Source organism: Anabrus simplex, chromosome 4 (assembly GCF_040414725.1).
Source record: "Anabrus simplex isolate iqAnaSimp1 chromosome 4, ASM4041472v1, whole genome shotgun sequence".
Lineage (NCBI taxonomy): Eukaryota > Metazoa > Arthropoda > Insecta > Orthoptera > Tettigoniidae > Anabrus > Anabrus simplex.
Window position 1 is genome coordinate 146,843,649 of NC_090268.1, and position 72,089 is coordinate 146,915,737.

Below are 72,089 nucleotides of genomic sequence, written 5' to 3' on the forward strand. Positions count from 1 at the left end.
GCCAGAAGGCATTTTTACTTTCTCCACTCCTTTAGGGAATAGCTTAGGCAGATCCTCATCCTTAACATGGGGCAGGATCATTACCTTGGTGCCAGGCTGAAACATTGAGAAATATTACTTTTAGTTATGATCACGTCCTCTTCAATAACGCATTCAGAATATAAAATGTGTTTGTTGTGTAGCTATTGCAGGATAATACGATATCCATAAACTCACCGTCCAGTTGGCAGGAGTGGCCACCACTTTCAGTCTGGACGTCAGCTGGAGAGAGTCGATCACTCGAAGGATTTCACTGTAACATAAATATTTCTATTTTCACGAAGTCAGAAAAACATACAGCTCGTTAGAATGATTGCATGACTGTATGAGTGAATAGATGGAGGATTAAATTAGTATTTATTAATGCTCTTTCCGGTGTGGACCATTTCAAATTATTCTGTTATGTTAGGTAGTTCTACTATTGTCATTGAAAATGCCTCATCATAACATGGTTGAAACGTCAGATAGTGAAAATAATTTGACGTGGTTCACAAAGTAGTGACACTGGACGCGTAAGCCTATAAATGATGATTATTTGGGGGGATTTGTGTCTAAACTTCAGAGCGACTGTTGAATACACTTATCGTTACAAAATAAACGAATATGATGGAGTCAGCGTGAAGGAGTATACCGGGGTCAATCATGAAAAGAGAAAACGATTTTCGTACAACAAATGTGCCTGTAGATTTACAGTCCTAGCTTCGAAACTTAGAACATAATAACCAAGCGGTCTAGCTCGGAACAACAACCGGATGTAAACGATGAAGTTGAGTACGCGTTCAGCTAAAACACACAGCTTACATTAGTATGCAAACTTACGAGGTGCGTTTTTTAAGTAAGTACTGACATTTTTCAAAGAAACAGACGATTTAATTTCATTTTTTCTTTGGATTCTACATACCTTAAACTACTTCTCCTACGAACATACTACGCTGGCGTAGCAGGGGGAGAGGTGGTACTCCCACGTGGCGCGTCCCAAGTGGCGGATAGGGGGTCCTAACCGGCTTGCCGGTGGACTTGAGGGAAATAAAATACCTCTTGCGGACCAAACATCCCCCCCCCTGTGGGTGGGGGAGGCAGACGAAGAATACACCCACGGTAACCCCTGCCTGTCGTAAGAGGCGACTAAAAGGGGCGACCAAGGGATGATCAAATTAGAACTATGAAACTACTTGTGATTAGTACCACCACGCGGGGAACGCCATGGGTAGCTTTTACTTGCGCGTAGTACCACTATGTTGGGTACCAAATAGGTTTGTGATTAGTAGCAAACGAGGGCTCGACGGCTTTTACAGTACCTGTGATTAGTAGCACTATATGAGCGTCACCATGGGATGACGGAACTCGTGGTTCTGGCTTGCCTGTGATTAGTACCCACTGTATGAGGACCACCACGGGATAGTACGACTCCCTGTGGTTAGTACACTTAGGCGATGAACACCATAGGATTGCGTTGCCTGTCAAGGGCGCCGCAATGTGCGAAACACATTAGGTCTGTAATACATGTGCGAATGACGTTACCTGTGTGTAATACCATAATGTGTGGAATACTGCGAGTCTACGCTACCGCAACATGACAAATACCGTGGTTCTATTTTACTAGTGATAAGTATCATTACGAGGGGCCGATGACTTGGATTTTGGTCTCCTTTCGACTATAAGCATCATCGTTTCAGTATCGTGCTATAGAGGCAGTCCCTTAGTCAGTACTATTACTTTATGCCAGCTTCTGTTTCTGTGAGGCACTGTGGGTCGGTTCCACTGATCGTTTTAAATTCATATCCATCCATTCATTCTTCGTCCTCACGTTTTGAATTGTGGTCAGCGGAAAATTTTGTGTTTTTAATTTGTCGTTTCATGTCGTCTCATTTCGTACCATTAGGGGCCGATGACCTAGATGTTAGGCCCCTTTAAAATAAATAAATAAATAAATAAATAAATAAATAAATAAATAAATAAATAAATAAATAAATAAATCAATCAATCAATCAATCAATCAATCAATCAATCAATCAATCATCAAACTACTTCTCCATATAGTTACCACTTGTCATAACAGGGCATCCGTTTTTGTATCTCTTCGTTATAGAAAATAAAATATAACTAAAAATCGCCCCTCGTATTATGTAATAAGTGAAACCCTCAGTGAGTTTTGTTAATTTTCTATCTGTGTTTTTGCAGAATCGTATCGAGAGCGATCGAAAGGATTTGATGAATTTAGAGGAAGGTTTAACTGTATGAAATATTATTTTACAACAAAAGTGAGCCAAACAGTGGCGCTTTTAGCGAGGCAAGAAAAAAATACGGTCATCCAAGAAATTTTTCGGCTTACGCTATCTAAACCAGCAATGATATACCCGAAGTATGTGTGGGAACATTTTTGACCATGAAACGCTCTAAAAATGTCTGGGACACCTGTTTGTAGGAAGTAACTCTCAATAAGAGTTTTATGTTACAGTTTGCAGTAACAAGTTCGAGCCTAAAATTAAAAACGATATTATTGTAGATGAAACACGTAATTGGTATCCAAGTACTTTCTTCACCTCAGTAATATGATTAACCTTATTACTCCTCTAAGAGTAATTGTTATTTATTTGTGTAATGATGAGCTGACGCGTCTAATGCCTTCGGCAACTATACGGGAGGAATTCTAAAGCACTTTAGCTCTTTAAAGGAGACATTTCAAATGCTAGGCAAATTGTGAAATAATGCGATAATATAAATGTGGCCTGATAAATGAGGTGGCGAAGAACTAGAGTTAATGGGCTGTTAGGAATGAATGTTTTTAAATGCGTATGATTCTGAGACGAAAGAACCGAAAACGTGACCAATACAGTGTAGGCAATTCAATTTAACCGATGTTAACATTCTTCATGAGTAACGTGTTACATCTACTAGTTACAGAAATTCAACGTACTCCACGTTTCTGCCGGTGGAAGCGGGGTAGACCATGGACAGCTTGAGCTTGTGGTCCGGGCTGATGATGTAGAGAGCGCGAACTGTCATGGCTTCAGATTCCTTGTCCTTACTCTCCTCATCGATCATGTCGAGCTTCACCGCCAACTCTCGTTTCTCGTCTGCGACGATGGGGTAGGGGAACTCCCCGGGGATGTCCAGGCAGTACGACTTGATGTCCTGTGAACAGACAGCCATATTAACACTAAAGGCCTGGATGGAGAGTGAAATTAGTTTGTGTAATAAAAACATGTCATTTTATACCTCTCAAATAAATAAATAAATAAATAAATAAATAAATAAATAAATAAATAAATAAATAAATAAATAAATAAATAAATAAATAAATAAATAAATAAATAAATAAATAAATAAATGTTTTTGGCTTTCTTTCCACTAAACTCTTTGACGGTTTTCAGAGGCTAAAGGGCAGGAATTTGGACTCGCAGAAGGTCTTTTACGTGATAATAAATCTACCAAGACGAGGCTGGAGTGTTTTACCACCTTCAAATACGACTGGTCTGAGCCAGGATCGAATCCATTAATATAGGCTCAAAAGACCAGCGGTTTTCTGTCGGAGCAACTCACTCGAACTAATTTCAATTATTATTATTATTATTATTATTATTATTATTATTATTATTATTATTATTATTATTATTGTTGTTGTTTAACGTTGAGAATGAGGAAGACTACCTACTGACCCTGACAGAGATAAGCCTACTCTCAACACATCTTTTCATCTCCAGAAATGTCATCTCCTGTCATTATCCCCACACTTGTTTGTACCGGCATTTTCTTTATTGCCTCTTTCCTCCATAGTTTGCCTTTCAAGGGCTGTAGTGCCATGGGGTTTGGTTTGTTATCCTGAAACCTCCAAATTTACACTATTAGTTTGGAGGAGGTTAAACGTGCAAGAGAGAAGTGGACTGAGTTTTGGCGCTGTCGTAGGATAATGAAAACAACTCCGGGTGGACAATGGGTGCTATAAAGAAGAGAAGCTGGGGAGGCAGGCAGAGAAATTATTTTTATAGAATACAGTAACGAAATTAAATCTGAGAAGAAGAAATATAAGAATAATTTATAGGCCGATATTTTACTCACCGCCACCCAGTTCTTGTGGTCCTGCAACTTGTCACAAGACAGAGCCAGTAGCTTGACGTTCCTCTTGGCGAACTCATGTTGGTGTACAGCAATACGACCCAGTTCTGTGGTACACACTGGGGTGAAGTCTGCTGGGTGAGAGAACAGGACACACCATCTGGAAAACAACAGGAAACATTAGCGGCTGAAGAGGTAACACTCGATAATGAAGACATAGTATCCTGGTGTGATAAAACGTTCAGGACATCATATTTTAATAGCGTTGCGATTCAATGTGCGTTTTTCAAGAGTAGTTACATTTCGAATCGTCCTGAATAGGATACCACAGCGAAAGTATTCGCTTTTATTTATATGGAGCGAACATTTGAAATCAGTCCAGTGACATATACTCACTTTATGATAACATAGCAGATTAATTTTTTTTTTTTGCTAGTTGCTTTACGTCGCACCGACACAGATAGGTCTTAATGCGACGATGTGACAGGAAAATGCTAGGTGTGAAAATGGGAAACCACGGAAAAACATTTTTAGGGCTGCCGATAGTGGGGTTCGAACCTACTATCTCCCGAATACTGGATACTGGCCGCACTTAAGCGACTGCAGCTATCAAGCTCGGTGCAGATTAATCTAATCTACTGTATACTCATATTTAATTTCATGAGTTTAAATTATTTCAAACTTTACGATGTAAGAAAAGGATTGTATCTGTAATATTTGGATTGAATTCCTGAAGCATGTAGTAAATTAAATTAAATTAAATTAAACTGAAGATCTGATTTGATCATTTTGTGAACTTTGACAATGAGCGCTTCGTGAAATGTGACTGCTATCTCCTAGAGGTCATTTTCCTATTTAGAGCCGGATGCTGTCTGCACCGCTCTCAACGATGCCATCAAAGTGGGATAGATTCTTCTTCACAATATGTGAAGTCTGGACTAGTGCTAGTACATTTTAATCACTTTCTAGTAATGACAAGTAGCGACCATGGTAGCCTATATATTTTGGATACAGTTTGCCTGGAGATGAAGGAAAGAAAAAAACCATGCAAAACCACTTCGAGTGTTTCTGAAAATAGATTCCCAATCCACTTTTCATGAAATACATAAAGCCTGTTCCAGTCCGTTGCACAAGTTTAAAAATCGTGGTAGAGCGACATATCAATCCCGAAACAACTAGAGCGAGTATGATGAAGGACCCGAATGGTTTATAAATAACGGGAAAATTTAAAGGAAGGAGCTGTACTTCAACAACTGCATGCACGTCCTCACTGAGTGCGACAGTCTGACTGCTCTGTGAAAGAAATCATTTCAACCTGCCTAATAACACGCCCCTCATTCTGTGTGATGACGAACAGTCAGCAAACTTCGTCACTCGCTTTATGAGGGGTAGTGGCCTTTTAAAATCGATTTTAACCCCTTGTAGGTTGGTGGCTAAATATTTAACCACCCCACATAAAGGTCCATATTTTTAACAAATTGCAATGAATTTGGTCTTTATCGCCATAAGCCACATGCCTGAACGGATAGTGGCTAAATAGTAAGCCATAAAGAAGATTATGAAGGCTGTGCAAGCAACTGGGATTGGAAAACGATCGAAGTGGCTAAGGATATTGCCACCATCCATTGAGGCTCCATGGAAAAACATGGTTATGCTGTATTGGAGAGAATTCGATGTTGTTTTTCTAACAAACAGAATTTGAATTGCTAGTTGTGGCTATATCAGTGTCTTCAGTTGATATTCTGGCAGTCTATTCTGCCAACGGCAATCAGATCTCTTTACAAGTACATTATTTTATGAAGTTGTTTTGTTGAAGTTGCGCCAAATAACACTACGCTTGCCAACTAATTATTTTACATTGTAAAGGAAACACTTATAGTTATAGAATATTGTGAGGTATAAATGCATGTAGAAATAAACATACATGTAACCCATATGCGACTTTGGTATGGGAAATTATCCGCTCAGATAATATTATCGCCTTTATCCGAGTTGGCAAGTGACAAACATAACCTCACTTTTAACCGTAGGCCTAGGCCTAGGTTTTATGCTATAAATGATAACTATAACAGCGTCCAGCTGCCAGAAAACATCTGTCTAACCGTATTTTCTTATCCGTGTCTCAAGATATGTCATGGCGAAGTACGTGGACGTAAATAAGATGTCGGCAGACGAGCTATTCGACTTACTTAGACGCTGTTTCAGCAGATCAAGCATACGACTCTGAGAAAGGTGGGATAGTGATGCTGAAGATTCTGTTGCAAGTACTCGGGTGATGGATACATCTACTCGTTCTAAAAGCATCAATGATTCTGTATTGCACGATAATGTGTCAGAGATTGAATCAGCTGATCCCATGGATACTGATGACATTGACATACAAGATGATTCTGAAAATTCTCCTAGTCTGTCTTCAAGGTTCATCCAAATTTGTAAAGACTATTTGTATTTGTCTACGGTATTGTTTCAAAGTTCCTACCAATGAAAGAAAATTGTGACTTCATATATTGATGGCTAAATAAGTAGCCACCATCCACGTACAGAAAGTTGTGCGTAGGAATGGATGGTGGCTAAATATTTAGCCACCCTATTTTTATTCGTATATAACAAATTTAGGAGCAAATTGCCTTAAAAACTGTCCTAACCTATTCGTTTGCAACTCAGGATTAAGAGAAACATAAAAATATACTCATAACCAACAAAAAAATTCCTGCCCTATAAAGGGTTAAATTAAATTTGAATGATTGTATATATATTTCTTAAGTTGTAGATATTTTTAAATGTGTTGTCTTTACATTCCTAATTAAATTTTAAAATGATTATCTTTTAATGTTGAATTTATAATAATTTTGGTTTTATTTTTTTTAATCATACATTTTATTGTAGTTTTGTGATATAGATATTTATAAATCAATGCTTTTTATTTTTAATCATTAATTGTCGCTGTTCTTATTAACTTTTACCAAAATAAGGCAATTATTATTTGTCCTCTGATTATATTATTATTTCATTTACTTTCTCATCTTAATCAGTTGGGAACTTTTAATTATCGTTCACTTTATTTCATGTAATCAGGGGCTAACAGTCTCGATGTTCGGCCTCTTAAAAGAGCAGTCATCATCATCTGATTACATTTCATCCCTACAAATTATGCCACATTACGTTATTTACTCATCCTCCCCTCTGGTAAATTGTCTGAAGTAGCACAAGCCTCGGAAGGAGGTTGCTGTCGTGATTTATAAGCAGTTGTATTCTTTAACTCTTCTCTATATTTGGTAAAAAAAATTGAAGCAAAATAGACTAATAATACTTCACCTAGAATATTATAATGAAGGGGGGGAGCAAGATACTCACGAATCTCCAAGCCAGCTGTAGAAGCTGATGGGTCCCTGTGTGCTCTGGGCTTTGAAGTCAGGAATGACTGATTCGAGCTTCATGTTGAGCTGTTGGCGACTGATAACAGCCAGCCGCTCTGTGGACACTTTATAGTCAACAAGAAAACTCCCAGTCATAGTGCTTCTCTCTCTACTCTGCAGCCTTGTCATTGACAGATAAAGCAGCTTGTAGTAACGTATCACAACACAGCAGAAATATGTTTGAGAAGTGATTACTAACATGTGGAGTACTGTTTGTTCCGTAAATACGTTGTGGTATATGATTTTTCACGAGAGTTTAATCCTGATGTAAACAAGGCATGTCCACGCCTCAGCCAAAGAAAGAGTTGTGATTCGCTGAGCGTGTAGTATCGACCTCCGCCCCGTCAACGTCTCGTGTTCGGACATACAGTGCTGCGCATATTACCTAAAATAGACGAGGAACAGTTTTTGAGCTGTGCGAAACTAAACAGATGGGTCTGAAGGGAGATCTACTGCTGAAGATTAGGGCCTACGTTATTTATTTATTCATTTCTGAATATTAAAGAAAGCTATCGTAGGCTAGAGCACAAAATTACACACGTACGAAGATTTATCTTAGGACAGCTATTTGAAATGTCCGCCCGGTAGACTGTAATCTAATAGAATACCAACTTTCGAGTTGAAATATATATTTCTTATGTTGTAGAGTTCCTATCCTGATAGAGCATATAGCATGATTGGACATGTCAGACGGAACTGTTGATAATTCTGTAACAACATCTATCGAAAAGAAACAACTCAAAAAGACAAGATACACAGGCAGTTGCGGTCTTAACAAAGTAAGAAGTCCATGCATACTGTATATGGTTACCTTGCTTAGTCGTCCTGCAGGGGCTCAATTCCTTCCATATCAAACGATGTATCTCCTCCATTCTCATTACTGTCACTTTCTGATGAGTCGGTACTACTCTGGCCGCTATCAGTGATGATGAATCTCTCGGCAATTTCATCTGTTAGGCCATCTAGCTCCCACATCTGGTCTTCTTCTTTCGTTGCATTTCTAATGCAGTCCTTCCAGTTATCTGCTGTCACATTTTCAAGGGCTGTGCCAAGTAGAGCTCGTACGTCTTGTAGCTTGAAGGTCGTGTTGTTTCTCGCAACGTAACCCTTCACTTGACTCCATATCTGTTCAATGGGATTCAGAGTGCAATGGTAGGGTGGAAGTCGTAGCACGCAGTGGCCCGCTTTCTGTGCTCTTTCGTCGCAAATATATTTGTCATACTGGTCTCGCACTGACCTCACCCGTTCAATGAGTTCTGCTTTGACCATATCAGCCTTGTATTCTACTTGGTGACTGTCGAGCCAGGCAATGATCTGGTCTTTCCGCATTGCCATTGTAGGGATTCGTTCCACTTTAACAGAATGGTAAGATGCATTGTCCATTACAATCACGCTGCCGGGTTCGATTTTCAGTAGGATAGACGAAAACCACGATAAAAAAACGTCACCTGTCATTTCTTCATGATACTCTCGTGTCGTTTTAGATTCAAACACGAGAGCTCCACCTTCCACAAAACCAGAGTCACTACCTACATGAACAATGATAAGCCTTTTGCCTTTCCCAGTCGGCTGCTTCAGGCCAGTTGAAAGTCCAGAAACAAAGGCCTGTCTCTTGGACTTAACAGTGGAATCAACCCATATTTTCGAAGTTGCGTGTCCTTCGTTAAGCCACGTTTCATCCAAGTAATAAATTTTGCGACCTTCTGCACGATATCTCCTAATTTCACGCAAATACTTCCGTCTCCACAATACAATATCCTCCCTATCCATTAACACAGGTTTACGTTCTCTTTTAACAAACTGGAACCCTATGTCCTTTAAAAGTCTGTACAATGTAGTTAAACTGAAGGTGGGTAAAGTTTTATCTTTATTCACACTCTCTAATACTTTGCGTAAAGTAGGTGGTTCATTCCGAAAAAAGAATTCATGAATTTTCCTTCTAATACCACTTTTGACGATATCGTCGTACTTCTCGACTCTTTGAGGTCGTTTACGTTCCTTTCCCGGCGTTGTTAATTTCCCTGTCTTTCTAAACTCTGTCCGCATGTTATGAACCGAACTAGCCGACACACCACACAACTCTGCACTTAGTTTCTCTACCTCTTTTACGGGTAAACCTGGATTCTGTTCACTTATTTTATTAAAAACATTCACAACGCACTGCCTATGGTCACTTCTGAGCGGTTTTCCTCTTTTGTGCTTCACTACACGCGATGGTCCTACCTCTTGCTCCATTTCTCTCACTGTGAATACTGACACTGACAGCTGCTGCAAGATGCAACACCTTATCTCCACACTGTACAGCTTGGGACTTTCCCTCACTATGAGAAAACTTCCTGCATTACACCACGCCTTCTGCCTTCATATCTCGTTATTTAATCACTGTTTTATTAAGAAAACATATAGATACACACCGGTATATATGACAACCATATTTTAATTTGATTACGTACTCTTTCAGACTATCTAAATGTAATAAACTAAGATAAAATTAAATTAATGCGACTTCGAGCTCGCATACAGTCCAGTGAGTGCGACGGTTGCTTCTCCAATCAACTACGTCTGTGTCCACGTGCACAGCCAAGGTGCTCCGCCTATTTGTTTACATCAGGATTAAACTCTCGTGAAAAATCATATAGCAGACATAGGTACAGTTCGAAGTGGATGTCCTGTGGTTCAGTTTTTAACTCTTGACAATAAAGAAAATCGCCTTCTCTCGGGTTACTCTGCACTTTTTCCAAGCAAGTTATTATGATGTTTAGGATATGGAAATGATTCCTATATTCTTATGCTCACTTTTATCGCTAACATCACATTATAATTACATTTTCCTCTTTTGGTTGACTCTAATTCCTTCATATCTCGACTGGCCGTTTAGACACTCGGCTCCTATAGACGAGGTAGCAGCATCGAATCGTGGCATTGTCAATTGGCAATTAGCAATGTTCGTAAGAAATTCATGTGCCCAGCACCTTGGCTAAATGATCAGTTTAATGGCCTCCGGCTCACACAACGACCCGGCCTTACCAGTGAATTTAATATTAATGTTATTTCTTTAACTTTCGTTCTGTCCGGCTTCATGGCTAAATTGTTACACGTTGGCTTTTGGTCACAGAGGTCCGGTGTTCGACTCCCGGACGGGTCGGGTATTTTAACTTTCATGTGTTCATTCCTTTGGCTCGGAGGTCGTGTGTTTGGCCGTCCTGGTCATTAGAACTCATTTTAGATGGGGCCCTATCATCCCAGACGCGCAGGTAGCCCATAGCGCGTCAGCTCAAAAGATCTGCTCCAGGCCTCTCCGGAGACACTGATTATTATTATTATTATTATTATTATTATTATTATTATTATTATTATTATTATTATTATTATTATTATTATTATTATTATTATTATATAGGGAGGTACACCTCAACGCCGTGCATTCAAAATAAGCGCCTTAAGGAACTCCTCTATTGGTCAAAAGGTGAAATTGATACCACGTGAAGTTGGAACTTTAATCAGAAGATGTCAGCACTGAAAAATTAAGGAATAGTGTTATTGTGAAGTTTCCTAAACTGATTTAATTTCTCCTTGTTTTTTTTGGCCATTTATAAAGAAGTCTGGACATTTTTTAAACAGATGTCACTACCAAAAACTCTGATCATGCCCTCTGGTGCAAGTTGAAAGAACTTATAACTAAGATAAGTTTCATATTCCTAGGTTTTGCATAACTGAATCTATGTTCATTTATTTTTGGGTTGGCAACACTTCTTTTTCTTTCCGCCAGTTTTGAATATAGCCAATCAAACATTTCTGTAATTAATTTTCAAACTATCACAGGCTTCTTGTTCGATTTTGAGTGTAACTTTTGAACTTAACCAATTAAATTGAGAGGGCGTGTACTGATTAGCCCAGAATCCTCTCGAACCTTCCCTGAGGGTATTGCACCCGTCCATTGCCGGGGGATATTGAAGGTTCGTGGGTGTTGTAATAAGCCTCGGCCAGAAAGCAGCGGTGACGCATAAGTCTCCACCCAGGGCATGGACGTTCAACGAGTATTTATACAGTTCGACTAACATTTGACGCAAGATACTTATGATCATAATAATGATATTATACACTAGACTATGCAAGGCTAAACGTATCTCATTTAAATAAGAAGATGAATGTTAGTTTCTTGGAAGGATTTTTTCCAGTTTAATGAAGTCAGACTTAAGTTAATACAATGATAAATACATCATAGGATGATTGGATAATAGCTAAAAATACGAAATGAAAGTATCTGTTGGCTAATATTTATAACCCATCATTATCAAAATCTTAATTGAATTGAAACATAAACTTGATGGAAACGAATACGGAACTTGCTGAAGGCAATTCATCGTTAATTGTTACTAATCGTCACCCATCATGAATAAAAAAATGGAATAAAATTTTAAAATCAAATTTCACTTCACTTGCTTTCACCATAAATTATCCAAGATTTCATCTTCAATGCCCTACACTTCATCCGTTATCTCATAAATCGCCTAATTGCTAACCAACTTGAGTTCCCTAATGGTGACCAGTTGTCAGTATGACTACCCATAAAGTGCGATCATACAGTATAAAATACGTAATAATTGGATCTCATAATGACATAATTCAATCAACAACATGTCCCAGGAATCTCCATCAGCCACCTAAAAAAATATAATATCTAGCTGATACAAATAATCAATGATCTAAAAAAATGATTAACAGCATCTGCTTCCACCGGTACTGTCCTCCTGAAAAAGAAATCTTGAAAGAACACTATCTACAAGAAACATACTATAAGCAACTACGCAAGAATACAACCTACTACCAGGTGACAATAATTTGATTGGTATGACCTTCTACTATACACATATTACGCTTATTAAATGTTGAAGACTTCTTGTTAGTGACCATTCCTTCAAAATTAATGGTATCTGAACCGTACCATGTCGCGAAAACAGTGTTTCGATGACCATACATCAATCCCTACTCCTGACCTTCGGACATATTACACAGTAGAAAATAATGACAACATAACTGCTTGCCTATTCTGGGTTCCTAATTTGTATGACGAACGCTTAAGTCCATTTCTTAACCGTAAGTTCATTGAAATCTCGAAGAATTATTTACCACACTCATTATGTCTACCTATATCTCAACGAACCACTTTACCATTACAGCATTAATTCATTATAAAACATTTTATCGACGACCCTATCCTTATTCACCATATTCAAGCACACCATACATATTCACACTTTACTTACCCAAGAAAATTCATAAGCATTTATCCGAAGAATTTTATCATCATCACCAATGTATCACAATCAACGCAACACTAATATCACGAAATATTCGCGACTACACAATGAACGCACATGGTATTATTACGCAAGAAGACCTTCTACAAATAAATATTAAATTACATCACCTCACAAAGTATTTGTGCGATACTAGTATGATTCATAAGTGAGGACAACGCCTTCTTACATTCACCGTAAAACGTGAAGAAAATTCCTGGTAACTCACGGTAAAACACGCATTTACAAGCTAAATATTGCGTATGACAGATGATCTCGACGTTATAATATCAGACTTAACCGTAATCACAAGTAATTGGGCACTAGTGACAATCGCATTAGGTCACTCAAGTTGTTTAAAATTTATGTCACTTCATCATGAAGAAAAATACACTCTACTCTACTGCTATGCAACTACAAGAAGATAGGGTAAAGAAAATGAAATCTTGGTACTTATCGGTGAAGATTATGTGACACCGCTCTCTGTCCTTCGCTCCATTGATCAATAGTTTTGGCCCTCACTTCGGCATCATCTCCCGGGCCTGTTAGGACATTGGATTATTCAAGCCTTCATATTCATTTCCATCATTACATTATTGGAAAAATCTTCATACATTTTTGAGTCCATGGACCTGAAACTTAGGAAAACAAAATTAACACAGTGACACAGGCGTTTTACAATATCTCACAATTATTCTCGAAAACTCTCCTTATTCAGTATTTGAATCTCAGGTCGCTATTCGATACAGTAATATTATCTTTTATAACGTCCTCTAATATTTCTTCTTAAGTCCTGCTAACGTAGACGTTCCCTTTAAAGATGTGCGAATTACTATCAGTTCAACCTTCAATCTCAGTTTTTATGCGATGCAATTGTTCATAAAACAAAAGTTCATTAAAATTGTTATCCTAATAATATTGGTCTGCATTTCATACGCTAGGCTCAACTCGCTGACTTGTAACCTCTCTTCCATCTGTTTTTGACAGAGAGTAAATTCCAAGATAACGTCATCCCATCTGATTGGAAAGGTGCACAAAGGAACACTTCACCATTTGTCCTCATGACGTATGTAATTGATCTATCCTCTTCAGCGCCTCCTTGATCATCTAACATGTAGCATCAAGTCATGGCCTCCTCTGCGTCATCGCTGGACCTGAATACCATATGATCGACTTGCTTCTTAATGCTGTTGAGAATGTAAACTTATTTTGCCAAGTTCTGCGCACTTCTAAGATAATATTTCGTGACTGTAAGCGTCCGGTGACCACGGGGTTCTGAGCTTAGGAATTTCGTTCCCCATCTTATATCCATCCATTTTCCTGTTAGAATGGGCGAGTTATTCCGGGTATTTGACACAACTGGACGTATTTCCAAGTAATTCCTGTTAATCATTTCTTTAGCATAACCTTCAATGGCTCAACAACTGACTCACTTGCCATTGAACGGTTATAGTATATAAACTGCGGCTTTTAATGTTCTCTTGTCAATTGATCATCGTCTTTCTGTGTGTGTGTTAAGGCAGGAGGCGGGACCACCTCTTTCTTCGGTCAACAGAACATCTATAAGGTAATGGCCATGTAAAATCTATCTTTCTTGCTACCTCCGCAGCTTTATTCGAGGGAAAAGTCCGATTCTTTAATTATGTAACAATACTTTTCTAAATGTAACTTTTCTTTCGGCTAATGTAAAAACTTCATAAAATCTTTAACTGTAAATCGGGGATAGAGAGTAAGTTACCCTCTCGAGCTCCCCTTCATCTTGGTTTGAGGTGACTACGTTTTGTAACTGTGTTCTCCTGTAATGTGTTAAAGTAATTTCCATGCGAGCCACCTCAGTAGTTTGGGAATAGCGCCTGTTTCACTGGCCGAGAGCCCCGTAGGATTTTAATTTCTTCATTATCTCGGAGCGGAGTGTACTCCTCCATTCAGTTTGTGTTTGGGCCGTTTATTTTACCTGTTCTTTTTGGCAAAGACCCTGTAGGTTGGGTACTAGATACCCCTGTATAAAATTATTTTCTATTTGTAAGTTGTGCCTTGAGAGGCCAGAGATGGTAAATTTTGATGTAATGTTGCCTTGAGTGGGCCGTAAAAAACTGAGAGCCTGTTAGCTCTTTTTCCAAAATTTAGTAAGAGTAATGAGTGCCTCTGTAAGGCTAGATATTGTATTTTGGGAGCAAGTGCTTTTGAATTAGGGGTTTTCTTCCTTTGAGGGAATGATTCCTTGTTTGAATTGAAGTTGTAAACTGGACCCGGTATCTCTGGAATTGTAACACTAAGCGCTTGAAGCCCAGGACCTTTAAAAATCACTAATCTTGGATTTTCCCAGTCTTGTTTCAAGACTGCTAATTGTACCTGTTATGTTGTTACTTGTTGATTTTTGAAATTCTAAAGAAATATAACCTTTGCTAACGTTTTAAATTAATTTTGATATTCTAGATAGACCCATTCAGCCCGGCACCTTAAAACCTCTTTCTGCTCCATGGGTATCCCCGTAAGAACTATTATTATTATTATTATTATTATTATCATTATTATTATTATTATTATTATTATTATTATTATCATTATAACATTCGTTCTAAACTAGAAGATCAGAATTTTGTCCCTCACGAGTTCTTTAATGGCCGGAAGCTAACGATTCAGAGTAGTCCCATTTAAACTCTCTCAAATATCACCGACCTCAGTTGAGACCGTACCTACTGGCATGGGAACAGAACATTTTAACCGATTTCGATACTGATGTCGGCCTCAATTGATTTAACGCTACATTAAGGAAATTATGATGTCCTCTTAACGGCGGAATTCCTGTACTGGAATATATCAAGACCAATAACAGTCGATGAGGATTATTTACTGTAATAGATATGGAATTTTGTTGGTTTCCTTGAGGAAAAATACTTAAGTATTGACATTACTAAATTTGAGAGTTTCCTTGAGGAAAGTTCATAAACTAATGAGTAATGGCATAACTAAATTCTTCCAATATATTCCGCAAGATTTTTCCTCGTCTGATTTTGCTTGCAGCAAAATTAATGAGTATTTCCTGTCTTATAGTACTAGCATAAACTTTAGATACATCGTAGTAAATTACGGTGTATCATTATATGAAAAATGCTTCTTTTATTTGTTCATTTTTAACGCAAAGGTATAGTCACGCTAAAATAAATTCTATTATTTGTATTTTATAAAAACTGACTTTTTATTTATGTGATTATGTCTTTAATAAGCTAGCATGGGAACAGGACAGACTAACCGATTTCGATACTGATGTCGGCGTCAATCGATTTAACGCTAAATTACGGAAATTATGTTGTTCTCTTAACGGCGGAATCCCAGTACTCGAATATATCAAGACCAATGACAGTCGAACCTACTAAGCTGGCCTAGCAGGGGGAGAGGTGATACTCCCACGTGGCGCGTCTCAGGTGGCGGAGAGGGGGGTCCTAACCGGCTTGCCGGCGGACTTGAGGGAAATAAAATACCTCTCGCGGACCAAACACATAACTCCCTATGGGTGGGGGACGCAGACGAAGAATACACCCACGGTATCCCCTGCCTGTCGTAAGAGGCGACTAAAAGGGGCGACCAAGGGACGATTGGATTAGAACCATGAAACTACTTGTGATTAGTACCACCACGCGGGGAACACCATGGGTCGCTATTACTTGCGCGTAGTACCACTATGTTAGGTACCAAATAGGTTTTTGATTAGTAGCAATCAGGAGCACCGTGCGGTCAGGCTTTTACGGTACCTGTGATTAGTAGCACTATATGAGCGACACCAGGGTTCTGGCTTGCCTATGATTAGTACCCACTATATAAGGAACACCACGGGATAGTACGAGTCCCTGTGGTTAGTACACTTATGTGATGAAAACCATAGGTTTGCGTTGCCTGTAAATAGCGCCGCTATGTGTGAAACACCATAGGTCTGTATTACATTTGGGAATTTCATAACCTGTGAGTAGTACCATAATGTGTGGAATACCGCGAGTCTACGATACTTTTGATTAGTACCGCACCATGTCAAATACCATGGTTCTACTTTCAAAGCGATAAGTACCATTATGAGAGGCCGATGACTTATATTTTGGACCCCTTTAGCTTGCAAGCATCATCGATTCAGTATTATGCTATAGGCGCAGTCCCTTGGTCAGTAATACTATTGTTTCACGTCAGTTTCTGTGAATGCAAGACATTGAGGTTTGGATCCACTGATTGTTTTAAATTCATATCCATCCATTCATTCCTCGTCCTCACGTTTTGAATTCTGGTCAGTGGAGGATTTTGGACTTTTAATCTGTCATTCCATTTCGTCTCATTTCGTACCATCAGGGGCCGATGACCTAGATGTTAGGCCCCTTAAAACAACAAGCATCATCGTCATCATCACCAGTGATCCGTACCATTATAAGGGGCCAGTGACCTGGATTTTCGACCCCTTTAGATATCATCCCAGTACTTAAGGCGTTGTGAATAGTATCCACTAATTGTTTTTGTTTCACGATAATTTTTTCATTGTCATACCTTTGAGAATCTAGTCAGTGGATACATTTTGAAGTTTACATGTTTATTTCATACACCTCGTAATAATTAGGGGCCAATGGCCTAGCTGTTAGGTCCTTTTAAACAACAAACATCATCATCATCATCATCATTATCAGTGATTGTAAAATGCAATTTTTCATGCAATTCTTAGAAATGGTAATCGAAAATATTTAAATACTTTCCAGAATAAAATTTTAAATTTAATGAATCCGTCGTCGCTATCAGCCATGCCGTGGCCCGTATCACGCCTGTTCTTCGGATCGATGGCCCGAGTAAAGCTTCATATCAACTCCAGTGGAAACCGCTGGATCAGTTGTATAGTTCTGTATCTTCACAAGGCTCCGTATTTAACGAGACCAAGAGTTGTAAGTTTTAAAACATGTGATTTCTCTGTTGAAGCTTTGAACGACAAAATTCACTGTTAGGAGAACGATGGAAGTCATGAAATCGCATTCAAGGAGGTAGAAAGAAAACAAACTAAAATCATCTGGAATGGAAGAAATTTACCTGAAAAGATGACATACAGTGGGCATCCAGGGTTAAAATGATTTCATATTGTACCAGCATGGGATTTGGATACCAGCATAGGATATGGATAAAATACCTTCTTATTGAATTATACCAGTAATTGTACCAATTGTTGAGCAAGGGCACAAGAAGAACTACAGCTAATGACAAAGTACCTCTTTGATCGGTGTACCAGACAAGGTGTTCATAGGCATATTAGAAAAGAGGGCTCGATCAACTGCGGAGAATTTGAATGAATACTGGACTGGTTTCAGACCACAAAGGTGCTATCAAGAACATATTTTCAGTATGCCTCTAGTAATTGAAAACTGTTACGAGAGATATAGACAGTGGTACTTACACTACGTATTGTCGAGAGAAAGTACATGTCAGAGCTACGCAAAGGAAAAAATATTGGTCGTACTGAAGAATTAAGGGATGATGTGTTCGTTATTAAAAGCATTCAAATGCATTCATGTTGACTATTTTGCTCATTATTCAGTGACCACTCTGGCAAAAGAATATCAGGAATTTCAACCAGTCACAGCTACTCATCACTACAATGTTGTCTTTTCGTATTTACTTCCAGTTTATCGCATCTACCTGCGCTTGTTGTTATGTATATTTATCAGATAAGAAGCCTTCATAGGTTCAACTATTTGACTATTTGTAAGGTAGCTGTAGGCCTATGCATCGTCTCCTGTGCTTGGTATATTCTCACATATGCCATTAGAGGTTGAATAAAATAATCATTAAATTCATCCCATGTTTCACCTTTAGGCCTAGGCCTACTTGTATTTTTCTTATTATCTTCAGAAATAATTATGCAGCAGGCTGCCTTACACCTATTACTGGAATTATCCACGTAATATTCATTACCTTTTAATTTATCTTCTGTTGGGGCACGTTTATATTTATTTAATTTATACCTCTTTAATAACCCCATAGAACTGCTAGCTTTATATATTCTATAGATAAACAAAAGTCTGTTTTTTCATCATTTCAAAGTTCTGGAGTGTACCGAGTTAGCTTTGTAGAAAATGTTTCTGGTCGTTCGTTCTGAAAAATGTTTTTCCTGAATGGACAGCAATTCTCAAAAACCTTTAAAATTGATTACTAACCCAGTCTAGTGAACCAGTAACAGCCTTGACATGAAGTTCGTTATTGTCTTTTGCTGATAGAATTGTTTACCGAGCGAGTTGGCCGTGTGGTTAGGGTCGCGTATTTGTGAGCTTGTATTCGGGAGATGATGGGTTTGAACCCCGCTGTCCGCAGCCCCGAAGATTGTTTGAGATGAATGGATGATGATAGGCTAGTATTACGCGCCATGTTTTTTCCTGAGGAAAAGAATACGACTAGCAAAGAACTGTGTTTGTCAGGTCATCACTGCGCTCCCTGAAGCACGCCGTCTCTGTTATCTGACAGAGAATGACGAGGCAGTGGTGTTAGAGAGAGAAAGAGATAGCAGTCCACATGAGTTGCTGGTTTCCTCCTCTACTATAAAATATCACGGGAGAAGCTGTGTGCTATCAGTGGAGTTCAACTCGTCTTGATATCAACATGAAGCTCGAAAGTGTCATTCCTGACTTCAAGGCCCAGAGCACTCAGGGACCTATCAGCTTCTACAACTGGCTCGGAGACTCGTGAGTATTTATTGTAGCATACAGCGTTTATTCGCACTATTTTTCGTCAGCATTACTTAAAAATATTAATGTTGAATCGTTCAATTTCTCCTTTTTCGGGAAACAATATAAAATCTATTATTATTATTATTATTATTATTATTATTATCATTATTATTGTTCCGAGGTATCTGTGGAACAGCAGAGGTGAAAGAAGGTGCGGGGGTGAACAGGTCTCAAAATACGAAATTAAAGTTAAGGTAAAATTTAACAAGGTTATATTTTCTTTTCAAGATTAAGAAATAACAAAGAGAACAGGTACTCAGTAGCCGAAACACAATTCGAAAATGTACAATTACAGTGATTACAGGATTTGGGCTCCGAGAGCCAGACACACAATTCTTGAGCTATAAGCCCAACTTTACGATATACACAATTCAACAAAGGGGCAGAAGACCCCTATCATGCCCAGGAGCACTTGCTCCCAATTACACAGTAAAGCCTCCTCGAGGCGCGCAGGAAACAAAATTTTTAGAAAGAGCAATCTGCTCTTAAGTACGAGCCTATCCAAGGCCACACCAAACTCCACTTTCAAGTTGTCCTCCAAGGACATGAAAACAGGGGTAAAATACCCAACCTACTGAGGCCTATTAAGTAAGGAAAGGTTAATTACGTGGCCTCTAAAATACCAACTTGAGAGGAGGCGTTCTTGCACTCCTAACACACTTTATATAAAACCTACTTGGCACTAGGCCGTTACTGCAAGGGCTAATCCCATACTAAAGAGGTGACTTATAGGAGAAGACAATTTACATTACGCTAGACTGGAAGAAACGGTTAAGAAAATAAGTTCACCTCAAAGCAATATGAGTGGGAGCTCGAGAGGGTTAAGCACTCTCTATCCCAATTTATAGTTTAAACAGATAGAATTGATACCGAGTGTCTTTACATTTTAAGGGAAAGTTACATGGTAAAAGGCTTCGGACCTGCCCCGAGAGTTAAACTGCTGAGCTAGCAAGAAAAGAAGTTATTAAACGGCCATTACCTTGTGGATGAACTGCTGCCCGAAGAAAGAGGCGCTTCCCGCCCCCTGCTACGTACTTTACACACTGAAAGATGTTACTGAAGTGGCGCGGAGACCCGAAAATCAGCAGTTTATAAACTCTCGCGGAAAGTTCGAGGCGTTTCAGGAATGAGAACACCCTCCCACAATAATTTTATTGGCTAGGGTTAAGCAACATATCCAAGTTGAAGAAGATACACCTGATTGGTCATAAATTAATTAAAGAAATTCGGGATTGGCTAAATTCAAACCTGGCGAAAGGAAGGGGTTAATATTGCCAACATAAACAATAACTGAAAGAAATTTAACAAAGAACAAACTTATGAACACAACATTTCTTCAAAAACATAGTTCTTTCACTTCGCACTAGGGTGCATAATTGTATTTCTTCAGTAGTGCCGTCTGGAAGAGAATGTCCACACTTCTTACTACAGGCAAAACAAAAATACATCGAAAACGGCCCAGTTCAGAAACTTCAAAATTTACAAGTAGTGACATCTTCTGAGAAACTAGAAAATTAACACAGTAGATAAAGTTCAGACTTCCTCCAGTAGAGGAGTTTCAACTGGCGCAAAGTTCGAATTAGCGACGTGGAGGTGTACCACCCGGTACAATTATTATTATTATTATTATTATTATTATTATTATTATTATTATTATTATTATTATTATTATTAGGTGGGCATGATCATCTCTAACAGGATGAACTTATTTCCTGTTGTTTTCCAGATGGTGTGTCCTATTCTCTCACCCAGCAGACTTCACCCCAGTGTGTACCACAGAACTGGGTCGTATTGCTGTACACCAACATGAGTTCGCCAAGAGGAACGTCAAGCTACTGGCTCTGTCTTGTGACAAGCTGCAGGACCACAAGAACTGGGTGGCGGTGAGTTACTACTTCAGCCTCTGTGTGATATAAAAGTAAATCTTCTCTGTGCTATGTCGCGAGTAACGTCAGGAGAAAAAATCCCAATAACGGACACATTAGTCCGACTGAGGACTCATTCTTCAAATCTTCCTGTTCTAACAAAACTCCCCACACTAGTGGAGTCGGGGTTGCGAACTGTGTCGCACATGTGAATTTTCAATCAATCAATCAATCAATCAATCAATCAATCAATCAATCAATCAATCAATCAATCAATCAATCAATCAATCAATCAATCAATCAATCAGTCAATTAATCAATCAATCAATCATTCAATCAATCAATCAATCACCAGGCGCCCAGGTGATATACTCCCAATCAGTTGTTCACCTAGTCTTTTCTTAAATGATTTCGGAGAAGTTGGAAATTTATCAGTCATCACCCTTCGTAAATTATTCTAATCCTTAACTCATTTTCTTATAAACAAATGTTTGCTCCGATCTGCCCACCTGAATTCCAACTTTATCTTAGTATGATCTTTTCTACTTTTAAACACCCTACTGAAGCTTATTCGTCTACTAAACTCATTCCGCGCCACCTCTCCACTGTCAGCTCGGAACATACCGCTTAGCCAACCAGCTCGTCTTCTCACTCTCTAGTGTTTCCAGTCCAACGTTTGCTATATTTTCTTTTGTCAGGAATCATTCGGAATAAATCGACCTACTTTTCTTTGGATTTCTTTCCAGGTTTTTTCAATCAAGCAATCCTGGTGAGGGTCTCTTACACTGGAACTATACCCTATATTGTGACTTACATGCCCTTACACCTTTACTTCAAACCTTAAATACCCTCGTAACCACATGAAGAGACGTTTCCTTTATTTACACTACCGTTTTTGTCATCCACGAACCTGCTACGCTGGCGTAGCAGGGGGAGAGGTGATACTCCCACGTGGCGCGTCCCAGATGGCGGATAGGGGGTCGTAACCGGCTTGCCGGCGGACTTGAGGGAAATAATATACCTCTCGCGGACCAAACACACATCCCCTGTGGGTGGGGGAGGCAGACGAAGAATATACCCACGGTATCCCCTGCCTGTCGTAAGAGGCGACTAAAAGGGCCGACCAAGGGATGATCCAATTAGAACCATGAAACTACTTGTAATGAGTACCATCACGCAGGGAACACCATGGGTTGCATTTACTTGCTCGTATTACCACTATGTTAGGTACGCAATAGGTTTGTGATTAGTAGTGACAGTGTGTGAATCAGGAGGTGGGTCCTACAGTATCCGTGATTCGTACCCCTATATGAGCGACACCATGGGATTAGCCACACCATGGTTCTGCCTTACCTATGCTCAGTTCCCATTATGTGAGGAATTCCACGGGATAGTACGAGTCCCTCTGATTAGTCCACTTATGTGAGGAACGCCATAGGTTTGCGTTGCGTTTATAGGTTTGCGTTGCCTGCAAATAGTGCCGCAATGTGCGAAACACCATGTCTGTGTTACCTGTGCCCATTACACTACCTGTGAATAGTACCATAATGTGTGGAATACCGCGAGTCTCCGCTACTTTTGATTAGTGCCGCAACATTACACATAGCATGGTTCTACTTTCCTAGCGATAAAAACCATTATGAGGGGCTGATGACCTGGATTTTGGACCCGTTTCGACTATAAGCATAATCGATTCAGCATCGTGCTATAGAAGCAGTCCCTTGGTCAGTAATAGTATTGTTTTGTGCGAGCTTCTGTGCATTTGAGGCACTGTGGGTCGGATCCACTGATCGTTTTAAATTCATATCCATCCATCCATTCATTCTTCGTCCTCACGCTTTGAATTATGGTCAGTGGAGGATTCAGGACTTTTAATTTGTCATTTCATTTCGTCTCATTTCGTACCATTAGGGGTCGATGACCTCGATGTTAGGCCCCTTAAACAACACAAATCAATCAATCAATCAATCAATCAATCAATCAATCAATCAATCAATCAATCAATCAATCAATCAATCAATCAATCAATCAATCAATCAATCAATCAATCAATCAATCAATCAATCAATCAATCAATCAATCAATCAATCAAAATTAAGGCCACTGCCGCTTCCTTCCCACTCCTAGCCCTTTCCTGTTCCATCGTCGCCATAAGACCTATCTGTGTCGGTACGACGTAAAGCCACTAGCAAAAAAAAAAAAAATAATAATATAGCGATCCCCATTAGGAACGTTCACCCCATTAACACAGAAATTAAAACGTAGAGGTCTTTTTCTCTTTGTGAAACTCACAGCCTGACTTTTCACCCCGTTAACCATCATACCATTTTCTGCTGTCCATCTCACAACTTCATTTGATTCTTTTTGCAGTCGCTCGCAATCTCTGCAACTTGCTGGATCCAACACCTTCAGTTTATAGTCCATGATCCGCTGTTCTTCTATTCTCAACATACTGTGTTCTACCCCGGCTGATGTCGGCAGCATGTGTGGATGTTTAAAAGTGACATTGCCGTGTCGATGGCTTCTTTCAAGTCCTAAATCTCTCTGTGGAGCGAAATTCCGAATTCCGACATCCGCAATTGAAGAGGCGATGAGAAGAGATTATTATTATTATTATTATGTCTTTGTGCAATGTTTGATAAGTTAATCCTTGCACGAAGTGTTATGATTTACGATAGCCACATATCGTAACTGATAACATAGCGGTTACGCCCAAGTGTTAGGTAACAATTAAGTTAGGATCGCGACAGAGCGGTATCTTTACGGTTCCATGCTCTTCCCACTTTTGTTTAATTATTTATCTGGAAATGTATCGGAGTATGTTCTTAAATCAGATGTAAATAATTTCATTTAAAAATATAATTAGCATACCTGTCTTTCTCATGACTTTGCAAATACACGAGTGAATACATATTATTTTTCTTCTACCGTTTTTCCCACACCTGTGAAGTTGCGGGTGCGTACTATATAGCTCATATGGATTGGACCCTGTTTTACGGCCGGATGCCTTTCCTGACACCAACCCTTTGTGGAGGGATGTAAACATTATATCGTGTTTCTGTGGTGGTTGGTAGTGTGGTGTGTTGTCTCAATATGGATAGGATAGTATAGGGACAAACACAAACACCCAGTCCTCGAGCCGGAAGAATTAATTAAGAATTAATCCCGACCCGACCGGGAATCGAACCTGAAACTCTGGTAACCGAAGGCCAAGGAGTCGGACCGTTAAACAGAACACGACATATAACAATACTGAAACATGCCACAGGATAATTTAAAATCATTGGTGGGATTATGAGGACCCGTAGGCATTAGGGTAATATACACCACAGATGAGATACCCTTAAGGAGTTCAACTTCCTAATGATTCTTCTGGTATTTTACCACTGCTTGCTTGTTAATTTTATCACGCTCCTTCCATGTTCACAGGACATCAAGTCGTACTGCCTGGACATCCCCGGGGAGTTCCCCTACCCCATCGTCGCAGACGAAAAACGAGAGTTGGCGGTGAAGCTCGACATGATCGATGAGGAGAGTAAGGACAAGGAATCTGAAGCCATGACAGTTCGCGCTCTCTACATCATCAGCCCGGACCACAAGCTCAAGCTGTCCATGGTCTACCCCGCTTCCACCGGCAGAAATGTCGAGTAAGTTCATTTGTTATGCCATCATTTTGTGGTTGTACAACTAAGTTGTTCTTATTTATCCGTGAACGGTGGAAACTCACTTGTCTAGTTCAACAGATATCGTACATATTGAGGATTTACGAAAATTCGAGTATCTGGAAAACTCGTTTCTAATGAAAACGCACCTTACAATACTATGGATCGGAAAATAAGTAGATTGGGTGGCTTCCCATACCGTTCATATGCTTCATTCATGAATTCTGGAAAACATTGCAGTTAACGGAACATAGGCATTAGTGTTAACAATTATTATATTGCAAATACTTTGGGAATTTGCATCCTTTAAGAGTTGAATATACTTCCATTGATGAATTGCGGAACTATTAAATATGCCCTGCTTTGAGACGAATTTGTAACTACGTTGTTTCTTCCGTTAAAACAATAACAAAAAGTTTTTTTGCTATTTTTTTTGTTAGGGGCTTTACGTCGCACCGACACAGATAGGTCGTATGGCGACGATGGGATAGGAAAGGCTTGGGAGTTGGAAGGAAGCGGCCGTGGCCTTAATTAAGGTACAGCCCCAGCATTTGCCTGGTGTGAAAATGGGAAACCACGGAAAACCATTTTCAGGGCTGCCGATAGTGGGATTCGAACCTACTATCTCCCGGATGCAAGCTCACAGCCGCGCGCCTCTACGCGCACGGCCAACTCGCCCGGTAAAAAGAAAAGTTTTTTTGAGAGTGCTATTAAATCGTTTTGAATTTGGATGATTATGAACGCAGAGTGGCAAGGGTCTTAATGGAATATCATTCCTTTTCCTACCGCTATGGTTAGAGCTAGAGGCACAAGCACTGCTCACATTGGATGACGAATGTCTGAACATAGTGGTGTAAAGTGTAGAGTGTAAATGTTTCAATTTCTATTCTGAGGAAGCATTTGTATAGCACTTTTGAGTAACATGCGGAATAGCTGATATTTTTCTTCCGGAACACATCTCTTTCGTATTCTCTCGATGTGGAATGGTTTGTGTACTAGTCAGCCTTTGGTTATGCATACTAATTGATGCGTAGATTTGTAATGACAGTTCGCGCTTTCCACATGTCCAATCTGGTAAACTCAATGAATATAAAGTTCCTTCTAGATGGGAAATCTACCACTGTACTGATTTACGAGCGCTCTCTTTGTGCAGCTATGGTCGGAGGTTTTAATCTTAAATGGTTCATTGTCTTTATAATGAAGGTTAGATTGTGAGACGGCGGTAGCAAAACATAACCGCAATATGCCCACGTACTAATTAATAATTCTAAATTTCCTTGTCATCTAATAAATTATTTCCCATCTAGAAACTAGAAAGAATGGAGAGCGTGTTAAGTAGTGTATTGGGCCGATGACCAAGATGTTAGGTCCCTTTAAACAACAAACACTAGCGCATTGGTTACACAATTCTGCACTGGTCCATAGAATAGAGATACATTTTGTATGAAATTCCTGCATATAAAAATCTGATAAAAATATGAGAATTTACTGAACATAAAGCCAAATTGTGTGTTTCTGTGAACATTTACTTTATGCAGCACGTTCTTCTTCATCTTTGCTGTGTGATCCACGTTGATCACTGGTGTTAGATTTTAAAGTTGTTCAACTCCCGTCATTATTTTATCATGGGTAGGTTTAACGCCCCGTTAATTTTTGCGTTTTTCGGTGATCACCAGAAGAAACATGAGTAACGTTTTCATTCCTTGGAAGAAACAGGTGTTCAAATTATAGACCCATTTCTTTTTAAGAGCTGTGTCATATTTCCAAAAATTAGAATTGCTTCTTTGTTTGACAATGCCATTCGTCTAATTCCCCAACATTCTTCTTTCGTCTAATCTCTCATGAAGTTATTTAAGAGATGTCCAATCTGGTAAACTCAATGAATTTAAAGTCCCTTTTAGATTGCACTGATTTACTGATTTGTCCAGTTGAGTAGTCGGAGATTTTAACCTTAACCTTAAATGGTTCATTCTCTCGACTCGGGTACTGGATGTTTGTGCTGTCACCAACATCCTTGCAACTCACACACCGCATACATCACTATCCTCCGCCATACTAACACACATTTTCTTATGCACGGTAGATGCCGCCCACCCTCGTCGGAAGGTCTGCCTTATATAGGCTGCACCAGGCTAGCAATAGCCACACGTAATTAAATGAACACTCTCTTCAAAGTCGGTGTCACTTAAAATATATTTTCTGTTGCAGTGAAATACTTCGAGTGATCGACTCTCTCCAGCTAACGTCCAGACTGAAAGTGGTGGCCACTCCTGCTAACTGGACGGTGAGTTTTATTCCTCTGTAACAACAGTTATACTGATAGTTCAGTATTTCTTGTGAAAACGAACTTGTATTAGTTCAGGTTACACTCGCAAGCAAATAATAAAAAAATAACAATTCTCAATACTGTATTTCAGCCTGGCACCAAGGTGATGATCCTGCCCCATGTGAAGGATGAGGACCTACCCAAGCTCTTCCCTAAGGGAGTGGAGAAAGTCAAGATGCCTTCTGGTATCAACTATGTGAGAACAACGACGGACTACTGAGATACAATCTTAACCGTTAAACTTATAAATGTCATTTCTGTTAAACAATCTCACATTAACGTTATTTAATATATTTATACTAAAAGAATCTTTGTTGTCTTTTCCTTATGAGTTTTCCTCCGTTTCATTCCTTTAAATATGATGATGATGATGATGATGATGGGGATAATAATTTCGAGTGAGGTACATTTATGGGTATACTGCATTGTTATCAATGTTGATAATTTAATGTTCAGAGGAAAGGAAAGAAATAGAGGCGTTGTTGAAAAATACGAAAGATCCAGGCACTGGTTACTTTCTGTGGTGTATCCGTTTCTCGAAAAGGGGCCAGTATTGCTTCAAATTGTGTTGGTCACCTTTAGTTTCTACTGTATCTTTTATACGGAAATTCTCCGACGTTTATGGTCCTGTTCTTCCCTTACTTGATCAGAGGCCGATGACCTAGATATTAAGCCACTTTAAACAATAAACATTTTCGATCACTTCATTTTTAACGAGTGTCCTTTACGAGGTGACGAAAGTAACAGTCTCCTGTTGTTCATATATTTACCATTTTACTCTGGGCCATGATGGCAGGTTTCTCCCTGAGATGCTTACATGATTTAGGCTACTACAGGATATTAGAGCTTGATTCTTTCCTTCTACGTAGCGTAATTTTATTTTGTGCCGGGCCCTATGCTGTACAATTTGTCTTTATCCCTCACTTGTTGGTGAAGCTCTGAAATCGCCATTTCTTGAGGGTTGAAAGTATTTCTTTAACCAGTAAATTTTTCAGTTAAATTTCATTTGCCGTAATAAAATAATTTCCAGTCAGCGATAATCCTTATTTTGCGACCATTTAATACTACTACTATTACTACGAAGAAAAAGAAACTTCCTGTTCTTCGGAAAAAACATTATCGTTTATGGACGTGAATGACCCATAAGGAGTGACCAATCGGATCTTTCCCTACTTCTAGGACAGAAAAGAAGGTAAGGGGGCGTGGTTGACTGAGGTGGACACGAAGCTGTAAATGGGAATCATACATAAATAGATTCAGCATCGTGTCCCGCTTAATATCGAGTGCACCAAGGTTTCCATAAAAAAAAAAAAAAAAAAAAAAAAAAGACGTGGAATGGCCGGAGGAAGGTTCAGAATCAAGAACGAATATGGGAGTAGTGGAGAATTTTAAAGCCCGTGAAAAGTGTCAGCCTAAATGACGTAGTCCATAGCGGCTCTACACGAAATGAATGATATGAAACTCCATCTTGAAGCAAATCATAAACAAGTATTGCGGGTCGAATCCACTGACTGTTTTAAGTTCATAATTGTTCAACGGCCCCGTTTTTGAATTCGAGTCACGGGATTAATTTTGGAATTTTTTAACCTCCAATATTGTGAGGTTTATCAGCTAACTATTTTAAATTCATATTCATCTATAACCCCTGTGTGTGATGGACACAGACTAAGACTACACCCACGGTATCCCCTGCTTGTCATAAGAAGTAACTAAAAGGGGCGACCGAGGGATGATGATATTAGAACCATGAGAATAATTGTAATTAGTACCATTACGTACCATGAATCGACGTTACTTGCGACGAGTGCCACCATGCGAAAAAACCATGGGTCTACGTTATATAAGAACAGTACCATTAAGTGAGGAACCTACGGGTCTGAGTGTTGCTTATGATAGAGGTCATCATGTGTATTTCACTGGTCGGTTCCACTGTGTTCAGAATGGATCTGTTACCTGTGAGTAGTACCACTTTATGAGAAACACCATGGGTCTACGTTTCCTGCGATTAGTACTACTATTTGAGAAACGCCACGGGTTTAGCTGACCCCCGTGATTAGTACCGCTATTTGAAGAAAACCATTGGTCTGCGTTGCCTGAGAGTAGTACCATTATGTGAGGAATACCATGGGCTTGTGTTGCCTGTGGGCGTTACCATAATGTGCGATGCACCGTGGGTCTGCATCGCCTATGATTAGTACTGCTATGTGAGCGACGCCATGAGTATAAAGTGGCCTGTGATTAGTTCCGCCAAGTGAGGAACACCACGGGAACACCAGCGCCCGTGAATAGTCCCACTATGTGAGGAGCACCATGGGTCTGCGTTGCTTGTGAGTTGTGCCCCTGTGTGCGAAACACCATGGGTTTATGTTAACTGCGAGTAGTGCCATTGTGTGTGACATACCATGTGTCTACATTACCTGTGATTAGTACCACCATGAGAGAAACACCATGAGTGTACGTTACATGGGATTAGCACCACTGTAGGAGGAACACCATGGTTCTGCTTTACTAGTGATTAGTACCATTGTGAAGGCCCGGTGACCTGGATTTTTTGACCCCTTTAGGTAATAAGCATCATCCCAGTGATTAAGATATTGTGAATTGTATCCACTGATTGTTTTTGTTTCACGGTCATTTTCTCATCACCATTCGTTTTATATTCTAGTCAATGGATACATTTTGAAGTTTTAATTTGCATTTCGTTACACCTCGTACCATTAGGGGCCGATAACCTAGCTGTTAGGCCCCTTTAAACAACAGTCATCCTTATCATCATTTTCATCTATCCATTCTTCATCATCACGTTTTGAATTCTGGTCAGTGAATGAGTTTTGGACTTTTAAATTGTCATTTCATTTCGTCTCATTTCGTACCATTAGGGGCCAATGACCTAGATGTTAGGCCGCTTGTTATTTAAACAAGCATCATCATCATCATCATCATCATCATCATCATCATCATCATCATCATCATCATCATAATCTTCTCCCGAATGCAACCGTTAAGAATGGTGGTCAAATCATGGAGTTGTAACGAAAAATACGTATTATGGTTTTTAATATAGCAGAGTTATTATGATAACGGAACGTTAAATGTATTACTCGTGCGTTATACCATGAGACCGTTGCTATCAGTCTTAACAATATTCCGATATACTCGCTATAGAGACTGTGGAGCACTCTGAAGCAAGCCTTCCTAAATAATTCCTTAAGGGAGAAATATTTAAAAGAATTAATAAATGATTAAAAGCAGAAATAATGAGATCTTGCTGAGATATCTTGAAGAGAAATACCAGCATATGCCATCAGAAGTGTGGAAATTCTTCGGCTTGATCTTAACGATAGGATTCATATATAAATTATATTTCTCTTATTGGAATAAAATAAATCTTACCTGAATACCAAATTGGTCTAAAGTGGCTGAATGAACCCTCATTCCTTTTATGATAGTGCCATTTATTTCTATTAAAGGTTAAAGGAAAGAACAGAAAAATAAATCTGACTTTAAACCAGAAGGACTGTATTAATTATTATTGATTTAATTAACTTTGCGCGCCCCTTTGGCTGAATGGTCAGAATAGGAACCTTCGATTCAGAGGGTCCTCAGTTAGAACGGTTCCTGGGCAGGGTATTTTACCACCCTCTAGATTAATAACTCTTGCTCAAGAATTTTATAATATAGTACATTCGTCTTCGTTTACAAAGAATTCACCATAGTAACGTGATATAGATAAAATAAACTTACCCCAACAGTTGGCGTGTGAAGGAGCATCCAGTAGTAAAACTGGGCCAGAGTCACATTGCACCCACGAGGGTGTGGGAATAAGAATAAAAAGTATTATATCAAATAACTGTTATTAACATAATTTAAACTGATGTAATTACTTCGAATTATTATAATAAATCTGGCAGAGGAAATTCCAGGTAAAAACCATCTAACCAGTTATTCCTCTTAAGACTCCGCAAAACTGTGAAATATTCACACGTTTTGTAGAAATTCGTCCATTTTATCTACATTCTCACCAACTGTTAGAAGATATTGTTAAAATCGCAGTGCAGGAGGCTTGCTAATGATATTGCTTTGTTATCTACAAATGAGTAATAACCTGCCTTTATGACTGATACTACCGAAGAGTGCCTAATTTAAGGCATTCTCACATTAGATATTTCTCTCTCTTCTTTCTTCTTCTTATTTTATTTTTACAATTGGCTTTACGCCGCACCGACACAGATAAGTCTTATGACAACGATGGGACAGGAAAGGCCTAGGAATGGGGAGGAAGCGGCCGTATCCTCAATTAAGGTAAAGCCCCAGCACTTGCCTGGTGTGAAAATGGGAAACCACGGAAAACTATCTTCAGGACTGCCGGCAGTGGGGTTCGAGCCCACTATCTTCCGGATGCAAGCTCACAGCTGCGCGCCCCTAACCGCACGGCCAACTCGCCTGGTCATTTCTAAATCAAAACTCATATTGTTAAAGAAGGAAAATTAAATAACTCTCTCAATAGAACTGTAGCTGTATTTTAGAGAGCATCCACATATAACAAGCTCTGTTTGATTTTATCGATTTTAACTCTCCACTTTAGGAGAAAAGATATACGTAGATATAGTAGATATAGCTTTCTAAAAATGATTCTACAGTTAGTCAGAACTTTGGAGAAATAAATAATCAGTTCGGAAATAGATAATCCGAACAGCATATTGTATAGCTCGAGGAAAGTTTGTGACTTGTGCGTTCCATTAAGAAAGATTTTTCATCCTTCAAATCGGCTAATGTCAAAGGAATGGATATCAATATGTTTACCATGAAGATATACACTCTTTGCGTTAAGCACCAACAGCTATGTGATGGTGCAATCTAACTAGTTCTCAGATTTGAAAAGTATCTCGTCACTCTTTTCGGTGACTTTCGGTTTCAATAAGAAAAAAATGTAGGTGTAGAATTTTTTGGTACGTCAAAATTAACTTTCTCTTCATTTCAATCTAGCCTACTAAATATACAAAATATTTGTAGCAGATCTTCACACAAGAAGTGATCGTCTGGAAAATACACTGAATCGTCGAATACAAGCACGACCGAAAGAAGCGCATTTCTCTGTCAGTTGGAGGCAAAATATAAGAAAGAGATTGTGATTCAGGCTGATGGGAACAATGCCAGGAGGGTGGTGGTGATTGTGTTTTTAAGAGGGAGTACAAGTACGTAACCATCCTCTATGGATAAATTAAGTGGAGACAAAAATAAAATACATTTAAAAGTATTTATTGAGCGGAGGAACTTGAAAATGAATTTTCAAAATAATAATATAATTTATTTTATTAGGCCTGAAAGAACACTGAAAACTTGAAATTTAGAAGCCCTTGATTAGTCCACTCTCACACATAAAGCGAATGACGAGATGAGCAGTAGTCTTGTCATCGCCTAGTATGAGTTCGAGTGAATTCTGCAGACCGATGTTCCGTCTTAGCCAAGAGTGATCGGCACACCTGTGAGGATGTGGGCCACGGTGAATTCGGCACCACAAGAACACACTGGGAGGCTATTGCTGCGCGGATAAGCAGGTTTCGGTGGTGGGGTCACGTTAGGCTAAATATGCAGGATATGTTACCTAGGAGAGTAATGTTCGCGGGCATGGATGGCAAGAGAAGTAGATGTAGACCGAGGCAGTGATGGTTAGGTTCAGCTTCTATAATCTACAAATAAAAGGTGTGGATCTAAACAAGACAATGTAACTGGTTGCAAGTAAAGGATTGTGGAAGCGCTTCGTTAAATCACATAGGTTTGCAGACTGAACGCTGAAAGGTATAACAGTCTATGACGAAGAATTCCTGCATCCAAATGTACCTCACTCGATAATATCATTCCCATCGCTGTCATCATCATTATCATCATCATCATCATCATCATCATCATCATCATCATAATCATCATCAAAGAATGGAATGGAAGAGAATACACAAAGGAAAACACAACACAGTTTATTTTAGAAGAAATATATTAAATACTGTTAGCGTGAGATTATTATATATATTAACAAAAATGGAAGTTATCAAACAGTTAACAGGTGAGATTGTATCTCAGTAGTCCGTCGTCGTCCTCACATAGTTGATACCAGAAGGCATCTTGACTTTCTCCACTCCCTTAGGGAAGAGCTTGGGCAGGTCCTCATCCTTAACATGGGGCAGGATCATCACCTTGGTACCAGGCTGAAACATGGAGAAATGTTACATAGGTGTCAAGTTCTGTAAAATGTTCGCAATATAAATTCTAATTGTGAAATATCTGTTCGAGTCTAATAAGGTATTGAGAGACTCACCGTCCAATTAGCAGGAGTGGCCACCACTTTCAGTCTGGACGTTAGCTGCAGAGAGTCGATCACTCGAAGTATTTCACTGGAAAGAAACATACAGTAGTTTGTTACATGGACATAAAACGGAGGATGATTTGGTCAGACCATATATGAACGAGAACAAATGAGTACGTAGATCATTAAGTGTGAATAGAGGCTAGTAGCTGAATAACTAGCTTGTCACGAACGGGGCCAGGGTTCGAATTCGGGAAAGGTATATGGGATTCTTAAATGAAAAGATACTTCTATATTAGTCTGATTTCACGTAAACACTATAGAGTCCAGACTAAGTTCACTGTATAATAAAATTAGATTTTCATCCAAAATACTGTCTATAACTTCAGCGAACATTCATATGTTTAATGTACATAATGTCAGTTGTTTCAAACCTTTTATTTGTATATGATATGTTTGTAACAATGTGTAATATATGGCATAAGAGCAAACGAGTAGTTACAGGGGCCTAGGTAAAGAGCTTCTCTTTTATTACTCACCGAGAAATTTAAAGAGAATCGTAAGGATTTAAAAAAGTTACAGTCCAACTTCTTGATGTCACCGATATTTAATTTGAAAATGCGAGACTTTATCTGTTTTACACTAAAAATGTAATTATGTCAGAATGCCTAATTTATAAGCCTGTGTAGATAATTGACAAAACAGACAATTGAAATGTAAGCGTGAATTGCTAAAGTGGTGAAAGTTCATGTTTCTGATTACAAAGTCGTTAATTTATATTCTGGTAATCTATATTCTATGACAAACACTGTACGTCAGGCAGGTTCAATTGTGTGGTCTTGTGGCGGTTAATCACAAGATTTTCAGTCGTGCAGAAATGTAAGCTTGCTTACTTTGAGTACATAAATTTATTTGTGGTTCAAAACACGAACCGCAGCGATGAATGAGCCTCGTCGACAGAGCAATATGAGATGTGTAACGTGTTACATATTATGCTGCTCGTATTTATTACAGAAATTCAACTTACTCGACGTTTCTGCCGGTGGAAGCGGGGTAGACCATGGACAGCTTGAGCTTGTGGTCTGGGCTGATGATGTAGAGAGCGCGAACTGTCATGGCTTCAGATTCCTTGTCCTTACTCTCCTCATCGATCATGTCGAGCTTCACTGCCAATTCGCGTTTCTCGTCTGCGACGATGGGGTAGGGGAACTCCCCGGGGATGTCCAGGCAGTACGACTTGATGTCCTGTAAACAACATAGAGGGATTTAACAATCCAGCTCTGGTTTTGACGTAGGATGAAGAGTTTTAATAGCGGTAAATGTTTATCCAGGTCAGAAAGATGAAAAGAGAATCGAATCATAACTCCCCACCCTCGTTCCTCTGAGATTATTGACTTTCTCTGTTCAGTAGTACTCTACCGCATCATTGGCAACGCTTTGAGGGTAATCTAGGGGACTACTTTGAGGGTTTATCGTAAACTTGATTGTACTCTAGGACCTAGGACCTAGGAAAGGTTTTCATTCCCCGGGGCGGGTCAACTAGGTGACGCCTTCTATCTGACCAGGGTGTACTCTCTCTGAATAAACAATCTGTAGCACAAGGATTTCCTGGCTGACATTTTCATTGCTTTATATCCTATACCTGGTAAACCTACTGCCGGCCCCGTGGTGTAGGGGTAGCGTGCCTGCCTCTTACCCGGAGGCCCCGGGTTCGATTCCCGGCCAGGTCAAGGGTTTTTACCTGGACCTGAGGGCTGGTTCGAGGTCTACTCAGCCTATGTGATTAGAATTGAGGAGCTATCTGACGGTGAGGTAGCGGCCCCGGTCTAGGAAGCCAAGAATTATTATTATTATTATTATTATTATTATTATTATTATTATTATTATTATTATTATTATTATTAGAATATATTGTACTCACCGCCACCCAGTTCTTGTGGTCCTGCAGCCGAGAGGATTCGTCGTGCTGACCACACGACACCTCGTAATCTGCAGGCCTTCGGGCTGAGCAGCGGTCGCTTGGTAGGCCAAGGCCCTTCAAGGGCTGTAGTGCCATGGGGTTTGGTTTGGGAAACCTACTCGGCAGTATTCATGCATTTCACAGCTTCTTGCGCTCGTCACTCCCGTGTGTATATTTCCATATGTCTGGTAGATCCCGCGTTCGTGTGAAATAAAAATAGTTGCTTATGGCTTTGGATGTCCTCCATGATACGTCGTCCTTCCTTCAATTCAAAATACATCATTTACTTTGGAAGGCGTGTGTTAGACATGCGGGCGACATGGCTGACCTATCGAAACTGATATTTGGCAAACATTACCGGGCTCGACAGAGATGTCCTGACAATTATTATTATTATTATTATTATTATTATTATTATTATTATTATTATTATTATTATTATTAGAATATATTGTACTCACCGCCACCCAGTTCTTGTGGTCCTGCAGCTTGTCACAAGACAGAGCCAGTAGCTTGACGTTCCTCTTGGCGAACTCATGTTGGTGTACAGCAATACGACCCAGTTCTGTGGTACACACTGGGGTGAAGTCTGCTGGGTGAGAGAACAGGACACACCACCTGGAAAAAAGCAGGATACAAGATTCCTTCCATTTATAGTACTAATACATATTGGTGTTACAGGGCACTTTACGGGTAAGACCAAATACCACAAATAGAAAATACCTTAAACGTTTATAACAGTAAGGGCTCAACACTGAATGTGCCCCAAATCTCTCAGAATTTCTTGAGCGTGGATATTGACAAAAGGAAAACGATCTGAATCTGCCATTACTTGTGCAGGACTTCTTTTTTTCCTTTTAATTATCCTTCCAATCCCTCCGTTTTAGGGCAGGCCTACTATGTCTGAGGTAACTTTCGCCAGTCATGGTGGGCATATAAAAACTCCCGTCTTGTCCAAAGCAAGGATACTTTCTTTAATCTAAAAAAGGGATTTCAATTTACCTTCAACAATGTACGCTATATTTATGTATAGTTTTCAGCTTAGTCCCAGATAAACTGCGCAAAAAGCATCCCAAGCACCAAGAGAAAATTTCTGTCATGGTTATAAACCCTTGTACCTGAGATTAATTCTTGTGTTTAGAGGACATTATTTTGGATGTCAGAGGTAAACTGTCGTGAAATTTCAATAACTTTAGAGGAGAGCAGAAAGAAACTGCTGAGGCGCACATTTTGCTATCTTTAAGGCAGTTCTGACCATGGTAAACTATCGTAAGAGCCAGTACGACAAGGAGGGCACCGGACGGCATAAGGCTGAACTTACCATTGTTTATCGCTGCACATATAATAGTATAACGTAACATATAAAATAAGACACGACTAAAACAAGTCAAAATCGCCATTTCTTTGCATTTGCGATAGTTTAGCTCTGACGTCCAGAATTCTCGCTGTTCTTTGGTTAAAGGTAAAATAGTAATTTGAAGTCTTTGGTTGGCCAGCACATGGCTAAGTTCGAATTGTACCCATTGACATACGATTATTTCATTTAAAAAAGTGCCGGAGAATGTAATTATATCTTCAAGTCTACATTTTTAATTATGCATATTGCAGACAACACTGAAGTTATATAGTAGATTCCTACTTCTAAACGAAGCCTTAGTGTTATATGACAGATTTCTGCCCGTTGGTGATCACAGGTGAGGAGAATTCGGGTTCGAATTGCGAGAATAATCACATTTCTAACCTCTTCACTATATAAACAGAATTTTCACGATTGCTCATCGCATTAAAGAAACTGGAAAATGTTTTTCCTACACCACAATATAAAGGGTTGTGTCCCATTTGCGGTCAGTCCCATTTGCGGTCACAGCAAAATTTGTCCCATTTGCGGTCACTTTCAGTTCGGAAGAAAAAAGGAATGCGAAGAAAGACCAGTTCGTGTCCCATTTGCGATCACTTTAAAGTTATCAGCACCTGTTGGGGTTTTCCAACGTTCATGCAGCAGGGAGACTGCTAATTAGGCTAGACTCAGGGATTCGTGTATGTGGGGCTATGACCTTTCGCCATTCACCGTCCCTCAATTGTACCTACAATTTGAGGAAAATAAATAAATAAATAAATAAATAAATAAATAAATAAATAAATAAATAAATAAATAAATAAATAAATAAATAATAATAATAACAGTAGTGGTACGGTCTCAACTATCATGCGCAGACATTCTGATTTGATGCTAATTACGTTGCTTGAGTGTAATCCTGACGTTACATGTTACTCTGCCAGAAGGTAAAGAAACCTCTCAAGGGCGATCTATGGCTGATTTTTTTAAAAATTATGTCGGATAAACACTACAGTACATGGTCCGCCTCTGTGGTGTAGTGGTTAGTGTTATAAGTTGCCACCCCTGGAGGCCCGAGTTCGAATCCCCGGTCTGCCACGAAATTTGAAAATTGGTACGAGGGCTGGAACGGGGTCCACACAGCCTCCGGAGGTCAACTGAGTAGAGGAAGGTTTGATTCCCTCCTCAACCACCCTCAAAGTGGTTTTCCGTGGTTTCCCACTTCTTCTCCAGGCAAATGCCGCGATGGTACCTAACTTAAGGCCACGGCCGCCTCCTTTCCTCTTCCTTGCCTATCCCTTGCAATCTTCCCATCCCTTCCCCCCCCCCACAAGCCACTGTTCAGCATAGGAGGTGAGGACACCTAGGCGAGGTATGGTCACCCTCCGCAGTTGTATCCCGCGACCCAAAGTCTCACTCTCCAGGACACTGCCCTTGAGACGGTAGAGGTGGGATCCCTCGCTGAGTCCGAGGGAAAAAACAACCCTGGACTGTAAACGGATTAAGAAAGAGAGAAAGAAAGAAAGAAAAGAAAGAAAGAAAGAAAGAAAGAAAGAAAGAAAGAAAGAAAGAAAGAAAGAAAGACTTATTTTACTTTTAGGACCTGCTTTACGCCGTACCGACACCGATAGGTCTTATGGCGACGATGGGATAGGAAAGGGCTAGGAGTGGGAAAGAAGCGAACGTGGCCTTAATTAAGGTACAGCCCCAGCATTTGCCTGGTATGAAATTGGGAAATCACGGTAAACCATCTTCAGGGCTGCTGACACTGGGGTTCGAACCCACTATCTCCCGCATGTAAGCTCACACCTGCGCGCCTCTAACCGCATGGCCAACTCGCTCGGTAACCCTAAATGTATCACCAAATAATTTTTACGTGGGATCCGAAGACAGGCGCTGCCAATGGTCTACAAAAGGAGCGTATTTTAGCAAATACACCTATCTTCATAGCTGTGCGCGTGTTGAGGTGTCGAAGCGCCCGAGTAGCGTTTCGTCCGAATTCCAGGAACAGGCAGCTTAAGGGTTCGGCTGTCGGCAGCCCTGAAGATGATTTTCCGTGGTTTCCCATTTTCACGCGAGGCAAATGCTGGGGCTGTACCTTAATTAAGGCCACGACCGCTTCCTTCCAACTCCTAGGCCTTTCCTATCCCATCGTCACCATAAGACCTAGTAGCAAAGAAAGATAATAATAATAATAATAATAATAATAATAATAATAATAATAATAATAATAATAATACAATCACTAATCCACCATAAACAAATGCCCCTCTAGTTACGTTATACAATAAAAAGGATATTCTAAATCATAAGATTATCCCAAACTAAATTATTAAATATTTTCAATAAGAAAAATATTTTTATAAACATTGTTCGGTTATCTAAAACATCCCAATGTACCAGTTAATGTTACTACTACTAGAACAAAAATTTCATATGAGACTGTTTTGAAAACTGTATCTGTTTTATGTATCCCACGTCAACACTAATCTCTTGTTCGCAATCTGGACAGGGTATATTTAGTTGTTCGGAATCTGGGCTGTTTCTGCCTTGTCCGCAATCAAGACACAACCCAAAAAGGGTCGCAATGTCGAGGAAGTAGAGTGTTACAGCAAAACATTTATTTTGAATTTGAAGAAGTTTAACGGCTTAATACGCCCTGCTTTTGTCCTGCATTTCAAAAATCATTTGATTACACCCATAACCATCTGCTAACCCTAAACAAAAGGTACAAATAAGTCCTATTTAGTCTCCTTGTCCCGATATTAACGCATCGTACTCAAGCGGTAAACATAATTAATTTTATGAGTTTCAGCATCCGAATCCTAGCACGCAGCTGTCGCCAGTTATTTAAAAGGCTGTCTGCCTGTACCAGTCCTTGAGTAGGGAATTCCATATCCCCACTGATAAGAGTGATCGCAAATGGGACAATGTCTCACCCGTCAAAACTAGTTTATTTTTGTATTCTACCTGAGTGACCGCAAATGGGACTGACCGCAAATGAGACTGACCGCAAATGGGACGACACCATATAAAGCATTTTGCTTACTGGAAATTCCTACTACTACTACTATTATTATTACATCATCGCAAAATCGTGGTACATATTAGAAATCTAAAATGAAAAATGTATTCAGTGAACAAGATGTCTAATTTTATAGAAGCACTTTGAAGAAATGGCCTTTACGTAATAATAATAATAATAATAATAATAATAATAATAATAATAATAATAATAATAATAATGTCGTGTGGTCTGCGGATAGGTGCTCTCACAGGTGTTTTGAATTGACGCTCATGGGTGACTTACACGTCAATGATGATATGGCCCTACCTAGGATGGTACCTAATATTGAAGACGGCGAAAATACCCAGTATCCGAGTCAGAGTAATAACCAGTGAAGGTTAAAATTCCTCGCCCGGTCGGGAATCGAAAGCCAGCATGCTAACTAGTTACCCGCGGAGTGATTAGGTGATGATTGTTCATGCTAGTTGTTTTACGTCGCACCGACACAGATAGGTCTTACGCCGACGATGGGACAGGAAAGAGCTAGAAGTGGGAAGGAAGCGGCCGTGGCCTTAATTAAGGTACAGCACCAGCATTTGCCTGGTGTGAAAATGGGAAGCCACGGAAAAACCATTTTCAGGGCTGCCGACAGTGGGGTTCGAACCTACTATCTCCCGAATACTGGATACTGGCCGCACTAAGCGACTGCAGCTATCGAGCTCGGTAGATTATTCATGAGAGCAAGTAGAACTGGGCAACCATCCGCTATTGACATTAATCGGAGGGGAAGTGAAAGACACCCCAGACCTCGGAAACCTAACGCCGTCGGGGTCGGAAAAGAACAAGAGTTGACCAAGGAATAGGATAGATGAACGTGATGAGCCGAACACAAATTTGGTAAACCTCTGTATCAGAGGACATCTACAATCTCTCATCTTAACGTAATAATTTTGTGAAAAGTTTGTTGAACTTCCGTCAAACAAGTGTTTATACATTGGTCTGTGTTAGCTGAGAGACATCGTTACTGAATTCAAACCAAAGCGGCTGAGGGTCAAATCCCCATCAACGTATGTAGATTTTTTAATTTATTAGCTTTCCGTCGCACTGACACTGATAGGTCTTATGGCGGCGATGGAATAGGAAAGGGCTAGGAGTAGGAAAGAAGCGACCGTGACATTCATTAATGTACAGCCCCACCATTTGCATGGTGTGAAATTGGGAAACCACGGAAAACCATCCTAAGGACTGCCGACAGTGGGGTTCGAACCCAGTATATTCTGAATGCAAGCTGACAGCTGCGTGACCCGAACCGCACAGCCAACTCGCTCTGTAGATTATTTGTCATTGTTAGTAAGGCTTGTTATTAAAATAAAACAGGCTAAGTCTGGAGACATTGCTGAATGGTATGGACACAGTCTTGGAGAAGAAGTATAAGATTAAAATAAATACAGTAAATCCAAAACGAAAGTAATACTGTAGAGTGCAGTCGAACAAAGTCAAACGCAGGAAATATTACATTAAAAAAAATACAAGTTGCTTTACGTCGCAGCGACACAGATAGATCCTTAATTAAGGCACAGCCCCAGCATTTGCCCTGTATGAAAATGGGAAATCACGGAAAACCATCTTCAGGGCTGCCGACAGTGGGATCCGACCCCACTGCCTCCCGGATGCAAGCTCACAGCTGCGGGACCCGAACTGCACGGCGAACTCGCCCGATGAAATATTAGATTAGGAAAATGAAGTCTTAAAAGAAATAGATTAATATTGTTACTTGGGTAGTGGAATAACTAATAACAAATGTTGGCAGAAGTAAGGAGGACATAAAATACAGTCTAGCACAAGCATAGAACGTTTTTTTTTAAGAAAAGAAATTTGCTTACTTCGAACATTGATAAAGGAATTTGAAAGACGATTTTGAAATTTCGTCCGGTGCATGACACTGGATAGAAGTGAAACACGGAAAATAACTTTTTTTTTTTGCAATTGGCTTTACGTCGCACCGACACAGATAGGTCTTACGCCGACGATGGGACAGGAAAGGGCTAGGACTGGGAAGGAAGCGGCCTTGGCCTTAATTAAGGTACAGCCCCAGCATTTGCCTGGTGTGAAAATGGGAAACCTTGGAAAACCATCTTCAGGGCTGCGGATAATAACTAACTCAGAAAGAAAGAGAATAGAAGTTTTTGAAATGTGGTGTTACAGAAGAGTGCTGAGGGTGAGATTGATTGATCGTATCACGAATGAAGAGGTGCTGAATCGGAGTGGTGAAACGAGAACGATTTAGCAAAATTTGACCAGAAGAAGAGATAGAATGATATAAAACATCTTAAGACACCCAGGAGTAGTTCAGTAAGCTTTTGAGAGAAGTCTAGGCGGTAGAAATGGTAAGGGTAGAAATATTAGCACAGGATAGGGTGGGAAAGAGAGCTGCATCAAACCAGTCCATGGATTGATGACTCAAACAACAACGACAACAATAATAGTACTTCTAGTATATCGTAATGAAGTATGTAGTAGATACTCACGAGTCTCCGAGCCAGCTATAGAAGCTGATGGGTCCCTGTGTGCTCTGGGCTTTGAAGTCAGGAATTACTGATTCGAGCTTCATGTTGAGCTGTTGTTATCCAGTAGACGACTGATAACACACAACACACAGCCGCTCCACGGACACTTTATAGTCAGTAAGAAAACCTCCCAGTCATAGCGCTTCTCTCTCTACTCAGTGACCTTGTCATTCCCTGACAGATAACAGCTTGCAGTAATGAATCGCAAAACAGCAGGAATATGTTTGAGAAGTGATTACTAACATATGGACCGGGCGAGTTACCCATGCGGTTAGGGGCGCGCAGCTGTGAGGTCGCATCCGGGAGCTAGTGGGTTCGAACCCCACTATCGGCAGCCCTGAAGATAGTTTTCCGTGGTTTTCCATTTTTACACTAGGCAAATGCTCGGACTGTACCTTAATTCAGGCCACGGCCGCTTCCTTCCCATTCCCGGGGCCTTTCCTGTCCCATCGTCGCCGTAAGACCTATCTGTGTCGGTGTGACGTAAAGCAAAATTTAAAAAAAAACTAACATATGGAACATGGTGTGGTAGAAGGAGGCACAATATATTCATAGTGGGTGTTCCGTCGTTCAGTTCGTAAATCGGACAATAATCCAGACGGCCCTCTCTCGGGTTACTCTGCACTTTCTCCAAGTAAGTTTCTTAGGGAGTATGAATGGCCTATCCCGCTAATGTTGCTTTTGCTAACTTCATGATCTATTTTCTCAAGAACTACTTAATGCAACTTTAACTTTTGCAGGTTACTTATACATGATTCATGTACTTACTCTTCTAATTTGATTGACGTCCATATTCTAGGAGTTATGATGTAAGTTTTTGTTGTTTGTTTTACATTTTTCCTTATATATTCTGTGCATTTTACTGTAAATATATGAGCTGTCTCTACCAGTCTAGAGGCATAGTTCAGAAAAGTATTATAAATGAACTGTGAAAAATCAAGTACCTGTCTTTTATAGTTTCACGAACCTACTACGCTGGCGTAGCAGGGGGAGAGGTGATACTCCCACGTGGCGTGCCCCAGGTGGCGGATAGGAGGGTCCTAACCGGCTTACCGGCGACTTGTGGGAAATACCTCCCGCGGACCAAGCTCAATATTCCCCTGTGGGTGGGGGACGCAGATGAAGAATACACCCACAGTATCGCCTGCATATCGTAAGAGGCGACTAAAAGGGGCCCAAGGGGCTCTCGACTTGGGAGCGTGGGTTGGCGACCACGGGGCCCTTAGCTGCGTCCTGGCATTGCTTCCACTTACTTGTGCCAGGGTCCTCACTTTCACCTATCCTGTCCGACCTCCCTTGGCCAACTCTTGTTCTTTTCCGACCCCGACGGTATTAGAGCATTCGAGGCCTAGGGAGTCTTTCATTTTCACGCCCTTCGTGGCCCTTGCCTTTCTTTGTCCGTTACTTCATTTTTCGAAGTGGCGGATCACTACTTTTTTCTTCTTGTTTCTCTTTGTCTCTTGCCGGCAGACTTGAGGGAAATAAAATACCTCTCGCGGACGAAACACAAAACCCCTGTGGATGGGGGACGCAGACGAAGAATACACCCACGGTATCCCCTGCCTGTCGCCAGAGGCAACTAAAAGGGGTGACCAATTATATTATATAATTATATTAGAACCTTGAAACTCTTTGTGATTAGTACCACCACGCGGGGAACACCATGGCCTTCTAACCCCAACTTGGCAGGTTCGATCCTGGTTCAGTCCGGTGGTATTTGAAGGTGCTCAAATACTACAGCCCCGTGTCGGTAGATTTACTGGCACGTAAAGAACTCCTGTGGGACTGAATTCCGGCACCTCGGCGTCTCCTAAGACCTTAAAAAGTAGTTAGTGGGAACGTAAAGCAAATATTATTATTATTATTATTATTATTATTATTATTATTATTATTATTATTATTATTATTATTATTATTATTATTATTATTATTATTATTGTTACCGTGTTTTGGTGGTAGGTAGAGGTGTAAGAAGGTGCGGGCGTGAATGGGTCTCAAACTACGGAATCAAAGTTAATGTAAAATTTAACAAGGTTATATTTTCTTTTCAAGATTAAGTAATAACAAAGAACAGGTACTTAGTAGCCGAAACACAATTTGAAATGTACAATTACAGGGGTTACAGAGTTTGGGCTTCGAGCCCTGAGTTGACAATTCTTGAGCAACTAGCCCAACTTTCCGATATACAAATTTTAACAAAGGGGCAGAAGACCCCAATCAAACCCTGGAGCACTTGCTCCAAATTACACAGTAAAGCCTCCTCGAGGCACACAACACTCCGTTTCCAAAAGAGCCACTCGCTCTTTAATTTAAGCCTCTCCCAGGCCACACCAAACTCCACCTTCAAGTTGTCCTCAACGGACATAAACACAGGGGTAAAATACCCAATCTACTGAGGTCTATTAAATGAAAAGCGGTTTAATTAAATGACCTCTAAAACAATTTGAGAGGAGGCGAACTTGCACTCCTAATACACTTTGATTTTAAGACCTACTTTGGCTCTTAGGCCACTGATGCAAGGGCTAATCCCATACTACAGAGGTGACTTAGGAAAGAACAATTTGTTTTACGTTATCGAAGAATAGGTTGAGAAAAATAAGTTCACCTCAAAACAATATGAGTGGGAGCTCGAGAGGGTTAGCACTCTCTATCCCAGTATGTAGCTTTACAAGAGAATAGAGGAAAAGAGTAGTTACATTTTAGGAAAAGGTTACATGGTAGAACGCTTCGCACCCGCCCCGAAAGTTAAACTGCTGAGCAAGAAAAGAATGAATTTATTAATCGGCCATTACCTTATTGTTGACCGCTGCCGAAGAAAGAGGCGCTTCCCGCCTCCTGCTATGTACTTAATACACTGAAAGATCGAACAGAAGTGGCCCGGAGACCCTAAAATCAGCAGTTTATATCCTCTCGCGGAAGGTTCTAGGCGTTAGGGGAATGAAAACACCCTCCCTCAACGTTTTTATTGGCTAGGACCCCGCAACAGATTCAAGTTGGGGGAAGATACCCCTGATTGGTCAGAAATTAATTAAAGAAATTCGGGATTGGTTACATTCATAACAAGGGGAAGAAAGGGGTAAATATTGCCAACTTAAACAATGACAGAAAGAAATTTAACAAAGAACAAACTCTTGAAATTAAATTTTCTCCAAAAAAAATAGTTCTTTGACTCCTCACTAGGTTGCACTATTGTTGATCTTCAGTAGTGTCCTCTAGAAGAGAAAGTTCACACTTCTTACTTCAAGTGAAACAAAACCACATCAAAAATGACACAGTTCAAAAACTCAAAATTTTCCACGTGGTGACATCTTCTGAGAAAGTAGAGAATTAATAGCGTAGATAAAGTTCGGAGTTCCTCCAGCAGAGGAGTTTCAACTGGCGCACATTTTAAATTAGCGGAGTGGAGGTGTACCGCCCGGTACAATTATTATTATTAAAAACCTCCTATCACCATCTTCAGGAAGTCAGAAGATATTTGAATTTATTCCGTAAAATCCTCGTATCTCCATCTTCAACTAGCCAGAAGATATTTGAAGTTATTCTGTAAAAACCTCCTATCGCCATCTTCAGGTAGTCAGAAGATATTTGAATTTAATCCGTAAAAACCTCGTACCGCCATGCTCAGCTATCCAGAAGCTATTTGAATTTATTCCGTAAAAACCTCCTATCGCCATCTTCAGGTAGCTAGAATATATTTGATTTTTTCCTTGAATATATACCGTATAATCCTTGTATCGCCATCTTCAGTTGGCCAGAAGATGTTTGAATTTATTCTGTAAAAACCTTCTATCGCCATCTTCAGGTAACCAGAAGATATTTGAATTTATTCCGTAAAAACCTCCTATCGCCATCTTCAGGTAGCTAGAATATATTTGATTTTTTCCTTGAATAGAGGAAATATTTGGTCACACATTGTGTTGTCATATATTTGAGGAAAGTCATTCGTCTAGCTAAGAGCATAGTTTGTTTGGTCATCACCGTTCTCCTTGAGGTACGCCATCTCCCAGCATGTTGAGTTGTTATTTGTTGTCAGAGAATGACTAGTCACTAGTGTTAGACAGAGAAAGAGATAGTGATCCACATGAGTTGCTGATTTCATTCTTTGCTATAAAGTCGCACAGGAGAAGCTGTGTGCTATCAGTGGAGTTCAACTCGTCGTGATATCAACATGAAGCTCGAAACTGTTATTCCCGACTTCAAGGCCCAGAGCACTCAGGGACCTATCAGCTTCTACAACTGGCTCGGAGACTCGTGAGTATTTAAATAGTAAATATTGTGAGTTGAATGTCGATATTATTGTTCTTCATGCAACATATTAGGAAAACTGAAGTAAACAACTACATAAATATCGAGGACAAAATGTCAATTTCTTAGAAAGGGTCTAGTTCATCGTACAGTTAATTCATATTAAACGCCCAAGATAACAGGTTAACGTAAAATGTTCAAATTAATTTAAAAACTTAAAATTTGACGTATTGATTGATCAAATGGTAAACCAGGGAAAATTATCTCGTGGGCTGTCAGTGGTGGGGTTCAAACACACCACCTTCCAAATTCAAGCTTCTAGTTATGTGGCCCGAATGTCCAGCTAACTCGCTGGGTAATACACTATTAAAGGGATTAAAAGCTTGCCGGCGCTGCGATCTAAAGGTAATACACCTGTCTCTTACCCGAAGGCTCTGGGTTCGATTTCCGGCCAGATCAAGGATTTTTACCTGGATCTGAGGGCTGGTTAAGGTACACTCAGCCTACGTGAAAACAATTGAGAGCTATCTGACTGTGAGATAGAGCTCCGGTCAAGAAAGTCAAGAATACCGGCCGAGAGGATTTATCACGCTGACCACGCGATATGTTTAGGCATTCGTGTTGATCAGCGGTCGCTTGGTAGGCCACGGTCCATTAGGGCTCCAGTGTCATGTGGTTTTGTTGCATTTTTAAAATATCAGCTTATAAGTTGTATCGAAAGTTATTTGTGGTGTGGATTGTGTTTGCTATGGTTGCTGCTGTTGTCTCACACCTTAAAAGCAACATCATCCGCCATCAGCTGTCATAGATGGCCTAGGCATCACTGAAGAAGCGTACTAGGGAAATGAGGAGTGATGCAGTTTCCCGTTGCTTTCTTCACTGAGCCAGAAGTTGCCGTTACATATTAGTCTGCCAAGCCCACTGAAATGCATGGACCAACCGACCCTATAAACATTTTCACACCATTCATAGCAGGGATGGCTGCATAAGGAACGGCATTACTAGCATCACTCATACCTCAGTCACTTTCACATTGTCAAAGCCAAGGCTAAGACAGAGACAGATCAAAGAAATTAACAAAATTGCTCTAGCCTATACCAGAGGACATAGTGCACTCTAAAAACTAGGTGCCGCCAGCAAAGGCATCTAATCTTCTTAGCCATTCATTATTATCATTTTCCAGCGGATGATAATATTTCCTGTTGTTTTCCAGATGGTGTGTCCTGTTCTCTCACCCAGCAGACTTCACCCCAGTGTGTACCACAGAACTGGGTCGTATTGCTGTACACCAACATGAGTTCGCCAAGAGGAACGTCAAGCTACTGGCTCTGTCTTGTGACAAGCTGCAGGACCACAAGAACTGGGTGGCGGTGAGTACAATGCATTCTAGTAATAATAATAATAATAATAATAATAATAATAATAATAATAATAATAATAATAATAAAGTACTGCTTTTGCTTGTAATGTAACGTCGAACTTACACAGATCAGGTTTTCGGCGACAAGAATGTGCTAGGACTGGGAAGGAAGCGGCCAGAGATCTATTCCAAGGTTGAATACTTTAATGAATTAATACGCATTTTCATGTTGATTCTTTCTATTTATTTATTTATTTATTTATTTATTTACTTATTTATTTATTTATTTACATCAAGCTATTTTAGAGTCTGCATGGCTCAGGCTACAGCGCGCCGACCACTCACCGCTAGGTTCCATGGTTTAAATCGCGTTCACTTCATGTGAGATTTGTGCTGGACAAAGCAGAGCCGGGGCAGGTTTTTCTCGGGGTACTCCCGTTTTCCCTGTCTTCTTTCATTCCAGCAACTCTCTCCAATATCATTTCATCATCTGTCAGTCATTAATCATTGCTCCAGAGGGGTACGACAGGCTGCGGCAGCCGTCGCTAGATGGGGACTTCATTCGTTCCATTTCTGACTTGGTCGAATGACTGGAAACAGGCTGTGGATTTTTATGTTGATCAAGCTAATTCAGTCATAGATGAGATAGACACAGTTCATTTTAAGACATTATACATCATTAAATATTCAAGGTATTATAGCTACAGCTTCTTATCAGCAGCAGGCGCAATTATAATAAGTTACCCGTACAGTTAGCACCAAAGTACTGCGTCTGACAGGTTTGATTTAAATTCTGAAAATTAACAAGTGGGGCAATTTGTTTCCTAAGTGTGGACCTGAGGAACGGTTTTTATTTCATATCAAGATTAATATAAAATTAGAAATGTATCTTGTTTTCTAGTGGGTTCACATTGAACTAACTCAGATAGCTTTCGGCTGCAATGGAATAGGAAATACTGCCAAAGAAGCAGACGTGGCCGTCATAATAGTACAGCCCCTACATTCTTCTAGTATGAAAATGAGAAACCACGGAAAACTATCTTTAAGACATCCGATGTGGTTCGAACCCACCAATGCAAGCTTATAGCACGCAGCCAATTCGCCTGGTTTGAAACTTGTTTGTACCTGAAGTGTAATAAGCAAGGATTTTTGTCAAGGTACACTGCAAAGTGTATAAAGCGTATAAAGATAGATGGTTTTACATCTTATGGCGACGATGGGCAAAGAGGGGGCAGGAGTGGAAAGGAAGCGGCTGCGTCCTTAATTAAGGTACAGCCCCAGCATTTGCCTGATGTGAAAATGGAAAAACCACGGAAAATTATCTTCAGGGCTGCCGATCTCCCGAATGCAAGCTGACAGCTACGTGACCCAAACCGCGCAGCCACTCGCTCGGTGGTTTAATAGGCCTATTAAGAACAAGAACAAGGGCTCTGGCTTTGATTGCTGGTGGGGGCGGTGAAGACATTAAAATATTAATACCCTTGGATCGGGGGTTGGATGTTTATGCTGTCCCCAACATCCCTGCAACTCACACACCACGCGCAACACTATCCTCTACCACAATAACACGCAGTTTCCTATACAAGATAGATGCTACCCACTCTCGACGGACGGGCGGCCTTACAAGGGCTGCACCAGTCTAGCATTTATTATTATTATTATTATTATTATTATTATTATTATTATTATTATTATTATTATTATTGCCGGACTTGGTAGCTCAGCCGCTAGAACGCTGGCCTTCTGACTCGAAGGTGGCAGGTTCGATCCTGGCTCAGTCTGTTAGTATTTGAAGGTGCTCAAATACGCCAGCTTCGTGTCGGTAGATTTACCGGCACGTAAAAGAACTCCTGCAGAACAAAATTCCAGCACCTCGGCGTCTCCGTAGTGGAACGTAAAACAAATAACATTATTAATTAGTATTAATAGTCATGAAATGAAAATCCACAGCCTGTTTCCAGTTATTCGACCGGGTCAGGAATGGAATGAATAAAGCCCCATCTATCGGCGAGGATAGAAATTATGCCGGCTGCCGAAGCCTGTCGCACTCCTCTGGGGCAATGATTAATTAATGACAGATGAAATGAAATGATAATGGCGAGTATTGCTGGAATGAAATGTGACAGGGGAAAACCAGAGTACCCGGAGAAAACCTGTCCTGCCTCCGCTTTGTCCAGCACAAATCTCACATGGAGTGACCGGGATTTCAACCACGGAACACAGCGGTGAGAGGCCGGCGCGCTGCCGCCTGAGCCACGGAGGCTAGTTATTAATAGTAATATTATTATATAATGTTATTACAAGTAGATGCCTTTGCTGGCAGGACCTAGTGTTTACAGTGCAGTATGTCTTCTGATATGGGCTAGAGCAATTTTGTTACTTTCATAGATCTGTCTCTGTCTTATCCTTGGCTTTGACAATATGAAAGTGACTGAGGTATGAGCGATGCTAGTAATGTCATTTCTTACGCAGACAGTCCCTGCTATGAATGATGTGAAACTGTTGCTCATAGCGCCAGTTGGTGCATGCATTTCAGTGGGCTTGGCAGACTGATATTTTATAGCAACTTCTGGCTCGGTGAGGAAAGCAACGGGAAACTACCTCACTCCTCATTTCCCCAGTACGCCTCTTCAGTGATGCCTAGGCCATCTATGACAGCTCATGGCGGAACTGTTGAGGATCCAACCAGCCTTCGGGCTGATGACTAAACATACATATTACAAATAGTAATGTTGTTGGTTTTACGTCCTACTAACTACGTTTACGGTTTTCGAAGTTGCCGATATGCTGGAATTTTTCTCCGCAGGAGTAGTTCTACGTGCCGATAAATCTGCCGACACGAGGCTGACGTATGTGAGCACCTTCAAATACCACCGGACTAAGCCAAGTTCGAACCTGCCACCTTCGAGTCAGTAGTTTAACTACTTTTGAGGTTGGCCCGGGCCTTGACTGAATGGACAGTGAATGGATGAACGGGCCCCGAGTCCGATTTTCGGCCGGATCGGGGATTTAACGTTGTCTCCTTAATTCCTCTAGCTGGGTGTTTGTGTTCCTCTTAATGCGTATACATGTCGTTTCGCTCGTATTTTGCAGAAACACACGTATCGCATTTTGTACCCAAATTCGCACTTTTTTCGCAGATTAAAATCACAATGACATACTTTTCTTTTAAAGCTCAAATGCACGTTTTACTGAATTTAGCCACATTTCGCATTCATCACGCCACGAACCTACTACGTTGGCGTAGCAGGGGGAGAGGTGATACTCCCATGTGGCGCGTCCCAGGTGGTGAATAGGGGGTCCTAACCGGCTTACCTGCGAACTTGAGGGAAATAAAATAATAATAAAATAATTGTGCTTACATTTCGTCTCATTTCGTGCCATTAGGGGCCGATGTCCTAGATGTTAGGCCCCTTTAAACAACAAGCAGCATTCATCACGACCGACTAAATCTGCAATTCATCACTTCAATGTTCTGATAAATTCCCTTGTTTTTCGCTACCATCGTCTTGCACATTGTCATACTCGTGTACTGTTCACAGGATATAAAGTCGTACTGTCTGGACATCCCCGGGGAGTTCCCCTACCCCATCGTCGCAGACGAGAAACGAGAGTTGGCGGTGAAGCTCGACATGATCGATGAGGAGAGTAAGGACAAGGAATCTGAAGCCATGACAGTTCGCGCTCTCTACATCATCAGCCCGGACCACAAGCTCAAGCTGTCCATGGTCTACCCCGCTTCCACCGGCAGAAACGTCGAGTAAGTTCATTTGGCACGCCACAGTAGTAGTTGAGATTTATCTATGTGCAGTACAAATCTTCCAATCCCGTGAATCGGAATCATACATAATGTGGATGATTGAAAATTCATTAGGTCTACCAGTGAAAAATGGTTGTTCAACTAAAGAATATAGGCACAGAAAGGAGAATACAAGGTAATACATGACAGGGCTTCTAAATTCTTCCTCGTTCTGAGACATAATTTTAACAATGGTTACTTCAAAATTCTGGTCTAGAAGGCCAAGGATATAGGCCGAGAGGATTCGTCGTGCCAACCACACAACACCTGGTAATATGCAGGCCTCTGGGCTGAGCGGCAGTCGCTTGGTAGGCCAAGGCTCTTCGGAGCTGTTGTGGTATGAAGTTTACTTGGTATGGTTTACTTCAAAACTTTTAAGTTGATGGTAACTGAGATCAATAATAAAAAGCAGAGAGAGAGAGAGTTCATTATGTTCCATGTCGGATGTGGCCTCTAGACACAAATGTTTTTGTATGTATTTTTGTTAGCCAAAATGTGACGTATTTGCTATACTTTTAAGTAATTCGGAAAACTCTGATCAATAGAGTTGAGATAACCGGTCCACTACGGTAGCCTGACCTCATGTTTCGTAGGCGTCATCTACGTATGTTGCCTGAAGAAAGCTTGTGCAGAAGTAATGGTCTTAATTTTACGATTAATAATTCAAATTTCCTAAATCGGACTACTGTTGTTCGGCGCAAATCAATTTGTTTATTGTTAACAAAGAACATCTCATACCTTTTTGAAAGGGGCTGTTAATCAAGGTATTTTTGTCCCTTAACATTAAAAAGAAAGCCTTCACAATTGTGTTTGAGTACAGTAAAGCCATTTTAGTTCAAGAGGATAACGTAGTGAGCGGAAGGACAAAACTCTTGTTGATTTTTCTTTTATCTGCAGGATTACTTTATGCAGTACGTTCTTTTACATATCTCTTGTATGATCCTCCGTTGTCAAGTCGTATTGCCTTTTCACCCCGGCGGTATTAACTTATAATAATATAATAATTTCGTGTAGCTATTTCTAGCCGAGTGCAGCCCTTGTAAGGCAGACCCTCCGAGGAGGGTGGGCGGCATCTGCCATGTGTAGGTAACTGCGTGTTATTGTGGTGGAGGATAGTGTTATGTGTGATGCGTGAGTTGCAAGGATGTTGGGGACAGCACAACCACCCAGCCCCCGAGCCACTGGAATTAACCAATGAAGGTTAAAATCCCTGACCTGGCCGGGAATCGAACCCGGGACCCTCTGAACTGAAGGCCAGTACGCGGACCATTTAGCCAACGGGTCGGACAACTTATCATGTTCCTAGAGTTGTTTCAGTCTCCCGTATTTACACCTTGCTGAGTAGATACATGAGTAAAATTTACATACTGAGGGAGGCAGAAGATGCTGAAGTGTTGAACTTTAATCCAAATGTGCGCAAACATTCTAAAAATTGCTTCTTTATTCCACAGTAACGGTCATCTAATTCTCCTATATTCTTATTTCTGCTCATTTATAATGAAATCACTCAGTTCGAAATTTTATACATAGAATTTCTATAATGGCACTGATTTTCAAATGTTCGTTTCTGGTCTACGTTACAAAACATACTTTCTGTTGCAGTGAAATACTTCGAGTGATTGACTCTCTCCAGCTAACGTCCAGACTGAAAGTGGTGGCCACTCCTGCTAACTGGACGGTGAGTCTTACTACACAATAGTAACATTTCTACAGATAGCTCAGAATTTTTCGTAAAAATAAACTCTTATTCATTCATATACTTATAAAACGAAATATTTTAAAATGTTTCAGCCTGGCACCAAGGTGATGATCCTGCCCCATGTTAAGGATGAGGACCTGCCCAAGCTCTTCCCTAAGGGAGTGGAGAAAGTCAAGATGCCTTCTGGTATCAACTATGTGAGGACGACGACGGATTATTGAGATGCCCTTCGGTTGAATGACCGCTTCTGTTTAGATTTTTGTAAATATTTCAGTCTCATTTATTACATATAATTCGAATATAATATATTAAAACAAATGTTTCTGTGTTGCCTTTTGTGAGCTCCTTACCATCCTATTCCTCAAGTTTATGAGTACGACTCCAGGAATAGATGCGATTAATTAGAACTGATGAAGTATTTTTCAAATTTATCTATTCTCATCTAATTAAATAGCATCTGATGTCAGAAAAGGTCCATTCCAAACGGATGGAGAAAAGTAAAATTAATGCCACTCTTCAGAAAGGGAAGTAGAAACTCTCGTAATCATTATAAAATAAGTTTATTAAATACCGAGTACAAAATATTCACCAAAGTTATCAATATAGTCTCGAGATACAGCTTTCTCCAAGCAAGAGCAGTGTAGTTATGAGAAAGGAATGTCTTGTATAGTTGATGTGTTCAGTCTGAAACATATTAGAAAGAAGAAATTTAAGGTGGAAACTTTTATTGCCTCTGCAGACTACAGAAAGATTTTTCAAAGAGCTGATAGAGAACAATTGCGGTGAGGGGAATGGAAATGCATTGATACCTCAAGCACCTGAATGAAATTAGAAGTTTTCGCGCGGGAATTTGGAATGGATTATACGTTTACTTCAGGAATGTATACGATGTTACATGCCTCGTTTAATGTAGCGTGTTAAACTCATATTTTTCTCCGAAAGCACGTGGCAGTAGCGTTAAGTGCGATAAAATTGATGAAGAATGAGGACGATTTGCAAATTTATAGCACGCTACAGTTTCTGGTCCGAAGTTGTACGAAATTCTCCCTGCTTCTCGGTTACGACTATTACTACTACTACTACTACTACTACTACTACTACTACTACTAATACTACTACTACTACTACTACTACTACTACTACTACTACTACTAAAACGTTTTCATTCCTCCCCTGAAGTGGGTGGCTGGCCTATTGGACGTTAACGCCGTCTCTCAGGCCGAAAGATTTGTTACGGTGAAAGAGATCCAGGGAGAAGATGGGAGGGTTGGCGGCCGTGGCCTATAATAGGAACTGTCCGTGCATTCGCCTTAGTGCAGGAGAATGGAAAACCACGAACCTACTACGCTGGCATAGCAGGGGGAGGGGATTTGAGGGAAATAAAATACCTCTCGCGGACCAAACACACAACCCCTTGCGGGTGCGGAACGCACATGTAGAATACACCCGCGGTATCCCCTGCCTGTCGTAAGAGGCCTGTGAGTTGTACCACTATATGAGCAACACCGTGGGTCTGCGTTGCCTGTGATTAGTACCCACTATGTGAGGAACACCACGGGAATACCGGCGCCCGTGACTAGTACACCTAGGTGAGGAGCCTCATCGGTTTGCGTTGGCTATGAGTGGCGCCATTGTGTGAGAAACACCATAGGTCTGCGTTACCCGTACGACCTACAATACTCATCATGTGTGGAACACCGTGAGTCTTCGCTACTTTTGATTAGTACCCCAACATGACAAATACCATGGTTCTACTTTACTCGCGATAAGTACCATTCTGAGGGGCCTTTGACCTGGATTTTGTACCCCTTTAGACATCAAGCATCCTCGATTCAGGATTGGGCTTTATAAGTGGTCCCTTGGTCAGTAATACTATTATTTATGATCTTTTTTGAGTCGAATCCACTGTTTTTGTTTTCGGGTTCATGTCCATCCATTCATTCTTCATGACATTTTTTTATTTGGGTCAGTGGATGATTTTGACCTTTTTGTTTTTCATTTCATTTCGTACCTTTGGGGGCCAATGACATCGATGTTAAGCCCCTTTAAACAAGAAGCATCATCATCATCATCATCATCATCATTATCATCACGAGAATGGAAAACCGCGGGAAACTACGGAAAACCATTCTCTGAAGAGCCGACGGTTGAGTCCAGCCGTGTTCCGTCTCGCGAATGCAGAGGCATAGAGCCACGGTAGAGTCGTGGCCGCTCCTCCCCTGCTCGGTTGGCCGGTCGGAGTGCAGAGCTGTTGGACCACGGACCAGCCGTGGCCAATTGAGGGCCGAGACCCAATCTGCTTTCACCGACCTCAGTTACGAGGTTTGAAGCTTTAATATTGGCAACAATTTAATTACAACTGATGCAAAAGAGATACATGTTACCAAGTTTTACTGTCCTTCAAACTAGTCACGAGCATTGCGTACAACCCGTTGCCAGCGATGTGGAAGTCTTAGGATATCTTTAGCAGCGCCTGTTGTGTTGATAGTTCGAATGGAGCGGTCTACTCCCTAACGAATCGCTGGAACAGTTCTGAGTGAATGCCGCGACCCGCAATGACGCCATAGCACATACAGAATGATAAGCAGGACTCGGATGTTTATGAATTCATATTTTGTTCCCTACCTCTATTTGCATATCTAACTGGTTTTTAGTACAAATCCGGTTATTCTCATCACAAATAATTGGTTTCTATTTGTCATATAAATGCATATTTCGGCCTTATTTTGGTGTTAGATCGTATTTTTAGCATATTTGGTAAAAGTATAATATTTTAGTGATAATTGGGCGGGTTAGCGGCATCTATGGCTGTGGCAATTATGAAAACAAGAGGTAACTTCTGTCACTGAGTCGTTTTCCTTCACATAAATAGGCTTCATTTAATATTATTTTATCAGTCCTCAGTCTGAAAAAGGCCTTTACTTTTCAACGTAATATAGCCTACTTCTGAAAGAGGATTCGCGAACAGAAGAAAAAAGGACAAACTCAGACATCTGGTAGAGATGTGTTTGATATTTACAGAGAAACTGAATTTTATAATGTAATGAATATCCAACTTCTAACACTGTTATTTACATATATTTTGACTTACTTTTTCGCTAAGGGTTTAACGTCGCGCTAACACTTCGGAGGATTTCGGTGACGCAAGATTTCGAAGGTAGAATCCGTGACCTTTTATTAAGCTACAGCCCCAGCACTTGCCTGGTGTGAAAATGGGAAATTACTGGGATTCGAACCCACCATCTTCCGAATGAAACCCCACTGCTACTTCACCCTAACCGCATGTCCAACTCGCTTGGTATTTCGACTTTTAAAATGTTACCTACGTAGTTTTCTTACAGAATTAGTTTTATAGGTAGGCCTACCGTACACGGTCTCAGACAATTATCTGTTTGATTGCTGGCCAGTGAAAATGGACTGCGTCTAAATGTGTATATTCAGAAACCTGATATGAAAACAATAATTATAAGGAACTACAGTAGGCAAGGATTTAACGTAATACATTTTTCAGGTGTGTTTTTCAATTTTCAGAAAGGGTCCTACATAGTCAAATCCACGAACCTGCTACGCAGGCGTATCAGGGGGAGAGGTGGTACTCCCACGTGGCGCGTCCCAGGTGGCGGATAGGGGGGTCCTAACCGGCTTGCCGGCGGACTTGAGGGAAATAAAATACCTCTCGCGGACCAAACACACTACCCCCTGCGGGTGGGGGACGCACATGTAGAATACACCCGCGGTATCCCCTGCCTGTCGTAAGAGACGACTAAAAGGGGCGACCAAGGGCTGACTGAATTAGAACCATGAAACTAATTTGGAATCGTACCATCACGCGGGGAACACCATAGGTTGCCTGTACTTGCGAGTACTACCACTAAATTCGGTACGAAATAGGTTTGTGATTAGTAGCAGTAAAAGCCTGGCCTGGTGGATTCCAGTACCCGTGCGTCGTACCCATGTGTGCAACACCGCGGGTCTGGGCGTAGCCTGTGAGTTGTACCACTATATGAGCAGCACTGTGGGTCTGCGTTGCCTGTGATTAGTACCCACTATGTGAGGAACACCACGGGAATACCGGCGCCCGTGTTTAGTACACCTAGGTGGGGAACCTTCTCGGTTTGCGTTGACTCTGAGTTGGGCCATTGTGTGAGACACACCATAGGTCTGCGTTACTTGTACGTATTGCAATACTTGTGAGTAGTACCATCTTTTGTGGAACACCGTGAGTCTTCGCTACTTCTGATTAATACCCCAACATGACACATACCATGGTTCTATTTTACTCGCGACATGTACCATTCTGTGGGGCCTTAGACGTGGATTTTGCACCCCCTTTAGACACCAAGCATCATTGAGCTTTATAAGTGGTTCCTTGGTCGGTAATAATGTTATTTTCGATCTGTATTGAGTCCGATCCACTGGTTTTTGTTTGTTTGTTTTGTGTTTTGTTGAGTTCCTGTCCATCCATTCATTCTTCATGCCGTATTTTATTTTCATTTTGGTCAGTGGATGCCTTTGCAATCTTTTGTTCTTTCATTTCGTACCATTAGGGGCCGATGACCTTTGATGTTAGGCCCCTTAAAACAACAAGCATCATCATCATCAACATAGTCAAATTTTGGGTCATGTTTATTGATTCTTCAGTCATATTTTGACATTTATAAGGTCATATTTGCTTGCATATTGCATATTGTCTGGCTCCATGGCTAAATGGTTAGCGTGCTGGCCTTTGGTGACAGGTTCGATTCCCGGCGAGGTCGGAAAATTTAACCATCATTGCTTAATTTCGTTGGCACGCAGGCTGGGTGTACGTGTTGTCTTCATCATAATTTCATCCTCATCACGACACGTAAGTAGCCTTCGGGTGTCAAATCGAAAGACCTGCACCTGGCGAGCCGAGCATGTCCTCCGACACTCCCGGCACTAAAAGCCATTTCATTTCTTGCATATTTTGATGATATGTTAGGTCTTGAAACACTAGAGCCCTAGGGATAAGTATAGATAAAAGTACAAACATAATTAATAACAATATATTCTTCTGGTATTCGGCTGCGTTATCAGGCGGATACTACTGCCGAGTACATGGCGCTTAAACCCGATTGGGGATACTACCTGTGCTTTCGACAGTATCGTAACGAATATGAAAGGGGACCATCTGCAGGAAACAAAATTGGGTCCCCTCAAATAAATAGGACAAAACTTATCAACACAAATTTAACTACAGAAACTTAATGGAATGTATAGGCCTATCCACTCAATATACTCAAACAAGTTACTAAAAAGTACATTATCTTCAATAGATTTTGTGTGTATTTTAATTTTTTTTTACTTTTGACTTGAATTATAGCCTATATACGATTGCACTTCAAAACACCCCCTGTGGGTGGGGGACGCAGACGAAGAATACATCCACGGTATCACTTGTCTGTTGTAAGAGGCGACTAAAAGGGGCCCCGGGAGCCCTCAAATTGGGAGCGGGAGTTGACGACCACGAGGTCTTAAGCTGAGTCCTAGCATTGCTTCCACCTACTTGTGCCAGGCTCGTCACTTTCATCTATCCTGTCCAACCTCTCTTGGTCAACTCTTATTCATTTCTGGCCCCGATGGTATTAGAGCTCTCGAGGCCTAGGGAGTCTTTCATTTTTACGCCCTTCGTGGCCTTTGCCTTTCTTCATCCGTTACTTCATTTTTCGACGTGACGGATCCCTTCTCTTTCCTTTTCTTCTCTCTCTCTCTCTACCCCCTGTGGGCAGGGGACGCAGACGAAGAATACACCCACTGTATCCCCCTGCGTGTCGTAAGAGGCGACTAAATGGGGCGGCCAAGGTATTAGAACCATGAAACTATTTGAGATTTGTACCCTCACACGGGGAACACCATGGGTCGCCTTTACTTGCGAGTAGTATAATTATGTTAGGTACACAACAGGTTTGTGGTTAGTACCATTATATGCGGAACATCACGGTCTTATGTTGCCTGTGATTGGTACCATTATGTGAGACACGCCACGGATCTGCGTTGCCTATGAATAGTAGGTACTATGTGAGGAACACCATTAGTTTGCGTTGCCTATGAGTGGCGCCATTATGTGAGAAACACCATAGATTAGATCTGCGCTACCTGTGCAACGTACGATACTTGTGAGTAGTACCATAATGTGTGGAATACCGTGAGTCGACGCTACTTTTGATTAGTACCGCAACATGACAAATACCATGGTTCTACTTTACTAGCGATAAGTAGCATTATGAGGGCAGATGACCTATATTTTGGATCCCTTTAGACCACAAGCATCATCGTTTCAAGAATGTGCTTTAGAAGCAGTCCCTTGGTCAGTAATACTATTGTTTTCAGATAGTTTCTGGGAAGGTGGGGCATTGTGGGTCGGATCCACTGATTGTCTTAAATTCCTATTCATCCATGCATTCTTCATCATCACGTTTTGAATTCTGTACAGTGGATGTTTTTGGAGTTTTAAATTGTCATTACAATTCGTCTCATTTCGTTCCATTCGGGGCCGATGACCTAGATGTTAGGCCCCTTTAAATAACAAGCATCATCATCACTTCAAAGCAATGCCTTATTCTACCTTCATCTATTTTTTTTATCATTTTATAAGAAAAAAGACATTGCGAAGTAGATCCACTGATTATTATTTTAAATTCATAATTATTTTTCATCACCATTTGTTTTAAATTCTAGTCAGTGGATATAATTTTAAATTGTTATTATCATTACATTTCGTTTCACCTCGTACAATTATGGGCCAATGACCTAGATGTTAGGCCCCTTTAGACAACATGAATCATTTTCAATTTTTAAAACTTGACCGTACTCACATTTGATTCTAAAGAAACTGGGCTATGCAGGGCACTTTCTGGGATGCACAGCCATTGATATCCATGGATGACACATTCGATGCTGAGGAGGCGGGGTCAGTTCACGGAGTATTTACCATAGTTATTTATCCTCCTGAGGCCCAGAACATTTCTCTTTTGGTCAAATGTCATAAAAGTATATATATATCTTTAACGGTGTACTGGTGGGAGACAGTGAAGCATATCACTGAGCACAAACAAAAGGTCAATTTTCATTTATTTTATTTTTAAAATATTTCCTTTACGGCATATTCCGATTTTAATCAGCGTCCTTTTGAAAGTATGCCAGGCCTTAGGAGGTTATAAGATTATTTCGAATATGATCGTTTTGCGCAAGAAAAAGATAAGAATAATTAAAGTCTAAAATTTGATATTTTGGAACCAATTTCCACTGTTTCTTTAGCCCGGGAGAGGTAAAGCGGGGTGCTGCCAGACCCCCACGGTAATATCTGGAACTACTGCGTCCGTCTTTGGTTGGCTATAATGCTAATACAGGGTCCACCTTCATTCAGGTGCTCTCTAAAAGGTATTCATATACGTTTCATTAAAAAATCCATAATTTTATACCAAAAGTTTTAAAATTTTGTTAGTAAATAACAGGAAGGTAAATGGAGACTGTTATGCTATAAAATTGACCAATTTATAATTTAAGGGCTGTCCAAGACATTTTTGTTAACAAAAATGGCACTTTTTGAGACTACCTAGCAACTACAAAAATGCATTTTAATTTTAATATTTCTTTCACCGAATTATTATTGTTACCGTGTTCTTGTGGTAGTTATGCATGAAAGAAGGTGCGGGGTGGTGAACGGGTCTCAAGCTACTAAAGTAAAATTAATTAAAATTTAACCAGGTTATATTTTCTTTTCAAAAACAAAGAAATAACAAGCATGGCAGGTACAAAGTAGCAAGTCAAAGGGTAGTTACAATATTTACAGGATTTGGGCTTCGAGCCCTGAAAACACAATGCCTGGGCAATCAGCTCAGTTTTACCTCCAAACACAAGTTTCAACAGAGGGGCAGAAAACCCCATTCATGCCTAGGAGCCCTAGCTCCAAATTACACTGAAAAGCCTCCACGAGGCATACAACACTCAATTTTCAAAAGAGCCACTCGCTCTCAAATTTAAGCCTCTCCCAGGCCACACCAAACTCCACCTTCAAGTTGTCCTCAACGGACATAAACACAGGGGTAAAATACCCAATCTACTGAGGTCTATAAAATGAAAAGAAGGTTAATTAAATGACCTCTAAGGGAACAATTTGAGAGGAGGCGAACTTGCACTCCTAATACACTTTGATTAAGACCTACTTGGCACTAGGCCGATAATACCAGGGCTAATCCCATACTAAAGAGGTGACTTAAGAAAAGAACAATTTGTTTAACGTTAACGAGAATAGGTTGAGAAAAATAAGTTCACCTCAAAACAATATGAGTGGGAGCTCGAGAGGGTTAGCACTCTCTATCCCAGTATGTAGCTTTAAAAGAGAATATATGAAAAGAGTAGTTACATTTAGGAAAAGGTTACATGGTGGAACGCTTAGAACCCGCCCCGAGAGTTAAACTGCTGAGCAAGCAAAGAAAGAAGTTATTAATCGGCCATTACCTTGTTGTTGACCGCTGCCGAGGAAAGAGGCGCTTCCCGCCTCCTGCTATGTACTTAATACACTGAAAGATGGAACAGAAGTGGCCCGGAGACCCTAAAATCAGCAGTTTATATCCTCTCGCGGAAGGTTCTAGGTGTCAGGGGAATGAAAACACCCTCCCACAAACTTTTTATTGGGTAGGATACAGCAACATATTCAAGTTGGGGGAAGATACCTACGATTGGTCAGAAATTAATAATTAATATCTAGCAAGGTCACTCAATTGTTAACAGGGGAGGTTCCTCCCAAAAGCGATCTACCCACCACAGTGAATGTAGGTAGCGAGGAAGAGCCTCATAAGGGAGAAGTTAATAGGAAAACCATCGCCGCTCAAACTATCTCTGCCCCATTGGACACGAATCTGAACGCCGTGCATCGTTGAGTAACATCCGTTCTGAATTACCTTCCTTGCCATTGAAACCTTTACCTACTATGTCACCCGGGTTTAGCAGCTTGCCTCACCCATTGGCAATGTTGCTCAGAGGTATCTCTAAGTTTTCGGTTAATACCACCAGTGAAGTAATTTCATTTTTAAGATTTCTAGTTGAATTTCAGGATCATGCCCTTGTGTTTTCTCTTTCTCCATGTCAAATTTTGCAAATCATCTATCCTTATGCAATTGGTATTCTTTCTGACAAAATAGTAAGAGCCATAGCCGAACAGTCATCTATTGAAGATTTTCATGCACACTTGCTTGCAAATTTTATTCCCGCCCGCGCGAGGTCATCTCTGATTCAGAAGTACTATTATCGTGTACAGCGATTGGATGAGAACTTGGCTGATTTCATACAAGACATTAAGTTTTATACCAGGGTGTTTGCTCTTCACTTCCCTGAGGATCAAATTGTACAAGCTATTGTGGAAGGTATTTCACCATCTTATAGGTCATACTTGTGTTTCGCGGCGTGCCCGCAAACTTTCTCTGAACTTGAAGCGTTGGCCGTCTCAGCGGAAGGAGTTAGGTACGCCGATTCTTTGCGTGTGGCAAAAGAACCCCCTCCTTCGTTTAGTAATACTCGGCCTCCACCTCGCCGACCAGTCACACCCCGTAAATGTTATGCTTGCGGGTCGCCTGACCACCTTCGCAATAAATGTCCATTGGTCAAAACTAGTAGGGCAAATAATGGAGCTGGTTCAGCACAAGGCTGTTTTAAATGTGGGGCTTTCTCACATATCGCCAAGAATTGCCCAAACTCGAATAGCACCCCCTCCTGCTCAACTTCTGGTGCAAATTCTACCTATGCCAATAATAAAAAGTGACTAGTGGCTTCGGCTGAGTCGACTAATCCATCTTCCCGAGACTCAGCCCCTGGTAAACAGGTTGTAAATTCAGGGAACGAGCAATTTTCAAATTTATCTTTTGAAGGTCCCAAAGAGTGTCTTAGGATTGCGGCGGATTCCCCCGCACCGGTTCCTTTTCTTAAGATTGAGTTAAATAACGAGCCTATTACAGCTCTCTTAGATTCAGGCAGTGTTTGTTCGATTATTTCGGCTGAATGGTATTCTAAATTGAAATCTGTTTGTAAACTACCTGACTATGTCTCATCTCCTGTTCAATATGTTTCGGCTAATTCTTCCCCATTAGAAATTCTAGGTTCCTTATTGGTCAAAATTCGTATTTTTAAATTCACTTGGAAAGTTAAATTGTTTGTGGCCAAGCTCTTGTCTTGCCCCATTATATTGGGAGCGGACTTTATTTTTCACACTGGTCTTGTGCTCGATCTTCAGAGTAGGTCTTGCACTTTCAAATTTGCCTCTAATTGTAGCATCCCTTTATTAAAGTGTAATTCTGCATCATGTTCTTCTATTTCGCCTACCCAGGATGAGATGTTGTTAGACCTTAGACATCTACCTGAGGAGCAGGCTGATAGTATTCGTAAGCTGTGTCAGTCGTTTCCAGAGGTGTTTTCTGATACTCTTGGTGTTACTGACCTGATAGAATACAAAATTGAGGTCACGGATTCGATTCCTGTCCGTTTTCCACCGTATAGGCTATCTCCACCTAAAATGAAGGCTCTGAAAGCAATTATCGATCAGATGTTGAAGGATGGTATTATTAGGCCCTCTAAGTCAGCGTATTCCTCGCCTATTTTTCTAGTCCCGAAACCCCAAAGGGGCTTCAGGCCTGTCATTGATTACAGGGCTCTCAATCGGAAGGTGGTGTTACAATCTGTGCCCCTTCCCGACCTTCATTCTTGTTTTTCATGGTTTCGTAAGGCCAAGTTCTTTACTATCTTGGACTTGAATCAGGCCTATAATCAAATTCCCCTTGCCGAAGAGTCTAAACACCTTAAAGCGTTTGCCACGGACTGGAATTTATATGAATACAACCGCGTGCCTTTCGGGCTCCCCACGGGAGCAGCTGTACTCACTAGGCTGCTAGATAGGGTCTTCTCCGACATCAAATTTGAGTACTTATATCACTACTTGGATGATGTCGTCGTATTTTCAGAGACTTTTGAAGAGCATCTAGATCATCTGCGAGAAGTTCTCGATCGCCTTCGTAAAGCTGGGTTAACTGTTAAGTTGTCCAAGGTTGCCTTTGCTAAGCCCTCTATGTCTTTCCTAGGGCATATTGTGTCACCTGATGGTGTAGCCGTCGATCATTCTAGAACACAGGCCATCCGTGATTTTAAACCTCCCAAGGACATCAAAGGCATCGCCAGGTTTATTGGTATGGTGAATTTCTTCAGGAAGTTTATTCCTAACTTCGCTAATAGAGCGGCGCCCTTAAACCTTCTTCGTAGGAAAGGCATCAAATTTGAGTGGGGACCTTCTCAACAAGCCGCTTTCGAAGACCTTAAATTAGCTCTTTGTAATGCCCCTGTACTTGCTATGCCTGATTTCTCGAAGAAATTCATCGTCCAAACCGACGCGTCGTCGTCAGCAGTAGCGGCAGTCCTTCTTCAAGAGACTGAACTAGGGAGGCGACCCATCGCCTATGCATCTAGGACCTTGTCGGCTCAAGAAGCCAAGTATTCCATACATGAGCTAGAAGGTTTGGCAGTCTTATTCGCCTTAGAGAAGTTCCGTCTCTATCTGGAACATGTTAAATTCGACCTGGAGACAGATAATCAAGCCTTAAGCTGGGTCTTAGGTAGGCCGCGTCGTACTGGTCGTATAGCCCGTTGGGCCATCCGTATTTCTGCCTTCCAGTTTGATGTTAGACATATCAGAGGTACCGAAAATGTTGTTGCTGATGGACTCAGTCGTATGTTTCCAAACGACGTTGAGAACCATGAACCGGTCGACCGTTCATCACCTCCCGAGTCCACACTATTTGATGTTAATGCCATCTTAACTGATGCCCCCATGCTCTTTAGGGATATCGAGAAATACCAACATGAAGATCCGACGCTGGCTCCGATAATGGAAACCCTTTCTTCTGGGGAACATGTCGTCCCGTATGTTCTGAGGAATGGTGTTCTATGTTGCCCTTCGAGGCATGACAAGATGATGAAGGTTGTCGTTCCAGCTGTCCTTGTGCCTATGATCTTCAAATACTATCATGAGACCCCATTGGGGGGGCATCTGGGAATATTTAAAACTCGTGAAAAGATTCGTGAAATGTTCATCTGGAAAGGTATGGACGGTGAAATCCGTGAACTTGTAAAAGCTTGTAAATCTTGTTTGCTCAGTAAACCCACCATGTCCACCAAGGTAGGCCTTTTGTCTTCGCATCAAGCATCGCGCCCCATGGAACGCCTGTATATTGATTATGTAGGACCCTTCCCCCAGTCGAAGGGAAATGCCAACAAATTCATCTTTGTATGTGTAGATGGTTTTACCAGATTTTCCTGGTTATTTCCGACTAAGCTGGCTACCGCTCAGTCCACCATTACTTGCCTAAATTCTATTTTTGCTTCTTTTGGTCCGTGCCAATATATTGTATCTGATAATGCTAAGGCTTTTACATCTAATTTATTTCGTAAATTCTGTTTTGACTTATCCATCTCTCATGTAACTACTTCTGCTTATTACCCTCAACCATCTCTGGCTGAACGGGTTAATCGTAATCTCAGGTCCGCACTTATTGCCTATCATCATGATGATCATTCCAGGTGGGACACGTCCCTGCATTGGTTAGCTTTTGCTTTGAATTCGGCGGTTCATGAATCACATAAATTTACTCCAGCTTCTTTGATGTTCAAGTTTGTTCCCAACTCGCCGCTCTCTAACCTCTGGTCTCTGAGTGACATTCTACCCGAGACAATAGATCCGGATAATATTAAAGATCTTTGGAAGAAGGCTAAAGCCAATCTTAAGGTATCTCATGAAAAGGTTAGGGAAAGGTATGATCGTGGACGGAGACCCACCACTTTGAATGTAGGTGACCAGGTGATGGTCAAGAACTTTGTTCCCGCGGGCAAGCTTGCCCCCAGGTTTCATGGGCCTTGTATCATTCTCGATTTTCTTACGCCAGTTACGTTGTTAGTAAGCAATCCAGCCACCGAGAGGATATTTAGGGTTCACCTGTCACAGGTGAAACCGGTGTAATTTCCGTGTTAACTTGCTTCATATTATTTTGAAAGGAATATGAAGGATATATTTTTTTTTTTTTTGAGTTTCACTTTTAAGGCTTTCTGCCCCTTCTATAATATTTTGTTTTATATGTAAGCATTTGTGTGAAACCTCCCCCGATTTGTTAAACTGCCATCCTGTCCTTGCCTCGGCCATTACCACGCTCCCGTCTCCTGCTCCAATACACACTGTGGCTGAATTATATTAAATGCCATGGACATCTGCACGCCGCTGACCCCTCAACCTCTTCACCAAGCCTGTGCCCTCAAAAAGATGATGGTCCAACACAATTCTGCCGCCTAGCTTTAATGTTTCAGTGCCCCCGCAGCCGCGCGGCGCCGTGCAGCAACTGGGGCAGAGGACGGGCCCCCTCTTCTCCAGCGAGGACGTCAGGTGCACGGCGAGCCGGAGCTCTCCTCCCGGCCAAGGCTGATGCGCGGCGCACGACCTGCTACTTGCCCGCAGCCTGTATATGTTCACCGCGGGCGCGGGGACTCAGGGGACTTGAGGGGTCCGAGCGGCCTCCCTATGGACGCAAGCTGCAACGGCCGGTCTGGCCGTTCAACTTAATCAACATCAACTACATGGACAGTTACGATAAGCAATGACTACACTTGGGAATTCAACAGCAATATTTGGCGGCAATTGCAAAAATTTTTCTTCACCTCTAAGTATTAAAAGTTTATCTTCAGAAATTCAACTTCTACAAATATAAAGACTTTACTTCACCTGCAACAACAAAATTTTGAAACTGAATCAAACCAAATTAAGAAAATCTTATAAATGCTTCTGCAATCAATCTTCATATCCACAGCATAACTTGGACCTTGTTTCAAACAGATTTTATGTGTCACCCCTGGAGGTACTTTTGGGGGGGGGGGGGAGGTCTGTACCGGGCGGTACACCTCCACGCCGCTAATTTAAAATTTGCGCCAGTTGAAACTCCTCTGCTGGAGGAAGTCTGAACTTTATATACGCTATTAATTCGCTACCTTCTCAGAAGATGCCACCACGTGGAAAATTTTGAGTTTTTGAACTGTGTCATTTTTGATGTGTTTTTGTTTTGCTTGAAGTAAGAAGTGTGAACTTTCTCTTCTAGAGGACACTACTGAAGATCAACAATAGTGCACCCTAGTGCGAAGTCAAGAACTATTTTGTTGGAGAAATTTTTATTTCAAATGTTTGTCTTTGCTAAATTTTTTTCAGTTATTGGTTAAGTTGGCTGTATACCCCTCTCTTTCCCCTTGTTTTGCATTTAACCAATCCCTAATTTCTGTTTTTAGAGACAACAGATCGTTAACTCTATTGGAAAAATGAAACAGCCTAACTTGCACACGCTTAATTTGATTAGGAGAAGGATCATTTTCATCAAAAAAACTAACTACAGAAGCTAGCCCAGTAATATTCTCCGTGATCGTGGAAAGAGAGTCGTCAATTTCTTTCTCTCCCAAATTGGGGATGGAAATGGGCAAATCTAGGGACTCTCTAAGCTTGTTTGTGTCTACTGCAACCGTGCCTCCAGATTGTACATTTCCAATAGTCAATTCATAGATCAACTCCTCCTTGCGCAAATAGTTAAGATGGAGAACATCGCGAGGGCCGGGCATGGTGACAGAACAATTTTGAAAAACTCAAAAGATTCCAGGAACTGGGAAAATAGTTAGAGTTCGGAACAAAACAATGTTTAGCCGTCAAAAGGGGCTAAATTGAGACCCATTCAACCACGCTATGCTACCACTTGTTACCGTGTTTTTGTGGTAGTTATGCATGAAAGAAGGTGCGGGGTGGTGAACGGGTCTCAAGCTACTAAAGTAAAATTAATTAAAATTTAACCAGGTTATATTTTCTTTTCAAAAACAAAGAAATAACAAGCATGGCAGGTACAAAGTAGCAAGTCAAAGGGTAGTTACAATATTTACAGGATTTGGGCTTCGAGCCCTGAAAACACAATGCCTGGGCAATCAGCTCAGTTTTACCTCCAAACACAAGTTTCAACAGAGGGGCAGAAAAACCCATTCATGCCTAGGAGCCCTAGCTCCAAATTACACTGAAAAGCCTCCACGAGGCATACAACACTCAATTTTCAAAAGAGCCACTCGCTCTCAAATTTAAGCCTCTCCCAGGCCACACCAAACTCCACCTTCAAGTTGTCCTCAACGGACATAAACACAGGGGTAAAATACCCAATCTACTGAGGTCTATAAAATGAAAAGAAGGTTAATTAAATGACCTCTAAGGGAACAATTTGAGAGGAGGCGAACTTGCACTCCTAATACACTTTGATTAAGACCTACTTGGCACTAGGCCGATAATACCAGGGCTAATCCCATACTAAAGAGGTGACTTAAGAAAAGAACAATTTGTTTAACGTTAACGAGAATAGGTTGAGAAAAATAAGTTCACCTCAAAACAATATGAGTGGGAGCTCGAGAGGGTTAGCACTCTCTATCCCAGTATGTAGCTTTAAAAGAGAATATATGAAAAGAGTAGTTACATTTAGGAAAAGGTTACATGGTGGAACGCTTAGAACCCGCCCCGAGAGTTAAACTGCTGAGCAAGCAAAGAAAGAAGTTATTAATCGGCCATTACCTTGTTGTTGACCGCTGCCGAGGAAAGAGGCGCTTCCCGCCTCCTGCTATGTACTTAATACACTGAAAGATGGAACAGAAGTGGCCCGGAGACCCTAAAATCAGCAGTTTATATCCTCTCGCGGAAGGTTCTAGGTGTCAGGGGAATGAAAACACCCTCCCACAAACTTTTTATTGGGTAGGATACAGCAACATATTCAAGTTGGGGGAAGATACCTACGATTGGTCAGAAATTAATAACAGAAATTCGGGATTGGTTAAATGCAAAACAAGGGGAAAGAGAGGGGTATACTGCCAACTTAACCAATAACTGAAAAAAATTTAGCAAAGACAAACATTTGAAATAAAAATTTCTCCAACAAAATAGTTCTTTGACTTCGCACTAGGGTGCACTATTGTTGATCTTCAGTAGTGTCCTCTAGAAGAGAAAGTTCACACTTCTTACTTCAAGCAAAACAAAAACACATCAAAAATGACACAGTTCAAAAACTCAAAATTTTCCACGTGGTGGCATCTTCTGAGAAGGTAGCGAATTAATAGCGTATATAAAGTTCAGACTTCCTCCAGCAGAGGAGTTTCAACTGGCGCAAATTTTAAATTAGCGGCGTGGAGGTGTACCGCCCGGTACAATTATCATTAGTATTCTTGATGTGCCCTACTAAATTTATTAGTTTATCACGATTACACAAAGAATTGTAACACATTCTTTCAAAAATGCAAAATTTCAAAAATAATATTTCATTTCTTCGTACTCTCTTTTGAACGGGGATATATATTTTCTCAGTTCTAGTACAGGACATTCCTAAAATAATTATCTTCAATTTGAGACCTTTTTGGGGTAGATATCTGAATTAGAACTCGACTTATTGTTGTTCGAACTTGAAAAGAAAAAGAAATGTTTAGTTTTGAGTAAATTAAGTTTCAAGTTTTGTATTATGATTAGACCTCTTTCTTTTTACCTGAAAGGATTAGAATTCTCCCGCTGCATAGATGGGACCTTCCTCTTCAAGTATCTTCTCCTCTTTCAGCTTTCTTCTTCCCCTGAGGTACCTCCTTCACTGTCTTTGTTCAGCAGTGCTCTGAAGCTGACATCTGCGTACACGCGCCTCATCAGCTTGTGACACTCCTGATACTGAGTACATACCAGGCACAATAATCATTCTCCTTAAAACCTCTATTTCAACCTTGTTTCCACATTTAAAGTGTAAAACTGCATCCATGACACCCAGTTTGAGAGTGGACAGCCCCACATATGTATCTTTTCTCCACCTCTTCCATACCGTACCGTTGAATAACTCATTGGTATTTTTAGTCAAACCATCATGACATTTTGATACCGTAACATTTTTGGATCACAGAGCCTTTCATACACAGGCTTTATTGCGTGTAGGACTTCTAGTGGTATTTCTGATTTATGTTTATAATTGTCAAGTAGATTGCTAGCTTTGGGTCGTTGGTATGAACACCAACTGTGTTCCTATAGGGTACCTGTGATGGGAAGGCCTGTCTTTATGGGCAGTCAAATGATACAATGTTGCCCATATAGTATTTGTCATATCTTGTATGAAACTGTACTTGGAACGCAAAGCAATTCCAAAATAATTCTGCCACGAACCTGCTACGCAGGCGTAGCAGGGGGAGAGGTGATACTCCCACGTGACGCGTCCCAGGTGGCGGATAGGGGGGTCCTCACCGGCTTGCCGGCGGACTTGAGGGAAATAAAATACCTCTCGCGGACCTAACACACACCCCCTGTGGGTGGGGGAGGCAGACGAATAATACACCCACGGTATCCCCTGCCTGTCGTGAGAGGCGACTAAAAGGGGCGACCAAGGGTTGATTGTATTAGAACCATGAAACTACTTGTGATTCGTACCACCACGCGGAGAACACCAAGGGTCGCTTTTACTTGTGCGTAGTACCACTACATTGGGTACGAAATTGGTTTGTGATTAGTAACACACAGGAGCACCGTGCGGTCGGCTTTTGCAGTTCCTGTGATTAGTACCACCATATGAGCAGGACCGTGGGATGATAGCTACCATGGTTCTGCCTTGCCTATGATTAGTACCCACTATATGAGGAACACCACGGGATAGGGAGAGGTCCCTGTGGTTAGTACTCTTATGTGATGAACACCATAGGTTTGCGTTGCCTGTAAATGGCGCCGCAAAGTGAGAAAAACATAGGTCTATATTATATGTCGAATTTCATAAGCTCTGAGTAGTACAATAATGTGTGGAATACCGAAAGTCTCTGCTACTTTTGATTAGTACCGCAACAGAACAAATACCATGGTTCTACTTTGCTAGCGATCAGTACCGTTATGAGGGGCCGATAACTTCGATTTATGACTCCCTTTTGACTGCACGCATAATCGATTGTGTTATGCTACAGCAGTACTCCCTTGGTCAGTAATACTCTTTTGTCACGTCAGTTTATGTGAATGTGAGACATTGCGGGTCGCATCCACTGATTGTTTTAAATTCATGTACGTCCATTCATTCTTCGTTCTCACGCTTTTGAATTCTGGTCAGTGGAGAATTTTAAACTTTTAATATGTAATTCCATTTCGTCTTATTTGGTACCATTAGGGGCCGATGACCTCGATGTTAGGCCCCTTTAAACAACAATCATCATCATCATCAAAATAATTCTGACACTTGTCTATCAGTGCTCCAGTTAATTTACCTCTACCTCTTACCTCTACCACCCATCTTTTTGTTATGTTGTACACATTTTCTAAGAGCTGTTCCTAAACGCTTTTGGTAGTGGCCA

At 40.8% G+C, this 72,089-nt stretch overlaps 4 protein-coding genes across 4 annotated transcripts in view; 2 read left to right on the forward strand and 2 right to left on the reverse strand.

Moving 5' to 3' along the window:
* The window catches only part of LOC136871731 (peroxiredoxin-6), a 7,686-nt gene extending 120 nt beyond the window's left edge, over positions 1-7,566 (reverse strand). The window contains exons 1-5 of the mRNA XM_067145274.2: positions 7,450-7,566; positions 4,099-4,255; positions 2,957-3,174; positions 217-292; positions 1-96 (exon numbers count right to left, since the gene is read on the reverse strand). The exon at positions 1-96 is cut by the window's left edge and continues 120 nt beyond it. Coding sequence (XP_067001375.1) covers positions 1-96; positions 217-292; positions 2,957-3,174; positions 4,099-4,255; positions 7,450-7,532 — 630 coding nt within the window. The 5' untranslated portion in view covers positions 7,533-7,566. The remainder of the gene's footprint in view (positions 97-216; positions 293-2,956; positions 3,175-4,098; positions 4,256-7,449) is intronic.
* An 11,814-nt stretch (positions 7,567-19,380) lies between these two features.
* LOC136871734 (peroxiredoxin-6-like) lies at positions 19,381-27,715 on the forward strand. The gene is made up of 5 exons (XM_068227197.1): positions 19,381-19,509; positions 21,281-21,437; positions 24,849-25,066; positions 27,290-27,365; positions 27,499-27,715. The coding sequence occupies exons 1-5, from the start codon at positions 19,427-19,429 to the stop codon at positions 27,625-27,627; spliced, it is 663 nt and encodes a 220-aa protein (XP_068083298.1). The 5' UTR covers positions 19,381-19,426; the 3' UTR covers positions 27,628-27,715.
* A 5,666-nt stretch (positions 27,716-33,381) lies between these two features.
* On the reverse strand, positions 33,382-42,662 carry LOC136871733 (peroxiredoxin-6-like). The gene is made up of 5 exons (XM_068227196.1): positions 42,540-42,662; positions 36,130-36,286; positions 34,736-34,953; positions 33,721-33,796; positions 33,382-33,610 (listed from the first exon to the last, which is right to left on the reverse strand). The coding sequence occupies exons 1-5, from the start codon at positions 42,620-42,622 to the stop codon at positions 33,482-33,484; spliced, it is 663 nt and encodes a 220-aa protein (XP_068083297.1). The 5' UTR covers positions 42,623-42,662; the 3' UTR covers positions 33,382-33,481.
* A 4,009-nt stretch (positions 42,663-46,671) lies between these two features.
* Positions 46,672-53,993, forward strand: LOC136871730 (peroxiredoxin-6). Its single transcript, XM_067145271.2, has 5 exons — positions 46,672-46,829; positions 48,037-48,193; positions 51,726-51,943; positions 53,585-53,660; positions 53,774-53,993. The coding sequence occupies exons 1-5, from the start codon at positions 46,747-46,749 to the stop codon at positions 53,900-53,902; spliced, it is 663 nt and encodes a 220-aa protein (XP_067001372.1). The 5' UTR covers positions 46,672-46,746; the 3' UTR covers positions 53,903-53,993.
* Positions 53,994-72,089: the final 18,096 nt, after the last annotated feature.

What these genes read in the sequence shown, in the direction of transcription:
- LOC136871734 (XM_068227197.1), top strand. Translation starts at nt 19,427, where the DNA reads ATGAAGCTCGAAAGTGTCATTCCTGACTTCAAGGCCCAGAGCACTCAG. An exon ending in TCCACCGGCAGAAATGTCGA is followed by an intron (nt 25,067 to 27,289) that starts GTAAGTTCATTT and finishes TTTCTGTTGCAG; the next exon opens with TGAAATACTTCGAGTGATCG. An exon ending in CCACTCCTGCTAACTGGACG is followed by an intron (nt 27,366 to 27,498) that starts GTGAGTTTTATT and finishes ACTGTATTTCAG; the next exon opens with CCTGGCACCAAGGTGATGAT.
- LOC136871733 (XM_068227196.1), bottom strand. Translation starts at nt 42,622, where the DNA reads ATGAAGCTCGAATCAGTAATTCCTGACTTCAAAGCCCAGAGCACACAG. An exon ending in TATAGCTGGCTCGGAGACTC is followed by an intron (nt 36,287 to 42,539) that starts GTGAGTATCTAC and finishes GCTTTTTTCCAG; the next exon opens with GTGGTGTGTCCTGTTCTCTC. An exon ending in CCACTCCTGCTAATTGGACG is followed by an intron (nt 33,611 to 33,720) that starts GTGAGTCTCTCA and finishes TCCATGTTTCAG; the next exon opens with CCTGGTACCAAGGTGATGAT.
- LOC136871730 (XM_067145271.2), top strand. Translation starts at nt 46,747, where the DNA reads ATGAAGCTCGAAACTGTTATTCCCGACTTCAAGGCCCAGAGCACTCAG. An exon ending in TACAACTGGCTCGGAGACTC is followed by an intron (nt 46,830 to 48,036) that starts GTGAGTATTTAA and finishes GTTGTTTTCCAG; the next exon opens with ATGGTGTGTCCTGTTCTCTC. An exon ending in TCCACCGGCAGAAACGTCGA is followed by an intron (nt 51,944 to 53,584) that starts GTAAGTTCATTT and finishes TTTCTGTTGCAG; the next exon opens with TGAAATACTTCGAGTGATTG.